The sequence below is a fragment of the Centruroides vittatus genome, unplaced genomic scaffold, assembly GCF_030686945.1.
Source record: "Centruroides vittatus isolate TY-2023 unplaced genomic scaffold, ASM3068694v2 contig_743, whole genome shotgun sequence".
Taxonomy (NCBI): Eukaryota; Metazoa; Arthropoda; class Arachnida; order Scorpiones; family Buthidae; genus Centruroides; species Centruroides vittatus.
In genome coordinates, this window is record NW_027122479.1 from 487230 (window position 1) to 559318 (window position 72089).

A 72089-nucleotide genomic window follows, 5' to 3' on the forward strand; every position below is an offset into this window, starting at 1 on the left:
TAAAATTTTATTCGTATGAAAAATTAATTTTGTGATCAGTGCTACCCAAACCACTACTACTACTCTTTACACAGATTTCTATGCACATGTTTTTTCCCGCGAGTTTTAATACAATTTGTTGCCAATAAACATCCAAGACCAGCCAAGTACTGTACGTCGTCATCAGATGCCGTGGCCGAATGACTAACCGAGAGATTTTCCTCATCGTGTGTGGGCGACAGGAAATTCTGAATTTCCACGAGGCCAGGCCTGCGCAGTTATACCTCAAAGGATTTCCCGAACGTGTGTGGCGGCCTTAAGTTGTTTCGTGTTCGAATAAACGGGTTTTTGTGAGATACTTGTCATCTGTGTCTTCTCCGCCACACCCACACGCGAACGACCCTAGACCATCCTGTCAAGGGATTAACGATTGCCCCTAGAAGTCGGCGAACTTACACCCGTGTGTGTATCCTTTCGTTTTTAAATTCTATATTTATATCCAAGAAATGCAGTTGTGGTGAGATTTTTGTTCTGTTTTCAATTTCGGCCCATTTTTGTTACTGTTAACCTTATCGATAAATTCAGTGATGCTTTCGTTATTCTTCCAAATTATGCGTACATCATCCACATATCTTTTAAAATATATGATATCTGCTTTGTAGCCATTCATAATACTTTTTGCCAGCTTTCGTAACACTAATTTACATAACACTCCAGATACGGGGCTTTCCGCGGGGACTCTTCTCTTTTGCCTATATATTTGGTTATTAAAACTAAAAAAGGACTCGTAGCTCACCACTCTTGCTAATTCCGTCGTGTCATCGATGTAATTCGTTAACTCCGGAATCCGGTAGGAGCATAAATTCCGTTATTAATGCTGCAAAACACGATTCTACTTTTATTGAAGAGTACAAGTTCTCGTAAGTCCATTGCTGTCCCTATTTCTTCATTCGTTAACATAAGGCGTTGTAACCCTTTCATCACTATTGTTGGGTCCTGCGCAACCAATATACTGTTTTCAAGATTGGTGGTAATGCGCAATCGCTTTTCAATAATATATATTAATCCTCTACATTTTTCCACTACTGGTCTTATTTCTTTACCGAGCTCGTGTGTTTTTTTCGTAGGCAAATAATCTTGGCATTCTTGGTCTTATGTTCTTTTCCGACGTTTCTTAAGGAAAGTTAATACGTTGACTAGCTTACTTTTTTCTAGTTTTTTAACTATTCTTTCGATGTGTTTTATAATTTTTATATCAATCCGTTCTCATTCTGTTCGTTCGATATAATCCTTTAAACTTTTGTTGTACGTTTCCCTATTCGTAAAAACTAAATGCTTTCTTTTGTCTGCTCTTGTTAAGATCAAGCCTTCTTCATTTAACCATTCTTGCATTGGTTTTACATCCTCGTTGCTGATGCTTTCCTTTGTTTTTTGTTTGGTTTTGTATAACCGCTTTCCATCCGAAGTAATTTTTTTCCATATCACCACGTCCAAAAATTTCTCTCTCAAGTTCTAGAATTGAGGTTTGTCATCATTCTGCATTAGCTGGAACAAAGTTCGGGTTTTTTTCGAGAACTTCAACTTGGTCTCGTAAGATAAATGTTAAACTATTCTTTCGTTTTTCGGTATTTGCTTATTCATTATTCATTTCATTTTCTTGGCATGTCCTTTGTTAAAACTTCTACGTACTGTATCCGTAAGCTCGATTACTTTTTCATTAATTTTCTTTAACAGTTCGGGGTCTTCCCCTATACATCACATTCTCAAAGTTTATGATATCTTGTAAAATTCCAAACTTTTGTCATTCGAGCAGACTTACGTAGGCACTTCGTGCGTATCAGTTCCATAAGAATGTACAGTGGAACCTCGCTTAACGAGCATAATTCGTTCCAGAGTTTTACTCGTAATGCGAGACACTTTTTTTAAAAAAAGGTAATCGAGCATACGTATACAGTACGTAAAGGTTTTAACAAAGGATATATCAAGATATTCGTTGATTTGTTTTGAATTGTTCTGCTGAGGTTGATTAAGATGTCTTATGTACTGTACAGTACGTATGCGGGTGTGCGTGTGTGCGTATTCGTACGTATATTTATACACGAATTCTGCGTACGAGAATTCGAGCAGATCGCCATTTTTAATGGGAGAGAGAGAAATTTTAAATATTACGAATTTCTTCAATTTTTAAGTCGTAGGGCCTATATTAAAAACGAACTTTTGTATCCAAGTGTTACAAAGATCAATTATATTTTTGTAGCGATACTGACGAAATAGTTTTTTAAGTTCAAATAAAAAGAAGATAAATAAAAGATGTTTGAAGCCGTTTATTATTATTTATTTTCCATTAACTTTTGATGATCGAAATAAATCGAATTCTTCGGGATTTTTTAATCACTCGTCCTATTTTTGGAGAATGGGACAAAAGCGAATTAAAAAAGAATGAAGGTCGTTGTCGGTGCTTCTATTTCTATTCGATGCTTACTTTTGTAATTAAAAAAAGGTGTAAACGATTCAAGAAGAATTAATCAAGAAGAAAGTAACGAAGCTCGGCGGATAATCAAGAAAGGAAATTAAGTTTTAAAACTTTTCATTAATACGCATATAATAATAAATTATAAAAATAAACGATAAAAATGCATAGCTGTGTCTGTCTGTATTTTCAAAACTTGGTATTGTTTATTGTTTTTGGCTTTTTTCCACGTTCCAAATTCCCGAAGGTAAGCGGTAATGCTTTAGTTTCTTTGAACTTACGTTCTTCTACTCCGATAAACTAGCGTAAAAATATAGAGATTATTATTAAAACCAATTTTAGGTAAAGGAATCATCGATCAACCTTGGCGAAAAATTTTTGATTTTCTGTATTTTGTAGCGGATTACTACGTTGGTAGGTATAAAAGTAGCGATAGGTATTGCGATTTTCTCGAAAATAGTATAAGTTCGTTGAAATAAAAACAAGGAGAAAATTTAACGCGAATGCTTGCTAATTTCGACTTCTTTTTTAAATTCGATGCACCGATAAATGGTTAATTTTATATAAATTATTGAAGTATAAATCTTAAAAGTTAATTTATAAATAGACTTTTCGCCCTAAGACTGTTTTTAAACTACCGAAAAGTGAAATAATAATAAAGAATAAAAAGTTCTCTCCGTATTTCGTTCTTCGCGCAGCATTTGACAAAGTTGGTAATTTAAATTCGAGACACACATTTAAAATACTATTTACCGGAGAAATATCTCGTTATCGCGTATCTGGAATCGATTATATATATACAGTTTCTCGAGTGTCACAGAGTTAGTTTTTTGTAGTAAATTGTCAGCTTTATTCCGTTCTCTCGTCGTCACCAGAAGAATATCTTGTCTCAAAAAGCGACATCAATCATATTCATATTGTCAAAATTGTTATTGTTGTTGCAACTTTCTCCAAGGTTTATCGAAAATAATCTCTTTCCGAATCGTTTCCGAAGGAGGAAACTTTAATATGCGAATGCGTATTATTTTTAAATTTAATTTAATTTATTCAAACATATCATTTTATAGCGTTTGACCTTTATTTTCAATCTCGAACTGGCTCCATCTTACCCGAAGTTGGGCACTTTGAACAATGTCTCTGGAAACAACAAAGATTTCGCACCGAACGGAAGACTGGATCTTCGATTTACTATATTCTGTCTTCGGATGTCCCACGATAAATAGTCTGGAGTATTTACACGTAGAGAAAACGTGGGTGAGCCAATTCGCTTCTCCGTTCTTATCGCCCAGCCACGGCACCCAATCGACCCCGTAGTACGATTAATTTAAAGTAATTTATTTGATTACGTTATAACGATATTACGATATATTAAATGCAAATCACAATATATAATCGATTCGAATTATATATACGAGTATTTCGAATAAACAATTCGAACCGACGAATTTCGTCTACTGAAAAATTAACGTAAAGTTTAATTCTTAACGAAAACTTTAACTTAAAGTTCCGTAGAAATCGTTTTGTTTCAAAGTAATTTTAAGTCTGAAAAATGAAGATATAAAATAATAATTCAAAATAAAAACGGAATGAGATTCGAGTACAGCCAAACCTGGCTTTTCGAGCTTAATTCGTTCCTAAAAGTTGTTCTCAAACCGAAGGAAATTTTTTCATAAGAAGCAATGTAAAATGGATTAATCCGTTTCCCACCTCCGAACAAAGCATTTTCTTGATCTTATTAGCTGTATTTCAGGCATTAAAATGCCAAAAAAATACAATATATTACCTGTAACTATATCTATATGCATTTTATACATAAATTAAAAGCAAAATGTTCGCTCACCGCCAACCGAAACCGAAACCATCACTTTACAAAAACGCTCCGAATGAATGAAATTTAACCAAATCAACGACTGTTTTATCCGCACTTTCCAAAATCTTGTATTCCGATTGATTCGATTTCAATTTTAATTAATTAATTAATTTTGATCTTTCGGTTTCGGTTTCGGTGTAAAAATCAGAGTTTTAGTTATTATTCTATTGTTTTAGTTTTAATTAACTGGCTACCTAGTATTAATAAATATTAAGTTAAATATGAATACAGTATTAGGCCCTATAATATATAATATTAATAAACTTTTGTATTTTAAATTGAGTTAAACACCTTTAAGCACTATCGTTTATATTATGTCAATGTCAATTAACTAATTCGATTTAGATTCGATCGGGGTTCGAAATTTTTTTGGTGAACAGAATTCTCGCGAAAGGGCTGAGTCGGAAACCCGAGGTTTGACTGTACGCTAGTAAATTAAAGAAAATCTTTATACATTCGTTTATAATAAATTTATATCGATTAAATAATATAAAATTAAACGTGTTCATTTAAAATAGATCGAACTTCGTACAGGTGTTCCTAAAATGTTCTTTGTATATTCGGTAAAATGCAAACGTACTGTGCCAAGCTGGAAAATACAGCAATATTTTCACGGGAATATGTACAATTAATAATAATCATTTTAGTCCAAACAAATCTATAAGGAAGATTCTCTTTTATTTTTCGTTATTATTTTTTTAATTTGAAGATTTTTTTGTCTTTATGCAGAAATATTTCATAAAAATTTTACAACAAAACTTTTATTTCTTCAGTAAAGAAAATTAACGGATAAATAAATTAATTTTCTACAAAGATCTTATTTTCGACCCCACAAATGGCGGGCACGAGACCGGCCGAGTGGTTATTTCCGGGTTTTCTCTGCCTTAGCCACGCATAAATAAAGGCGGTTTCCCATAAAAGATTTCCCGGAAGGCATTTCCCTCGCGCTGTCGTAAACCACGGGTTTTATGGGATTAGCGGGCTTCTACTCGGGAATAGAGAACGGGCCACCGGAAGTAGAGAATCGGGCGGGACCTAGGGAGCCGACGGGGTGGGTAGGGTTTAACCGGGTCCTTTTGGGATTTTTAAGGAGGGAAACGAGGCAGTTTCTCGTCTCAAACCGAGTGGAAGAGTCGCGGTAGGGTGGACTCGGTGGCCGACACCTCCTCCTTTTCGAAAGACGGAAAAATCTTTCCTTACGCAAGTATAAAACTTCTGGTTTATTATTTCGATGCCGTAGTTTATATTATTGATTTAAATTTCAAAGTATTTTTTCGTAGAATATTTCTAAATATTTAGCATTAACAATAAAAACATTTCTTTGGTATAATAGAATATATTTGGAAATTTGAATGATTTACCGCGTAAATGAATTGGAAGAAAAAGTTAGTTTTTTACTGTAAGACCGGACAAAATAATGATAATTGTCTGCCTACGAACTGGTCGGAAGCGCAGAAAAATCGAACCGAGTAAATTAGAAAGGTGACACCTTGTTATTTTTAACGGGAGAAAAACCAATTGGGATGTTTAAATTCTATAATGAATTTTCTCTTTGTCAACGTTTTCCTTTTACTTAAATTCCGGGCGAAAACTTGTTTTTAAAAAATACATTCATTTAATCCTTTCCGAAATAACTCGACCGCTGACTTAAATGAAGTTAAACTTAACTTTTCGTCTTAAAATTTCGCAGTTTTACGAAGATTACCGAGAAGTTTGTGTCTCGGCTTGTTAAATTCTACAATGGAATTTTTTGTCTCGGGACAGTTTTCCTATTAAGTTAAATTCCGGAGTAAAGCGCATCGTCGCAGTAAAAAATATTAGTTATAACGATTAAACTAATCGCATTCGAAATAACCAAGTAATTAAATTTTTATTTTAAAATTTCTTAGTTTTGTCAAGAGGGTAGAGCGTTTCCCGCCCGTCTAATGGTTCATTTATTTTAAAAATACTTTCTTTACCCACGTTATTTAAATTGAAGATTAAAAATTAGTTTGAACCGTTTTAACGACATTCCTTTATATCGCTCGACCGGCATTGGTAATTAGATTATTAATTATAGTAAAGCGTAGAAAAGTTTTCTAGTGGCGTTATAATTAACTAAACAATGTAATTAGAAAAGCGGAAATGCCATTGTATTAAAATATTTTCGTCGTATAATTCGAAATTAATCGTCGGACGACCGTCGGCATTCTATTCTTCCACACTACTTCCGGTACAGAGTCTATTTTTCCATCTTTTATTCTATCGATAGATGATTAGTTAAAGACGGCCGACGTCTTCTCGATAATTAACAAAACTTCCGGAAAAGAAATAAATGATAGATGATTTGTTGGAGTCGCAGCGAACGGAAGTTTACGAAGAAAAAGGCGAAAAATGTAATCCGTAATCTTTGACCGAAGTTTCCTTTTCTAGATAAAAAGTCATAAATATTACTTTGGCTGGATTTGCAAGTATCGACACGTTCTTTTTGTCTCGTTTTTCTTTTTTTATATCGTTCTAAATTCTTACGAAAAGTTAGAAAATAAATTTACCGTTCAAAGAATAAAATGTGTGTAGATTTTTTACGGTTTTTTACGTCGAATTAAGTAAACGAGTGGTAAAAATGACAGTTTCGTTTACAGTAATAATTACGGTAAAAATATTTATTCGAGACGTTTTTAATAGGCGTATATTTATTTTTACGGCTTATTTTCTGTTGAATAATGCACAATATCGGCTGGCAAAACGTAAACATTTCGTACGAAAGGAGGTGGAAGTAAACAAGACGGCCTTTGGGATTTCCAGAAGAAATTCTACCGGAAGAAGGTGGAACGGTAAAGCTTTGGCGTATTTTTTAAGGTAAAGATTAATTGTTAGAAATAACCGGGTAATCCGAAAATACTTTATCGAAACACATTTCTTCCAAGTTTTACGTTTTCGAGAGGTTAAATCGAATTAACGTTTCTTCCAAACTTGCCTTAAAAAGGTGGTCGAAAGGAGTGTTTTTTTTCGTTTTTTTACGAGAAAAATGCAAATTATACGACGGATAACATTTCAATTAAATTGACAGGGTTACTGCCAGACGAAGACGTAGCGTGGAAGAATTATGGTAAGATTTTTTCTTTCTAATACCTTACGTAAGTAAACATTTTTGACGGAGTACACAACTTGATTTTAACATAAAAGTATCGTTTTCTTCGAAGCGAATAAAAGAAATCGCTTTCTGTATTTCTGTATTATCGAAATTCAATTCGCCGGTTGAAAATATGTTTTTCCCAAAGGAAAAGCTATTTTCCGAATCCTCGTCTGACTCTCGTCGAAGGATGTATATACATATATTAACAGGTGGAAATGGAAATGGAAAAAAAAAATCGACCTTAGAAAGTGCGAGGCGGCAAGGCCGTGATAACAGATTAATTTACGTCGAAGTGTCGGCAAATAGGTAAACCGCAATGTTAGTTACGGAAGAATCGATTTACTAATTTAAATTTTCAACTGTTTCTAAACTGTTACGCGCCTTAGGACGAAATTGACCTTCCCTTCTTTAATTTAAGCCTGAAATCGTTAGGCACCGACGAATATCACGTTTGGCATTTCTCCGTTTTGCCGTTTTTCGTCAGTAGACCGAATTGTTGCCGGTTACGTGGCCCGGTCCAAACGGCCGAGGAATAGAAAATTATTACCGTTTAATAAAGACATTAATTAGACTCGAAAATCTGTTTCCACCGAGCACCGAACGTTTTAATTCGTTTTTACTACGTTAAAGTATTTTTATTTAATCTCCTTTATAATTTTACGTTTAATTTGCCACCGTAAATGGCCGCCCGCGAGAAATCCTTCCAGTATACGAAAGTACTCTTTCTTAAGTTTTGCACACGATTCTTTTCAAATTACTTATTGTCGGAACGAGGCGAAGCCGAGCGACGACTAACACCTGACTTCACGCATTCCTCGTCGACATCGTAACTCTAGAATGAGTAGTCCGATCTTGTTGAAATTTTCTAGGACGACTCATCATCACTCGAGGATGAACTGATTAAAATATTCAACTCTCAAAAATCGCTCGCCCTCCAGCTCTTCCTCTGTTTATTTTAGTGGGATTCGATAGCTATCGGGGACCTTTCATCTATGGTAATCTGTTTCCAATAATCCCCATCACACGCTCTTCGAACGATGGCAGTATATCGCGATCTCGCAGACAGTTTCCCCTTAGCTTAGCATACTCGATGACTATACGTAAATCCGTAAGTCCAAGCCCGTAGTGATAGCCAGAATTTCACGATACGTTGGCATAGCAATTAATTAATGGCTTATTCTGACCTTATACTCGTACCTTTAAACCATACAGTAGAAATCAAATATATTGGTGAGAAGGAATGATTCTTTGTCTCTTTTTCCCCTCATAATCTAGAAACTGAAGGTGCGGGCAGCCTGGCTGCGACTACACGCCGATACAGCGTTACTTAACTAGTTCTATTTTATTTTTGACCAGTGACGAAGTCAGTTGAGTTTATTTTCTTTCGTACCGAATTCCGCGACCGACAGGTGACGCGTTTTTGTACCCGGCCGATAGTGTAGGAGAAAAGTGGGGACAAGAAAGGAGGTGGAAGGGTACCCCCTAACCACCGTTAGCGAGATATTGCAGTTTGCCGGCGATAAATCTTTGGCCGCGCGCGGTAGGGCTTTACAGATTATTTTCCGTCGTCCTCCTCACTTCGGATTTCTACAAATTGCTTTTGTAAATGCCACATTTTTTTCCGTCCGGATTGCCGCCCGACGCTCGCGGAAATAAAACGTTCTTTGCCACGGTTACTCGAAAATAACACCCGCAGTTTCTTGGCGGTTGGGGAATCTTTCCAAATTATACAAAGAATTTTAATACGCTCGTTCGTGTCCGGTTGCCGGACGAAGAAATAAATTTACATTAAATGCGCTTATTTTCTCCGTCGTTTACCAAGAAATTAAACGTTGGACACCGTTATCCACCGTTTAATTTCCATTATTAAAATAAATACCGGTTATAAATAATTGAGAATTTCTAGCCCGTCTTACTTAACCCGGCCGAATACTTTAATATTGTAAGTATATATATATATATATATATATATATATATATATATATATATGGTGTATCTGGAACGTAAGAGCCCTGGGCGAAGACCAGGTAACAATGGTATATTAGTGCTGTCGACCTATTTTTTTTTTTTTTTTTTTCCTTTTAAGCAGAGAAATTTTTCACCCGAACGGCACTACTCATAGTAGACAGATGTCATCGTCTCTCGTAATACAATATCCTTTTTATTTCGCTGTCCGTACCCCGACACGTGTTCCACAGCCATCTTGTATTATCTCGTGCGTGAGATTGTGGAATCTCTCTTATGACTGGATCTAGTTTCGAGAACTCTCTCGAATCGATCGCGATTAAACCTCGTTTCGGTCGAGATCGAAACGGTCGAGAGAGATCGCGCCGAGACACGGTCCCCGACCTCGCTCACAATCTAGATTGAAATGCTCGGTGCGAACGGGGTATAAGGCTCTAGTTTAGTAGTATTACAGAGTATAATACGTATATTTTAATATATTTCAAAAAAAACAAAACCACTGAGAAATGTTCCGTGTTTAACAAGGTTCGGAAAACTGAAAATTTTAACAACGCGTTCGGGCGAACCTGCGCGAACCCGCTGAGTATCACCACTGTATATATATAAATTTCGTAATTCGGCTGTACGAAAGCGTGGACTTAACGGAGTGGGAAGAAATAACCGTAATTATTTTTATATACAACTAATATTGTTTATGGCATTTGGACGTAAGCGTGACTAATCGGCCGCGAGATAAATTATGTTTAATTCACTTCATTAGTAACGGACCAATAAATGAACCAACGAATGTAAGAAGTTTATTTCGTCCTTTCCGTAAAATTAAATACGCTATTGTATTTTTATTGACCATCTTCCTTCTTCCCGATAACAAAAGAGGCTCGATTATTAATTCTTCCGCACTATTCTAATTCTCGGCATCTTAACCGTTCGATAATTATATAAATTAAAGAATTGAATTGCCTTTTCGTCTTTTAATACAGAGAATTGAAAAATGCGTGCATTGTTTTATTTGGATAATAAAAAAATGTGTATTTTGATCCGGCATTACCTTTATTCTACGGAAGTTTCGTTTTCGACGTTTATGCCACGTCTCTCTCTCGTTTTTTGCTATTATCGCATTTTTTCACGACTTCGAGATTCCTATAATAATCCATAAAAAGTGAAGGCCGAAAAGCCATTCTCCGCCCCGCTAGCTACGTCTGCTTTTACCTTTGACCTTTTCTCCGGTGAATTTTGTCTCGGGTAAAACTGCTTTTAACACCTTCCCGACGACAAAGAAACGGATGCGATTGAAAAATAATTTTATTACGCTTTTCACACACACGTAACTAGAATAAAGAAATTCCACCACGCAATTCGTTTTTTACGGGTAAAAATATTACACGGCGCGTTTAACATAAATAACTGGCACCGCTGCACTCGCCGTTTTCGGCCGTCGGCTCGGTGAAGTTTTAACGCATTTCGATAAACGGAATCGATAACCGTATTATTAACCGAAAACGTACGACGGCTTACACCACGAATTACGCGACGAACACGTGACGACATAACCGCTAAAAACGAAAATTGTTTCGAGTAGGCGGTCAACGGACTCGAATAGAGGACGACTTTTTCCGATTCTGCAAGCGCCTTATTGTTGAGCCGGACGAGAACATTCCGTCATGGATTCTTTCATGCAATAGGCGATGAAACGAAATAATTGAAGCCAAGCTTCCTCGATTTCGTTCGTCCAATGGTCTTCCAAAGACGGTTTAACTGCGTAAACGAATTGAGGGCCGATCAGCTGAAAATTAAATATACGTCTCTTTTAATGTATTAAACTTGAAAAATTATTCTTTAAATTAAGGACGTTTTACGCTGGGTCTAAATAATAATTGCGAACGTATTCCTTTCACCCGGTAGAATTTTGTTAAATACGATAGTGGCGTAATACGGCCATTACGGTCGTCGAATTAGAAGGGTCGAATTCGGAGCGGCGGAGTCTTTGTGCTAAAAAGCGGGGACCGACCCCAAATACCCTTTACGTTTGTTCTACGGATTTCGTCGGTGAATTTTTAGGTGTATTTTCACTCCCGGTTAGAAGCGTTAGTTCCTATTGCCCGAGAATACAACGAAAATATTTTCCGTATAAAATTTTACGCCCGCTTTATCCAAACCGTAATTGTCACCGGATTCCGATAAACGCGGATATTTCTAAACGAACGTATGGAGATTGATTTGGCTAATTTACCAAACTCGCCGCTAAGAATTATTATTACTCGATAAGCCAAAGGATATTTGAGAGTGGTTTAATTAAACTGGCGGTTTCTTTGGTATAATAATTATAACGATTAAATAATATAAAATCTTAAGTACTACCGCTACATCGAATAGGGAACGAAGGCAAATGTATTCTTACGTCGACGTAATCGGGTTTGGCACCGTACATGACGTGCTTCTTTCCCAGGTCGCCGAGCAACTGTTCGGCCTTTTCCGGTTCATCCAGGCGAGCCACGATCTTCTGTACGAATCCCATCACTCTCAGGGCGTGAGCGCGGAGCTCCGTGCTTCTGCTCAACTCCTCGCGAGTCAAGTCTCGGAAGGGCATGAACACTTCTTGCACGTCGGGGTGAGTTTCGAACAAACTGAAAACAAAAGCGCTTCGTTAGAACCGTCCACCACCGAAGCTTCCAAACTTTTTCAAAGTCTCCGCCGGTAAATCGATAAGTTGTTTCCCAGTGATTTTTCCACCTACGAACGGCACGGCCGTTTACGTAAATACGTAAAATGTTTCAATATTTTTCGCCTTCCGAATAAGGCGCGTGACAATACGAAAGACAGTTTTTTAAATTTCCAAATTTATTTTACCGTTTGATTTAAAATGTTTAAGCCTATTTACGGTATTTAGTCATTGGTGTTTAAGAGAAAGTTTGAATCGGGGATATTAATTAAGCCATCCAAAGTAGTAAGTAATTAAAGTAACAAAACCCGGTTTGGAATGTCGGATAAATAGGCGTAACGTATAAATTAAATAAATAAATTAATTAATTAACTTCGGAAAGTATGGATGAAAAACCTGCCTTTCGCGCTCGGAAAATCAAAGTGGAAACCGATTACGAGGAAAGTCGAATGCAGATAAATTTTAAATATACCCGTGGTATGCGGTTAATTTACCCACCGTGCGCGTGTTAGCCGGTTAAAATGAATTCTTGGTAGATTGTTATTACATTTTAGTATTATTTAATAACATATATTCGAAAGTTAGCGTCGACCGTGGCTGAATTTGCTTTTTCTTTCCCGTATAAGCTACGTAAAATTACAAATGGCATTCTCGTATCCGACGACTACGGTAGGTACAGTACAGTACGGTGTGGTAATTACCTAAACGTAACGCTTAACGGGCATTTTGTCGAGATTGCCGTCGTCGTTAAGGCATTAATCCCGTAATCTTTTCCAGGTGATAGTATTTGTTCCCGTACCCTTAATAAAATACGTTTGATGTGGCAAATCCAATCGGCGGTTTCCAAAATTGGGTCTTTTAATAATATTTAACGCTTTCCGCCCGGTAACACCACTTTTACCAATTAATAAAAGTGTTAAGCGTTAAATTTTGCTATAATATTAACCAGGAAAAATGGCCTTTAATTCCATCTTAAAATTAATTTAGCTTAATACCGGTAGATTATAATTACGTGGGTTTCACATTTTTACCGAATTAATTGGCAAAGTTTTAATCGTAAACGTATTAATTTAAGAGACGATAGCCGAGAATACATCCGAATTAATCGTGCGAAAATTTGTGGTAATTAGTAAATAATAATCTCCGTCTTTGATAATGGGATAAATTGGGTGATAAATGCACTTTTCGTTTATTTTCCCATCTTCGATTTTTACAGAAATTTGTGAGAAAACGGTAGAAAGGGAAAAGGACGTTTTCGCCTGGTCAATTATCAAATGTCAAAACGGTTTTTGATGCTAATTAAGACGGAAAGCGCGCGCTCCATCCGCCTGGGCCGGTAAACGCCACGTCGACGTCACGCAATTAGGTGTGTGACGCATCCTCCGGTGTGGGCGCGGACGATCGCAAATTCCATTTACCCGCCGATAATGGCCGTGCATTAACGCTAATCTCGCAGATTAACCCGGCCCGGAGTTTGGCTTTACCGAAGTTTTAGCGTACGGACATTTGATTGGTCCGGCCGACGTTGACCCCCATTCCCGTTACCCGATTGGCTGTCTTTTTCGCATTTATGAAAATTGTATAAAAATACAAAACGAATTTTAAGTTAATGCCTATCCTATGCGTTTAGATATCAGCCCGGCAAAAATAAAGGAAATAATCTCGCCTCATTAGTATCTGGAGTGAGGTCGGACTTTACGAAAATTTTCTCGCTTATTGGCATTTACAGCGCTTTTATATATATATATATATATAACTTGACTCAAAATTAAGCTTTCGTAAATATCGTCGCACAAGGCGCCGCACAATTTAAGTTTCTTTGCCGGGAAAGTTAGACAACCGGTTCCGGATTATTGTTTATGTTTTGGTCGAGGGGCGGAAATGGGTCCTGTTGTGACACAGGTAAAGCGAGCTTTATTGGCTGTAACATTTCGTATGGTCGATTCGTTTTACGGTAAAAAAGAAATAAAAAGTCGAAACGCCAGATTTTCGGTGTAAATTTACTTGGAATGGCGTTTAACTTTTACAAATTAAACGGAATCATTTTCAAAACCTGCTGACGAAGAATTGTGTAGGGGGAAACGACAACTGACGCACACCGGCTACCATATTGGGTAAAACAATTCTCCACTTTAAAATAAAACTGGGATTTGTAGGCGTGGGTGACACGGAAGCGGAAAACGAACGGCGGGTTTGTCTTTAGATTTAAAATGGGTTTCCGATGCCAACTTTGAAGGAATGAGGAACTTCAGCGGATTTTGAAAACCTGTAGAAAGGATTTTAAGCTTATTTTGATCCTAAAAATCTATCTCCGAAATATCGGCATTCGGTCGAGTTATACACCGTATTCTTCGGTTCGTTGTATTTGTATACGGCAAGGCGACAGGCGGGACCTTCCTCTCGGGAGGACTTTCTAAGGGAGTCTGACCCCTATTTAAGTGTTACTAATGCCATGTAAACGGGAAAATTGCAAAATTTGGCGGGTCACTCACCCACCGTTTTACCTACAATCAATACGATTTTAAAATCTGACGGGAGTATTGAGTACGGCATTGGGCGGCAACGGCCTCTTAAATTCGTTCACGTTATATTTTATATCCGTTAAAGCCACGATAAAGATTTGGACCCCTCCAAAAGTGCACCAGCCCACAGATTAAGGACCAGATAGCCGATCTCGAAAAGTGCCCTCACAGGCAACAGGCAGAACCAAGATCCATAAACACAAGGTCTGGACACAATACCGTCATGCATTGCGGAAGTCGTCATATTGAGTCTTTCGAAGTGTGTACGGTGGTTCTAGTGCGAATATGGTTGTTTGTTTCTTTCGATCTCAATTAGTTGGATTTCTTGTTATATCTATATATTTTTAAAATGGTTTGACGTTCAGCATCCAATTGTAAAAATTCGACAGCCAAAGGTGTAAGATTGTTCCAATATCCCCCGCTGACAGTTCCGGGAGAGTGATGATTTAACAGTTAATATAAGTAATGGTTCGTTAATGACTACATACAGAAGAACCAGATTTATTAGAATTAAATAATAATAAAACGTTATCGTGAATAATTGAAGAAATTCTGCCTTAAAGATTTTTGTCCCAAGGTGATATTTTATTGTTTGATAATGTACTGTACATTAAGAAACAACACGCTCCTAACATTTTAGAAGTTTTTAACAAATGTTTTAGGACATTAAAAAATATATTTATTACAGGAACTACATGATATTATCATAAGAAATATTCACTAATTAATTATTATTCAAAAACGTCTTATTTATATTTAATAAATAATAATAATAGTTTAATCATTATTGTGAAGTTTTCTGCTGTGTGAGATTTGTAATATAATAATAAATGTTTTAATAAATGATATGATATTATTAAAACGTTTATTATTACTTGCTTATAAGACCAGAGAAAATTATTATCCTCTTCTAGTTGATGTTTTCCTTCAGCCGGGATATCAGTCCCTGCTGAAGGAAAACAGAAATTGCTCGAATATATTCAATAAGAAAAATTCAAATGAAATTTAGGGCATATTTTATAATTATTATTCCTTTTATAACTTCATATTTTCATACAAATAATGCTATTTCCCGCGTGTACTGTCTTTCAGTGTGAACATGCATTTTCTGAGGTAACAGTTTAAGTGAAATTGGAAAATACAGTATCGGGTTAGTAATAGAGATTTTTCTTAAATATTTCATGTTGTTAGATGAAAATCCAGTATATAAACTGCTTTAATATTTAAAACACTTATTATAAAATGTTTGCAGTATGCATCATTAACCTTGTTTAAATTACATCGAAACGGTTCTCGGATCAGTACTAGTCTATAGACTGTTTGTGGTAACGTTTGTTTTCTGACCGTTAAAGCCTTTAATTATGTAACTTATTAAACAGAATAACAGAAACATTAGAATAAAGATTTAGTAAACAGCAGAAATGTTATATGTTGTTTGTGGACTGAAAAGGTAACTTTAAAATTTAAAATAAAATACACTAATTGAAATTAAAACTTTCAGTCATTTAAATTAGTAATGTAACAAATTGCACATTCTATTAAATAATATGTTGCTTAATAATCATTTTATTACAAAATGAACAGTAAATAAAGTTGAAGTTAATATTTATATTTGTTGGTATTGTCTACTGTTAATAAATTTTTATAGATATACTTATTTAATTCTCTATAAAGATAACTAAATTCAGTTTATATGTATAACTGCCCTCATTTAGGAACCTTCTTATTATCTCTCGCAAACACTTTTCCAGGTTTACTTTCCATAATATATAAAGTTTGTGAGAATGTATCTATCATAAAAGAGCTTCTTGTCTCGAAAATTCTCGAAACTAATATCTCAAATACTACAGTGGAGATAACAGAGACTTATCACGCTGCTACCGGTGACATCAAAATGACGCTTCTATCATCACAATGCAACTTTATTACTGGTATTTGTCAAAATGCTTTTCTTTTCATCTAATTTCAATTTATAAAATTGCTTACTCTGAGTTCTTGTTTGCAGTTTGTATAATGCAAAAATGCGTGTGAATATAGAAAATTAAATATATTCTTATTTTAAGAAATATCTCCAAATTTCTTCTCTAATTTTTGCATTTCAAAACTAAAGAAATTTACCCTGGTACTTTATTAAGCCAACCATTGACAAAGTTTTTTTTTATTTTGAAGCATATTTAGTTAAAGCCTTTAATTATATGCCAGAGTAACCTCTAAATGAAAAGATACTCTATTTGAAATTATAAAAGGAATTTCGTGGCTCGAACTCGAAGGAACGTGCAGTCTACTGCACATACTGTACTGTACAGTACATAACACCGTGACCTCGGAACTACGGACCCAATATGACGGCTCCACGTCGGTGTCCCGACCTTGCGTCTATAGACTTTGGGCAGAACCATTCATTCGGAGAGTTGGCTCGATTAGGATGATGCTCAGACGATATTTGATTAGATATAAATCCTTCGTTTTTCTTTCTATGAATCATAAACAAATAAGTTTTCGAGTATATAAGGTAAGAGCGTGTTTTCTGTTAATATGCTACAAGTAGAAAATATTATTAATACTAATGATATTGATTTTAACTTTTGTAACACTAGAATGGTTCAACGGTCCATAACAGATAATAGTATTGCCACCAGGCCGGTTTTTAAATTCATGGTCCGGTTTAATTATTAATTTGTCCGGTTTTCGTAGAAATTGTGAAATTATGATGAAACAAAATATTCTTACTTTCATGTATTATTTTTTGCAGTTAATATCGACATCGGACAGTTATTAATTACTTTTTGATATGCCACATGTGATTATTGTGTTACTTTAATAATATATCATGTACAGTACATGTTTACCTTCTAATAAAAGAAATATTTATTTTCTACTCACAATAAAAAAAACCTAATTTTTTATTTCTAAATATAACATCCTAATTTTATAATGTCCGGGTCAGCAATTTTGAAAAGGTGGCAACACTGACAGATAAAAGGTCCGTTTCGAATTTAAATGACCAAATAAAGCTTATATAATCTTTATCTTGGAGAACTTTCTGTATTTAAACATAATATCTGATAATAATTAAATCGAATGATTGTATAATTTGGTTTAATTCACGCCGTCGTGTAATGCGTGGCGACGTCTCGATTTTAAGAATATTCTTTTTACAATTATAATAAACTATTATTCGTAATTAAAACATATATTGAGCATTTCGAAATTTGGTAAAATTAAAGTACAGTACATACCGGTAATTATAACTGACATTTTGATAATTTATTTAATAATAGAAACGGACGAATGAGATACTTAGTTTAATAACAGCTAAAGTCGATTAGCTATATCTTCTACTTATAGTCTATTAACAGAAAATGATACATACCGGTACCTCCCTTACGTAGACATGATTTTCAAATTAATTAAGCACACCGTTTTGTTGGTTTTGTTATCGACCAAAATTATTACATCGTATAGAAAAATAACAAAATTGTGAATTACAACATTTAGAAGGTACGAATTGTTATTGGATTTTTTAAAATGAATGGGTTTAACTATTATTACTATTGAAGTTGAAGGCTAATTTCATGTTTAAAAATTAATAAAATGATAATATCGTAGAAAGCGAAAGCGTTTAATAGAGTAGCCGGTTACCTGAGAGGCCGCTACGATCCTAAGACCGACTACCCGAGAATCTGCGGGCCGGCAGGTTTCTTCGTCTTAATATTATTTTCGTTTTATTGGGGGAGGGCCAACCAATTCCTTAAATACCGATAGAACGGACTTCACCGCCGTTCAAAAATATCGAAGACGGGATAAAGTTTTTGCAGTCGCTTCTTCCAGACCTAAATTATCGTTTCCGGTCTGGGTTCGGCGCTTTTAACCATCGAGTATCCCGTTCGATCACTGGATTTAAGAAAAACCGGCCGAATCCGAGAGGACGTACTGTACGAAACATTTTAAATAATAAACCCATTTACTACGTTAACCGGTTCGTGATAAGCCGAGAAGTCTGTAAATGGTGGGCGCTTTTTTCTTAGAAATGACAAAGAAATAACAGAAAAGAAGCACGAGCGGGAGTCTAGATTTCCGTATCAAAACGAACAATTGGGAATCAAAAAAGAATACATCGAAGTCACAGAAAGAAATCTTCGAGAAGGCCTTAAAGAACATAAATACAATATCAAAAAAGAACAGTGTTGCACGGTGTTGTCCACCGTGGCGCTCAATTGTAAAATGGAGGCATTGGCCGCGGTTAGCCTGGTGTGCGGAAAAGTTAGAAATATACAGAAGCGGGATAATGGACGGGTGTCTGTACGCTAGGACCGCCGAAGGATCACTATCATCTCGGAAATACGTGGAAGAGAAAAAATTAAAACACGAATTTATAGATTGACCTTGGGACGAAGGAAGCAATATTACATTCTCATTTTTGGCTTCTCGATATATATTAACACATTTATTATAATTATATTTAATGTTTCATCGTTCACTTTTTAAAAACTTGTTTGGTCTTCTTTTATTCCTATTTATTATAAATTTATTATATTCGAAATTCCGTTAGGATGCTATATTTTAACGATAGAATGTAATTTAACGCTCGAGGATGGCTCGTAGAACGAGCCGAAAACATTTGTGATTATTAAACGTTTTTCTTGGCAAAATAAGGTGTTTTATGTGGTTTACGTTACTGCCGAGGGTAAGTGGTCGAGAAATGTATCTTTTGCTTTCGACTACAATATCTTAAAAGACCAACTTTGGATCGTTTTCTTTTCTTTTTGGAAGCATTTCCAAGGGAAGACTGATTGAAATCATTGGGTCCAGAAGTAGATGGAACTGCATCTATTTCTTCGGGCGATGGGGCTTCTTTATCGATCTCTCTCTCTCTCTGCTACTGCAGATATTTGTATTTCTTTATCAGCGTGCGTATCTATTACTGCGCAAAATGGAGAATCCTCATCTGCAGTGGCGTGCCGTCATCGGAAGCGGCGCTTCCACCGCTTCCCTCGTATTTTCTAAAATATAAATTCATATTGGGCGATTATTTTCATATTTTAACGTACTTTGAATTAATTAAAATTAATATTTTATTATAATCGCATTATGTGTCTTATTACAAATTTCTATACTACGTGTGAAAAAAACGACAAGATTGCTTTTGTATATTCGAATATCAGTGGCGGAACGGAGGCGCCGTATTGTCGAAACCGGGTCAGTTTCTACGGCGAAAATAACCTAATGGTGTAAAGGAGCCAAATTATAGGCATTTGCGCACGCGCTTTACGGAGCACCAACTTCACCCGGTTTAGCCGGTGGAAGCTACGCACCAAAATATGGTATAACGCTTCCAACGATTCTATCCCTTAGCCACTGGCAGGGATAGCTGTCTGACTACGTGAATTGTTTAAGATTTAAAAAGTAAAGAGTATTCGATGTTATTTTTACGTACGTTTCTTTGCAAAGTTATATTTAGTTATAATATTTTTAATTATAATTATATTGACAGATTACAGACATAAAATCTTTAAAATTTTTATCACTTTTAGGTATTAATAATTTTAATATTACGAAAAACAATTTTTTCAAGCTTGTTTCAATTCTTTAAATTAAGTAAATTTTGTGGGAAATTTTTTGATTTATCTAAATTACGTAGCGAATCGCAATATTTATATTCGCCTCCGGACTATATCGACCAGTAACTCTTAGACGTAAAAAGTATTATAATTAATGACGATCCGAACAAAGATGTAGGCCTACTAAAAGAATTATATGATTTAATATCATTAATTTTTACGGTACCATCTACCGGTGGGTCTGTCGAGTTTTTCGAGCACGAAACAAATTCATATGTTGGCCAGGAACACTCACTCACTCGGAGGAAAAATCGTGGTCGCTAGCGTTGCTTTCGATAGAAAAAGAGCTTTTAAATACGTCGATGGAGTCGACGACCGGCGACTTTTATAATAAAGTAATTAACGACTTGGCGAAAAAAATCGCCGAATAGAGCTGGTTTTGGAAAAATTCAAAAAAACGCAAGTTTTTATATCATTGATTGTATCGTATCAATTTGTGTTATGTATGTATTATTTGTATTTTAGAACTAACATAAATTGTTTGTTTTTGTCATTTCCAGTATCTGTTTAAAACTTTTATGGAAATGTCGTGTTCCGGACGGGTCTGACCCGTCACGAAAGACGCGAGAAAACGGTTAATTTAGAGAAAAATTTATTAGTTTACAAAAAACATAGGTAAAAGTTTGTAGTTGGATACCCATCGTTTATATCAAACTGCCGGGCAGAAACCGTAAATCGCGGAAGGAAGTGGTCATCAAAATAATATTTGCATATTCAGCTATAAAAATAAGAGTAAAACCTACTCCTATATATTCAACATTAAACCCCTACGATCGGTGGAAGATCGAATTCGCCTTCGATTTTGACTTTTCTCGCGCTCCGGGTAAGAGTCTCGTTACGCTTAGTAACCGGGGACCGACCACTCGGGAAGCGTGATTGAAGGAGAACGACCGATCAAAATGGACGAAAGAAAGAACGGAGATTGATATAATCCCCGACAATCGAGGACACCCGGCACTCGGTTAACGTTCCGAATAACCAAAACGCCGTGTGTCGACGAGCAAAAAGAAGTTACTCGTCTATTGTGCCAAGCTGTAACCCGTGCCACTTCGGACTTAGACCGTGTCTCCGACGCCAACGGACGAAGTCTCCCCGTGCCTTACGGACTCGTCGACGCCACTGTCCCGGGGCCACCTTCGATCGACGGTCGAAGAACCGCATCGACGCCCGGGACGTCCGAGCGGCCGATTGTCCTAAAGCAAACTATTTTGTACATAGTGTATGTTTATTTTATGTTAAAATAAACGATTTTGTCAGATACTTGTCGTCTTTGTCTCTTTCGCAACCACGCGCGTAGGAATGCACCCTACCTCATAAAGCTAACTCTGCTCTGCCCCGCCTCCTGGCATCACAGGGTTAAAGAGACTATGCCTTAATCATGGGTCGTAGCTTGTAATTGCTGGATTCTTCATCCAGCAATCCAGCTGGATCCAGCGCATTCTTCGGCCTGCTGGATCCAGCACCAGGTGCTGGATTCAGCGCTGCGGATCCTCAAATATTCAATTAACTTTTTAAATAGTGCTGCAAAAATATACGTTGTCGGCGTTGCCGCTTTGCTACGTGCGCTATCGCTCGGCAGCGAGAGTGACGTTGCCGTTTAGTGCGGTACGTGCTACACTCCCTGTCTATACTGCGCCGCCCGCCCTTTTACCTCTGCCGATCTAATTGCCAGTTGACTTTCCGCTCTCGCTAAATGAAGTGTCTTTGCGCTAAATAAAAGAAGTAACTCTTCTCTTAGTCCTGGTGCATAATTCTAATTTACGGTCGGTTGTGACGTCAACGAATCGCGTGACGGAACGATTTACGATTATTTGACGACCCCGAAACCAACTAGCGTAGAGGCAGAAAGGGCCTTCTCCTCAGCGGGATATATATGCAATTCATTAAGAAGTAGGTTGGGAGAAACCATCAATGCCATTTGTTTCTTGAGATCTTACTTCCAGAAAAGTCAAAAAAATAACAGAAGTGATTGATTTAATTTTGTTTAATCCTTTAAAATACTTTATTCGAGACAAGACTAATATTTTATAACTTCTACTCTAATTCTATTAAGTAAGAGTTTTTAACTTTTATTCTATAAGTGGTTATAGGCTAAACAAGGCAATTTTATTGTAAAAATTAGTGAGAAACTGAGACTACCTAGTTAGTTAAATAGTTCATTAAATTAATGACTATCAGTATCTTAGATATAATTATGATGATATGAATGTATGTGATTCGTGATTGTGATAATAATAACTAACTACTAGACTACTACTAATTACTTACTACTTTACTAACACTAATAATTAAATTACTTATAAATAACTACAGACTGATATGTAGAGCCTATATAAAAAACTGGTAAGACTGATAGTCACTTAGCCACTGATTATACGTCCTTACATTATTATAATATATTAATATAAATTAATTAGTAGTATTGCCTTTGCTACTATTTAACTTAAAGATTACATTATAATTATAATCTAAGTAAACATTTTAAGTTAATTATCTCTATCTCAGGTGTTAAACCGAACCAAAGTTAAGTTTACTCCCTAAATGTGTAAGAAGTTTTACTGATTTATAGTGACCAGTCTAAATAATAAAAGCTTCTTAAGTATTTTATAAAAAATGTTCTATTTCTTTAAAAAAACAACATAAATTGCTGGGTAGATAGATTGATAGATAACACTTTATTGCACCAAAAATACATTCATGCTGGATCCGCGCTGGATCCAACTGGAATGATGTCGGTCCAGCAAAATCCAGCTGGATTGAAAACACTGCTGGATTGCAATCCCTAGTCATAGCCTGATACCCGATGGGTAAACTGGACGCTTTTAGTTGGACCACCGAGGACTTCTTTCGGGCTCCCATCCGTTCTCTTAGGTCCAACTCTCTAACTTTGGCATAACTTTTATTGTGCAGCCTGTTCTGCACTTATTATATCTCTTACATTGCTCATTATTATTATTAGTATTATTATCATCGGACAGCGGGTTCCCCTTCTCTACAAGAAGTACCTTGCCCAGTGCGTCTACTGAGCTTTATACGAGTAGATCTAAAAGACCTATTACACTTTCCATCAATTTCTAAATTTGTTAACTCAGGGAGTACAGTCCTGACCGACGAGTGGAAAGGCTATACGCATATAGACGATCTGCACGGAATCGGTATTGAACATAGAACAGTCAACCATTCAGAAAATTTTGTTAATTCAACTACTGGTGATCACACCCAAAACATTGAAAGACTCTGGGGGTATTTAAAAAGTAATAAAAAATCTGCCGAAACATTATACCGACGATCTATTCGATTCGTACACGTATGCGTTTATGTACAAGAAGTTTTTAGATTGGCCATGTAAGAAACCCGGCGAAAGGTTTTATATATTCTTACAACATTTAAGAAAGATATTTCCGGGATCTGGCAGAATTCCCGAATGGAAAGAACCGGAGACTGTTCCTGCCACTCCCGTTTGTACTAATAAGAAAAAAGCGAAAAAGGAAACATGCAAGAAATGTGATGTTACAAAAAAGAGCGAAAAAACCACTAAGAAGAAACGAAATCGGACCGGTCCGTCAGAATCAATTGTTGTAGAAAACAAGCGTCGGAAAAAGGGAAAAGAAGCATCTTAATGTAAGTAAATCTGTTTTTTCAATTTAATTATTACCTTTTTACATAAAATAGATTTAAAATAGGGATTTAGTGTCTAATAATCCGCGAGACCTAATTTGCATAAATATTTTCGCCGATAGTCGTAATCAAGATGGCGGCCGGAAGTGCCGCCATTTTGTTATACCTAAGCTCACATTAACCGTAACTTTTATGTATATAGTCGAGGGTTCCACCGTCCTCGTTACAAATGGGTCCCTGGCCGCCGCCTTGGCCAGTTGGTCGGCACGCTCGTTGCCCGGGATCCCGATGTGGCCTCGGACCCACTTCAAAGCAACGTGTCGTTTGTGCCTCTCTCTCAGTACCCTACCTCTGATCTCCCGTACCAACTCGTCCCTGTGGTACCTGCCACTCGAGGCCTAAAGCGACGACTGACTATCTGAGTAAACCGTGATCGGCTCTGGACCCGGATGTTGTAGGATCCACTGGGACGCCCCCTCCAGGGCCACCAGTTCCGCTTGGAATACGGACGCCTCCTCGTTCAGCCTGACTGACTGACAGTACACTCGTACTCCGTCAGAAAAGACGCAGTACGCGGCACCTGCTAAGCTACCGTCTTTTGAGCCATCGGTGTATATTTTAACGCCGATACCTGTCGGTTCACCGACATCCCAGTCTAGTCCTATCCTGTAGGTCGGATGGGCCTTTAGTACATCTGTCCGACGTCTAAGTCTGATCGGGTACATCCGATCACAATGCTTTGCCTCTATACCTTCCACCGTTGTCCTGTAGAAGGCTGTTTCTTGGTTGACTACCGGAGGCAACGGGAGCAGCCCGGCCAAGACCAAGGCCGCCTCGGTAGACAGAGTTTTGTACGCTTTCGTGATCCGCAAGGCAGCGGATCGTGAGCAGCGTCCTGCTCTGTTTGACGTTGGTGGAGTCTTTCCACCAAACACCACAGGCATAGCAGATAACGCGTTCTACGTTCATCTTATAGATGGCTCGAATCGCTTTTCCGCTAAGACCGTAGTCCTGTCTCGCTAGTCTCGATAGTGCCGCTATCGTGAGGTTTCTCCTTTCACGAGCACTCCTCAGATGGGCGTCCAGCATGTGTGTGGTCGATGATAACACCGAGGTACTTTAACTCATTCACCCTTCGGATGGGGTTGCCCCCGATCCGGTATATTGGTCGGCGAGCCAACACTCCAGTCCGGGCCACCGTCAGGGCTTCCGATTTCTCAGGGCTGAAGGACAGCCTATGCAGCTCTTCCCAGCGAACGAGCCGTTCTATTACTTCGTTGCCGCGAACCTCCATTTCGCGTCGACTGTAGCCTGCAACTACTAGCAACAGATCGTCCGCATAGGCCTGCAGCTGGACGTCTTCCGGAAGGACTAGTCGCAGCGCCCTGTCCGCTAGAACGTTCCAGAATAGGGGCCCTACACAGCACCTCTCCTTTCCAGTATCCTCTCATACCTTTTGCTTGGCGTCTCGTAGACTACTGCGCGGTCACTCGGGAAACTCCTGGAAAGAAATGGACCCTAGACCATTACTGACGCGCAATTAACTGATTGCCCCCGGAAGTCGGCTTCTTACAGAAACCAGCTTCCCTATCATCAAATGTCACGGCACGCCACCGCTCATCCATCACTCCAGAGTCCATAGGCACAATCCCACACGAGCTTCGACAGCTTTGTCCACCGAAGTACAACTACATTAAGCGGTGCCAAATAATTCTGCTACCTGGAATTGCGTGATGACTCTTCCCGGATTATTATTAGCTAGTGGTTGCCCGTTTCTGCATAATAAGTCTCGAACACATTAAAAAAAGCAACGGTTTGATGGTTGAGCTTTGTGGCTGCTTCCGCGTACTCAAAAGGTAATCTTAGGTCTTTGAATTAAGTCCGTAGAAAGACGCGTTCATATCTTTACGACGGCCCGCTAATTCTTCTCGCTATGCTGCGAACCGTCCTAGTTTCACAACGCCAAACCCTTTTCTCAATCTCCGTCGCAGAGCAGCCTCTGTAATGTCTAAGTCCTTCGCTACGCTACGCCTAAAATCGCCCGGTGCAAGCATCTGGTTTACCGTTGCCGGTATCTTCGGAGTACATATTTTTCTTCGGGTTTAGCCCTATAATTTCTGAAACAATCGATACTCCAGTTCATTAACATTGTCATAATTAGGGTTAAAGTTTGTACGCGCACTTTTTCCCCACGGTTGCACGCGAACATTTGCCCCGCAACATCATTTTTTTCAAAAACGGATACTGCCATCTAGACCCAGAACAATTCTAAACGTTTAGTCCATCGTAACGCGCTCGAGAAACGAGCTTATCGAAATATCTAAGGAATGATTTACTTAGGTTTATATATAATTATGAAATGTAGTATGTAAACAATCGAAATATTATATCGGAAAGACGAAGAAGAAGTCTTGCCCGACGATTTCGAAACTATTTCCGTCAAGCGAGTTGTTATTAAGTCTCGTAAACTAACCCGTGTTGCCAACCCGACATTCACACAACTAATTATATCCGCACCGCTCACTTTTACCCCCGCTTACATTGCCCCACTCCACTCTAATTGGTTAGACTCGACATCGATCGGGCTCCGCGTATTCATTCCTTTTATATTCTTTCGTACGCGAAAGTGTTAAAGGAGAGGCGAATGGATCGCAAACCAAAGCAATATCGCGACGAAATAACCGGAAATGGCGAATGTCTCCGGTGAAACTGCGGGGTTGCGACCGGAAACCGAATGCAGACTCGACACTATTCTCTACAAAGTATTGTACCAAACGCGGTTATTATTTGACGACGGTGCGATCGTTAAATTCGAAAGGAAAACCACATCAATGACGCACGGCCGGCGTACGTTAATGTAAAATTCGATAGACAAAATAATATTGTAATACGAGTCGTTTCGTTAAAAAGGTAGCCGTCACCTGGCGATTTTATCGTTACGTTTCGGCATTTATACGGAATTTATTCATTATATTTTATCGCTTATCTTTTGTCGCGTTATTTAAACTCGAAGCACAAATTTCTGTTTTAGGTTATAGGTTTAGTTATTCCGTTTAAAATATAAATTATATAAATACTGTAGGCTATTAGCATTTCGCTATTTTTGCCGCATTCGGTAGCGGAGTGGCTCTTAGTTTTTACGTTCCGCCCAATACCGTTAATAAACGTAAGCGTATCGATAAAGCAAATGTAAATATAGAAAAACGCCACGCCCGACGTTGTATTTTAAAAAAATAAATTATAAAATAATTTATAATGGAGACATTTCTGAACATTTTACCCACTTCTTTGCCGAAAATAATTACGCGGAGTAAAGAATTTTAAGCGTCTTGACGAGAATAAATGTCGGCTTTTCACTATTTTTAAGTGGAAATCCGAAAAAGAAGTTACGAAAAAGTGTCGGTCGAAAGTGTTTTAAGAAAATGTCGGGCAGTTCCGTCTTCGTCTTACTCGTTTCTTTTAAAACAACGCCGACTCTTTTATTCGTTTTCAGTTTACATAAATTCTTCCCGGAAATTTAAAATTTTTACTTTTATTATTAAACAGTAAACTAGAAAAATATCTCGGGGCTGCCGAGCTAAAGCCATTACGGTAATGAAATCAATCGTTGCACTGGTGTAATTTTTGCCGAGGTAGAAAAAAGTTGGCTTTAGCTTTTTAAAAAAATAAAAAATATAATATAAAATTAATTTTGGAAACCGTAATGGGAGGAAAGGGGAATTAAGTTATGCGCTGGCCTTTTTACGTTAGAAAAGAAATTGCGTCTGGAAGTGTGGCGTGCGATAAAATATAAAAAAGAAACTTTTTATTAATTAACGATTTACTTTGTCTCTTATTTTCCCCAGAGTTTTTCCTCGTTAATTAACATCTGTTTTCTTCTCGTACGTTAACTCCGAGCCGCTGCCATTCGTTACGGGAAAAACCCGAAGTGACGGAATTAGTTCTCCGCCCGCTTACGTAAAGTAGTAACTCGCGGCACGGTAAATTTAAGAGTTTCGTCGGGTCGGTGGATGGCCGCTCTCCGACTTTTGGAATACGTCAATTTCCGCCAAGAATTTAAAGTTATTTTCTAATTTAGGAGGGTAACGGGTCTTCTTTTCTAACACATATTTTAGCCTAACTTTAAGTTTAACTACGGCATTGGGAAAAAATTCCTGTGGATTAGAGATTTTTACAACAAAACACGAGTATACGTTGGAATTTCGTAGATTTTTATCGAGAACTTAACTTTTAAAATAAGACTGGTTATGAGATAAATGACGATAAACGATTCTTATTTAATTTCGCAATTGTCGTAACACGGCTTTTATTAAACACCGATTTGAGTTTCGTATCGCGCTTCCGACGGTGTAATCGGCTATTTAATTAGCTTTCTGTTAATCTACGCTAATTGCGCCGCGCGAAGACCTAACTCCGAAATTCTCAATCGGTCTTTGTCGCCGTACCGCCGACGTTCGAGTAATATTATTAATTTATTTTCGGTTTAAATAATTAACGAAGAATCGAATTAAGTAAAGAAAATGTTTTTGGTAAAATTTCTTATTTCTTAAATGGAAATTGCATTTTAAAGATACTCCCGACGATAATCTAAACGGATCGAAGAATATTTTCGCTTCGGAGCGTACGAAAGATGGACACGTAGTTCTGGTTCATTTTTATTCCTTCGGGTTATGAAAACTTAATATACGTTTACGTCGCCGTAGTCGACATAAATACGACACGGATCGACTAAAAACACGCATTTTAATTTTTACTTTAGAACATTCGCTCGGTTACGAATCAGAAAATACTTTACACTTCTTCCCGACTAGCGCACCGAGACAATTTCAAATACATCCGCGCTTACCTTTTTCTTATATTAATTTCTTACGGTAGTAATATTTTTACTACCGTAACAAAATTTATATTCGCCTATTCAAATAACTTTCCGGCATTCGTCTTACCGGTTGATAAATATTTTTGTCGAAAATTTTCAATTTTATGCACGCGACGTAGGATTTATTTCGGTTTGTGGTCAAACGGAAGAGTAGATTCTTTTCTAAAGAAACGAACGAACAACTATCGAATATTGTATCTACGTAATGAAGTTTTGTTACTTTATATACGAATATACGGCATTAAAAAGTCATTACTAAGACCCGATGCTTCGTTACTTACATTTTATTACTTTATATTTAAATGTATATTTTCGTGTTTGTTTTAAAAAATTACGTGTCTAACGTGGGACGATTCTGTAGCCGTAGGAAAAGCTATTAATTTTGACGAGTCGAGAATGGGGAATATCGGCCGAAAAAGTGAAAAAGAATACGTAAACGAATCCTTGCCTTTTTTATTTTCTTTGCCGATTGTACGCATTATATTAAAGATGTTTATGTAATAAGCGACATTTGATAGCATTTCGATTCTTGAAATAAATTTCCTCTTTAAGTAGCTTCGGAAAAGTAGCCCTAAGAAAATGTAGAATAAGTTTAAAAATGAAAATAGATTTTTCCTGCGGAGCATTTAGAGTCTCGTTCGAATGCATAAAAATTGCAAAATCGATTTTTTTCGTTTTTTACGTCTTTTTATTTATTTGTCCAAAACGATTTTCTCTGTTTTAATGCGTCTGTCGGGTAAAAAACTTAAGTAAAAGTCTTTTGTTAACTCGGATCTTCTCGACGCGACAGAAAATTGTTAGTTTTAGTCAAATTTTTATAATTAATTTTCCTCAATTTTCCTTTTAACTTTTAAGAGTATTCGAGTGATTTTTAAATGCTACTCTAACGGTCAAATTATAAAATCTAATAATATAAAAACTCCAACAAATATTTAAATCGATTCCTTAAAAATTTAGGAAATAATAATTTAATTTTGAGTAAAGAAAATATTTACTCTTCCATTTTTTTCCTCATAAAATTAATTAAATGTAAATTTAATTAAAGCCGGCTAAAATAATATATTTTATTAGCAAAGCGCGCGCGTAAGCGGAGCTTGGAGAAATACAAACGTATTACTCGAGTAAAGGGTTAGAGAAATTGAATAAAATCTAATCGAGTGTCGCCATTTCGATGTTTAAAATAGATAATTTAACTTTTCGTCGTATTGTTTAAAGAATTATGTTATCCGTTTTATGGAAGAAGGGTGAGATGCGACAATACAATAAAAGAAGAAGCGACCTAACGGCTACTGTCATTAAACGAGAAAAACTCTTCTCGCACATCCGTGACAATAGATAAATCGAATTGCTCAATAATAACAGTTGCCAGTAAATTGCTAAGAAAGAACCAAAATCCACTGACGAAAAAACCAGTAAAACTTTTTTAACTTAAATATTTTATTTCGTTTTTCGTCGAATGGCATAAAATTATTTCGAAATTTCCTAAGCGGCAAGCGTTACGAGTGTTTTCGTTTGCGGGGATAATTTCTTTATTTTTGCTCGATTTAATAAACGACTTTTCTTCTTTGTTGCCGTATTTAAGTGCGGTGGATTGATAAAATTTATCCGCGAAGACGTGGCAATCTACCGAGAAAGAGTGCAAAACTTCGAGGAGTGATCCGTTCTATAAATTTCGGCGACGACAAAGATTTATAACCTACAGTCGTTATTCTTAACAGCCGAGGATCAAAACCAAAGTAATTTTATCCTCCATAAAATTTATTTATTATTATTTTTAACTTTAATCTGTGGAAGATTATTTTAATATTTTAGAAAAAATAATAATGAATAATACGTAATCTCGTATTTTACAATTTTGGGTTAAAGTTTAGAAACAAAGAGAAGAAATTGAATTGCTTCCGGTATGATAAACTCGGCGAGGATGCCGGATAATTACATTTTAACACCATTCTGCCAATAAGTAAATGTCATAATACTTGGACGAACACGCTACTAAAGTGCTTTGACTAAAGTTTGCTAATAAGATTTTGGTTTATTAAGAATTTTGCAAGAATGATGGATGCAATTCAATAAATCTTTAATGGTGTCTACGTAACGGAGAGTGTAATACGGGTTTAAATTTTAATAATAATGTATCGTCGTCGCAAACTCTAACGTCGATACAATAATTAATAAACTTGTTAATAAAGCTGGTGAAATCGTTAAGCGATGATAAAAATACTGCGGATATTTAGTCTATTTTGATGAAAAATGCTGGAGAGAGAGGAGCGACGGATATAAGTTCATTAATAAGTTATTCACGCGCAGCCATAGAAATTACCAAAACCATTGAAAAATGAGACAAAAATTTACGTTGTTTTGTCTTGTTTCAAAAATAGATCTTCAGAAAAATCTATTGTTTTTCCTTATAATAAAATTACTTTTTCAAAAACTGTACAGTACACATACTTGAAAGTGTGTGCGCGACAGATCTGAAAGAAAGCCATCAAACCTTTCTTTTAGATAAATAATATTCAGAAATCCATAAAATATAATCTTCTGAGTATTTTTCTTATTCTTATTTGTATAAGACACAGACAACAGTAGTTTCTTTTTCTTTTTTGGCACGAAAGAATAAGAAGCACCGTTGTGATTAAATCTGATAGCTGACTTAACTCGCACTTGGTTATTTTAACTCTTTTCAATAAAGAAATCAATAACGTGTTGATAAAGTTTATACAGAAGCGATTGGAAAGACAAATATCGCAAAGATTTTCTTTCTTTGTCTTTTAATTTCTTTACCTCTTGTACGCAACAACAGAAGAAGAACAAAACTCAAAGCGTGTACTGGAACACTGAACGTTTCATATTTAGTAGTAATCGCGTTTAAAATAGGGATTTAATTTCTATACGGTCATATTTCCTTGGTCAAAACGTCAGTTGGTCGAGAGGGTCGATATCCAGACATTCTCGCATTTGACATCTGTCTTACTGTAGAATTTACTTAGTGATTCGATGCCTAAGGGCATTATTCCAAGCGGGAAAGCGCCTAGACAACAACTGTTTTGGAAACAATGCGTTTTATTCCACTAACAGATTAACACTATACACACTAATTTAGTGGCAGGTGAAGAATAAATATAACTTTCTAGTTTATCGAAGATAATTATAATTGAATACACGCAATTTTATCGTTATTTTGTAGTTAGCTATTGTATTTTTGAAAACATTTACGTACGGTACATCAAATATTTTGATAAGTTTCACTCGTTTGCTATGTTTACCTTAAGAAAGTTTAAAAGAGAAAGTACTGTAATTCTTATTTAATAATAAAAACTCTTAACACCGCGTTGAAAATTTTAAATTGAAATGAAATTTAACAAAATATTTCGAACAACAATTTAATAGAAATTTTTCTCACCTCTATTTCTTTTCTTGTTTATATAAAATATATTAAATTAATTTTTTAAAATTAAATACATTTTAATTAAACTAACTTTTTGTTTATTCTAATAAGGCAAAATTAAATTTAAATCGCTATATTTTTAATTTCGTTTTATACACGGGCTAAGTAATGCGTTTTTCGTAAATTTCGAATCGATAATTTCTAATAATAATAATAATAATATTTAAAAGATGACGGATCAATATTCGATTAATAATTCTTTTCAAAAATTAAATATAAGTTTACATATATATAATAAACGAATTAAATTTTAAAATGATTATTGCTTTTAATACATTTTGGTATACTTAATAATTTGGGATTACGAATTAATGGCTGCTAAATAATTATTTAAAGTTAATATTTCGAATGACATTCTGCATTTACGAATATTATAAAATATACATTTAGGAAGCCGTCCTTTAAATCGATAGGAGAAATCGAAGCTTACCTCATGAATGTGATGACCCCAACACGAGATATATTTTCTACTAAAAGCTTCCAAGTATTGAGTACGAGAGCCTTTTGTTGATTAGTCAAGTCGGGTTTTTCGCCTTTTAATAAGGAAGAATTCTTTTTGCTGGCTTCTTTCTTCTTAAGACTAGCATTTACAGTTTTTGTGTACTTGCAGCCCATATCTGAAATGCGACGAGTGACAAACCGATCAAGCTTTCATCTTTCCGCTGGAGATAACGCCTGCGGTGCACGTAAAGACCTTTTCATTGTGAGTTTGGTGTACGCCGTCCGGTTCGAATAAGACAAACCGGTAAGTGACTCTGCCTTCTCTCTATATATATATCTTGGGATTCAATCGATCTACTTTCTACTTCCACCTGTACCGGGAGATGTTGCGCCGCTTTCGCATTTGCTTACGGGAAATAAGCAGCAACTATCCTCCTCCGTTTGTTCTTCGAGTTTTCTTTAAATCGTTTCATTTTCCTCTTAATACGTTGTTGTCTTCTCTTTTTAAATTCTCCACGAAAATGCTTTATAACATTATCTGCTGTTCTTTCTTCGTTTAAATTTGTCTCTCTTCTTTGTTTAGATTACGGTGAAATTAAATAATTTATATTCGTTTATTTCCTACGAAGAGAACTCGGAATTTATATTTATCTACGAATTAATTGTAGAGTTGGCCTATATCCGGTAGCGGATTACGTTCCCGTCATGCCCTAGGCGCAATTTTGTTACGGGTTCCTTTAAATAAAAGTGGTTTTTTTTAATATTATAAAAAAATAAAAGCTTTAAATAATAAAATTTCTTTTTATAATATACATTTTCTAAAAGTTTACTAAAGTTTTACAGGCGTGTCATTTTTTTCCTATGTAATGTTCGAGGCCCCTGGAAACGACCGGGCCCTATTGGGTAATCCGCCACCGTGTATATCTTTGCGGCAAGTTTTACCGCCATTATGTATATATATTTTATAACACAAATGTTTTTTAATCTAAGAAATCAATTATAGTTTTATCTTGAGGAAACCGTGTTTTATGTTTTCTTTCTTGCGAAGACACAATGCAGTGACAGTAGATTTAAAACACTGGGCAAATTTTCATTCTTTATTCGGTTGGATATAACCGAATAAAGGATGAAAATTTGCCCAGTGTTTTAAATCTATTGTCACCGCATTGTGTCTTCGCAAGAAAAAAAAAAATCAATTATAGTTGATATCGCCGCGGATAAAGACACGTACGACAATTAAATTTTACTACTAATTATCACGGTAATGTTAGTTAGGATTACTTGCTAACATTTATAAACACTGTATTTAGCTTTCTTCCAACCAATGTTTACTTAACTTTTGTATTTAGTTAAGTAATACTGTAATACATTAGCCATTGATAAAATTATACAATTTCATTTTCAGCACGTGGATCGTCGATAAATTACCAGTTGACAGAGAGAGATTATAACCATGTTGGACTGGCCACCGGGCTGCAAAGTCACTATCAATAACCGATGTACTCGTACGTTCTTCTCGAGTATCAAACTCCCGAAATTATTATAAGTTATTTTATATCATTAAAATTAATGCGTAGAGAGCCGGCAGCGTGAAATCTGTAATATATTATTCTTTCATTTTATTCGATTTCGAAATGATGGGTCCTACGTATTAAACTTTTAATACTTAAAAAATTTTTAAGTAGATTTCTTTGAATGTATCCACGCAGATATCGAAACTTCACAAAAGATTTTATACTTTTCTATAAAAGAAATGGAAATTCAAAAAATCTATATGCATTTTTCCCTTTTTCGCTATTTTTATATTCTCTAACTCTGTTGAATTTAAAGTTTGTATATTTTTTGAATTATATAAACTTTAAAAAACTAATTTATTATACATCCAAACATATAGTTTTATTACTAATTAATACCGGTGACGATGTTCGGCTCTGGGTTTTATAATCGTTTTAATTTAAGTGATTCTAATGCAATATAAAATGTAAGACACAATGCGTGTTCTCTCGTTGATTAATTAGAAATTTGGTATAATTCAACGAGATTCTTTTTGAGCAACAATCGTTCGAACGTTTTTGTTGTGGTTAAGTGAAGGTTTTCAAAGGGATTTTTCAGAATATCCGGAATTATCTTCAGAAGTCAAAACGATATTTCTTCAATGTCGACGAGATAAACAAAGCAAATGCCGTTATTTGAAAAATTCTTTCGATTATGTGAAATGTTTAATATTTGATACGAAGTTTTCGTATTGTGGATTTTATTCTCGATTTATAAGCATCAATATTTTAGAAATTTGTTTATATCCGGATTTTACGTTTAACAGTTAAACGAGGCTCGGCATGTGGCAAAAGTCCGTTCGTGGCCGTAAAGGATAAATTCCTGCCTTACTCAAATGCTGTATTGTTTAAATTGTTTAAAACAAGATTCTTTCTCGACGATATATTTTCGCAAATGGCTCGGAGGAATTCTGCGAGGAAACGAAACCCCGTTAACTGATTTTTGTGCCACTATAAATGATAATTGTAATTATTTATATCACGGTTGTTTCTACTTCAAATGATCTTCTGAGAAAATTGTACTCGGGAATATTTCGGAAAATCTTTTACATTATCCCAAAATTTAAAAACTTAGAGGAGAAGAACTTAAGGCACCTTTTAACAAATTAAGAAAATAAAAACTTGGCTGACTTTATATATTTGAACACAGTTCATTAAATTATAACAATCTAAGTTACTTAATAATAAGAAAAGAGGAACAACACAAACGAGCTTGGATTTTACTTCGGGTTTATTTCAAATGAATTCGGATATCGTCATGTAATCGATAACTAATGCTTTTTTATTCGATACGAGTAAAATTTTAAGCTTTCTAAAGGATAAATTCTTCATACACGCTATCCAGAAATTCGCAATCTCCATAGAAACGTCAATAAATACCAAACTTCTGGTTGGGAAATTCGCGTACTCCTCGTAAAAACTCGTTTAAAACCAGAAAATATCCATAAACGTAATAACAATAAGCAGTTTTGAATATTAAAAAGCTATTGTTTAATAGAATGAAAACATTAACCCCGGAGAATAATAATAAACGAGCGTAGATAAGCAAAGACGTACCGTCACACTGGTAATAGTTGCAATTACTTAGCTTATCGTGTGTAGACGACAATAATTGTTTTTCTTTTTAAAAGTAAGCTAATTATAGAAGGAAACTCAAACAATCGATACGATGAATGTGTTGATAATTTCTCATCTGTTAAAATGATAGATTTAGTTAGAAGATAGAAGTTAACGCGGTGATAAATGTGTTTACGGTTTGAACATTTTCTACCGAAGAATATTTTATAAAAATTGATATTATTAAATTAAGGTAGAATTTTATATAATTTATATGTTACTCGATTTCGACACAGAATAACGCGGCGGCGATAAAACTAAACACGAGATAAGAACATAAAGCTAAGTGGATAAGGAAAAGAAGAAATAGCCGAGACCGTACAAGCAATGGAAATACGGAATATTTTACGGAGTATATCGTTAGCAAATTTATTAAAAGTTTTGCGATATTAAAAAAGTATTTCATTTTTTGAAAGTATTACATTAATTAACAGAAGCTATTGACGATTATCGTTTACGAGATTTAATCGGACTTTTATCCGGTTAAAAATAAGATTCTTAAAAATATCGAACCTCATTTTCTTACATAATCTCAAAAACTGCTTCTTCTTTCCCGACATTTCGTTATAATAATAATAATAATTCTGCATTAACCCATATTTGTCTGGCTTATATCCGGAAAGTATCCGGCTAAAGTCGATGCACATTTGCCACAAACACAAATACGGCGTAGCACTGTTCGAAAAGGAAGAACGAAATTCGAAAGGAGATTAAAAAAAACTCCGATGTTTCCGTACGATTAATTAAAAATATACAACTAAAAGTTATTAAATTGAATTCTTTAAACCGCTTTCTAATAGGGAAATGACCGCCGAGTAATAACAGAGTTTGCCTTTTTAACCCGGACGAAGATTTTCGGCACAGGCAAAACAGACGATTGTGCCAGATTCTCGGATAAACTGGTATTAGGTGGAGATTTTACTAATCCATTAACTACTACATTAAGTTACTTTATGTACAGTACAGTACATACATGGTAAAGGCGCGAGTTAAGGAAAGCCCACGCTTAAATTACGTGGGCCGAGAAGGATAGCGACGTAATTAGGCCGTGCAAGGAACCTTTCCGTGTCTTTACCCGCCGATTTAAGTAGAGTTCTTCGGATGCCGCACCAAGGAAGTTAGTGGCGTAATTTTACAAAATATGTAAATCGAAATGTTAAAGTATAATGGGGAAAAATACGGACGGGAATCGTCGTCTGGTCGTTACATTTCGGACGTTAATTTTGGCTATATTTTCCCGCTAAGATCGAGTTCGAAAGCCCATTTAAATAGTATCAAATATCGCTTATTGCCTTAAGACTTAACTATTAAAAAGAAACTTTCGCTAAATTAAATCCGGAAGAAGATAAATGTAATAACGTCGATATTAAGTATGCACCGAGATTATTCCAGTCGATGATAAATTGCCAAGTTTCGTAATTCGGCTTAGGGCAAAGTCTTCGTTCTTTCCTTTTTGTGAAAATTGTCTTTGAAGATATTCCTACGTCATCAATCGATTATTAGTTTCCCGGGAATTTCTTTTCTTCTGCCAAGAATACGGTTAATCTATTAATTTTCTAAACTCCAAGATTTGTCCTTACCTTATTTACCGTTTCGTACCGTAGTTTCTCTTTTTGTAATTTTACGGATGGCGAGAGTTATGGTATTATGCAACCGTTATATCTTATTTTTTAAATGCAAAAAGTTTAGACACTTATCAAAGTATTATTATTTAAAAATCGCGTGCGGTAGCGAAATGCATTCTCTTATATTTGATATATTTACTATTGGTGAGTATGGTTCCCTCTAAAAGTTAATCGTTCGACATTAATGACCGGCCATATTCGAATTGTCGCATTTCTTTTCTCTTAATCCCGTGTACATTTATAGGCGGTTCGATAGTGCCATAACGATACTTGTAAACAATAAAAACACGGATTAGTATTTCGATGCAACGAGGCGAATTAATGCTACTTTGAACGTCGGACGTTCAAGTAGCATTAATTGGTCCTGGAGCTTTACATCCCCATTACTGCGCGTCTGCGCGGTTAAGTAGGAGTTGTGGGTTCGGTCTCGCTCTAGATGAATCTTCTCTTCCAGAATATTATAGATTAAATAATTTAATTCTATTAATTATTTTATTTGGATTCGGATTATAAACGTATTCTGTCTCTGCTTTCTTAATTCGTAAACCAACCGAGTGATTTTGGTACAGATCTATTCCGAATGTCAATTGTCTACAACCGCGGCAAACCAAGTAATCGTACTAGCATCGACACATTTATTATTCTGTCTCTAACATAAATGCATCTCGTCTTGGTGATTCCTCTTTAGTGTTACGTAATTATTCGTCTTCTCGAGTGAGTTCAGATTCGCCTATTAGTGGGATAAATCTGATGACTACCTGATGATTATATTTTAACTATTGGTGGGATACCACCGAACTCCCGATGTTTATAGTACTGTATTTGTATAGTCGTACATACAGGCCTAACTATAGACAAATACTGTAAACATCGGGAGAGCCCAGCAATGGTTAAAACATGCCGTAATCATCAGATTCATCCCACTAATAAGTGGGTGAATCTGAACTCATTCGAACACGCGTTCGTTACGCGAGTAATTGTGTAATACTGAAAAGAAATCACTAACACGGTGTGATTCGAAGCGCATTTATATTACAGAGAGAATAATAATAATAATAATAATCCAGTAAAGAGTTTCTTAACTTTCCCGGCAACATTTAAAATTGCGCGTTTGGCGTCATCCGTTACGATATTTTATTATTAAAAACTTTTTTTATATTTTTAACTATTATAAAATGGCACGAAGCTTAATTTTGAGGGTAAAAATGGCTTTTATAAAAAAAAATAAAAAATTGTTGATACTAATAAACAGTAAAATCGTCATTAAGTCCGACCCTACTCGAGATATGACACGATCCTCTTTATTCCTTACCCCTCGATCTTCAACCACCAAAACTTAATAGCACCAATTCCCCAATACACAAACCTTCCTGCAAAATTTCAGAAATTTTCGACAAAAAGCACGGGAATTATTAAGCTTCAAAGAGAGTGAGCAGAATCGTGCCCCTCACACACACTAACATCCATTATATACAGATAAACGAAAAAGTTCGGGGTTTTCCCCCGAACTTTTTTGTATTTCTCTACGTTTCACGGTCCCCCGAGTCCAAAAGTCAAAAATCTTGGGGGTTACATTTTGACCGACGGCCACACATTCGTCTATTATATAATATATATCAGAGTCGGAAAAGTAAAAATGTATAAATGGTTACTTGGTTTGCTGCGGTTCTAGACAATCGGCATTCGGAATAAAAGGTCTGTACCAAAATCACTTGGTTGATTTACGAATTAAGAAAGAAGCGACGGAATAAAGTTAATTCTAATCATTACATTTAATGAAAGACGACGGTGGCTTACCGTAATAGTTAGTCCAAATTACGTAATATCCGTGTATGTAATTAAAGGAATTGTAAGAGGATAACGAATCGGCTTACCGTTTATTTCTCAAATCTCTGGTTTGACTATGATTCGTAATCGTTGTCTTGTCTAAATCTTCAATTACATTTATAGTCAGTGAAAATAAAAGTTGCGGTTTTATTGTATAAAGGACAATAAACTATACGTAAATCTTTGAAATTGTGGTTTTGTTATTAAATTCGATCAAAATATTAAAAGATAGAGGTCTGCGTAACTGCGACCATTAGGGTATTCGGATATTAGCGGGAGGGTGCCACAATCACGCCGCTAAAATACATACGATACAGTCTGGATTAAACTCCTTTTACGCATTTGTTTCCGTTACTGTTAGATTACAGTTAAAAAACTTTATGAGTTTTTGGAATCCTCCATAAATTACGTTAGGCTATTTTTATAGTCTTCGAACACTATTCCGCTCGAAGCCCTCCGTAACGCGTCCCGTATACCCACCCCGGAAATACCATTATCGATATATTAAAGAATAATGCGCAATACGGGTATTGTTAGACTACCTCGCGTTATTATTAATTACGTACAACTCGGTGACATTAACAGCACGGTTCGCTGCGCAACCTCCTCGGAAACGAAAACCGATCGTCCATTTGCCGAGGGTCGTGATCCTAGCACTACGTAAAGATTTTATTCTAATTTTCACCGTTCCACTTTCCGCCATAGCAAAAGTTGAAAACTTTCAACTTCGTATTCCGTCGCTTCGACGGCAAAAGTGACGACATTTTGCCGTTCCGTCGTCCGTTTCCGCGGGCACTAGGCTAAACTCGAACCGGGATAATTCGAAGTCGTTTCTTTCCCCCATTGTCTAGTATGGGAAATGAAACTGATTAACTCGAATGGGGTTTCGATACAGCCGTTTCATAAACTTCTCGAAATTTTAATTATCTATTAAACAAAACAATTAACATTCGTCTATCGAGTAAGCTAATCAGAAACTTTCGATAAAGCGCGGGAACCACGTGTGACTAAAAATAAACATCGTGTCACGTGACAGCGGGCGGGGTGACGGCTTCCGGACTGTGTATGACGTAGATACTGTAACTTTCCTGCTGTCTAGGTACTTCGAACGGTAGTTATTTACTACTTGTAACAGAAACTTCTTTTGTTATTTATCCTTGGTTAAGATATTGTTGTATTTTTGCATTAACTTCGCACCTCGCTCTGCCACACTATTCGTTACTAGTAAAACCGAGAAGATACGGAAAACTTTTTTGTAGTATGTGTGTGTCCCACTTGTCGGGATAAGTTCAACAATTGAGCTGAAACTTCAAATCTCGAAAAGAAATTCGTGGTTTCAAGAGGTAACATATTGACTTAAATCTTGCGACAATATATTTTTCATTTAAATACGTGCTTCTTGTCTTTGATTACTCGTACTCTTGTACGTATTATGTAACATAATCCTCTAAGTTTCCTTTAATCTTAGTTAAAACACCTTTATTGTAACATAATCCTGACAGGATTATGTTACAATAAAGGTGTTTTAACTAGAAATTGAGAAAATGTGAGATTCACTTCCTTCGGTATAAAAGTCCTAGTTCACGAGAACGTTCACTGTGAACAAAAGACATAATATATATGTTACGGACTAAGTGATTAATACGGGCACTATTCATAATTCCCAGCCATTACGAATAATGACAACGAAAATCGGGCACTGTAATAAATTTCAGGTTTTTTATCATAATTTATCAGATTGACCGGTCATTATGAATACTGCTATCGCCTGGTAGGGCAAAATGATATTAATACTTTGAGGAGTGATCATTCGACACGTCTTGAGTTGCGCATGTGTACTGCATTTATTGTCGAATTTTAATTTTATTTTTGTCTCTGAAAATAGTGTTTTCTTCTTTGAAAAAATAACGATTATGCAACAATCATTAAGTGATTCGAATAACCTCTGCAACAACTCATTAAACGAGTTAATATCAGCAAATGCCATCAAAGTCTTAATCGCTTGAATAAATAAACTAAAGAAAATATTTAATTTTTATATACTTTATACCGAAATTGACATTTCAGAAGTTTCCTTTAAGTTGATTTTCGATTCAAGTATTTGCTAAGACTTTTGTTAATATTAGCTTAATTAACACAGTTAATTATTAACTGTTGATAATACTTTTAAAAATCGCATGTTGTTTTTAAAATACTTTGCAACAATTCACAAAAAATAAATAATTCTTAATGAAAAAATGCAAGATTTTTGAAAATCAAATTGCCCAAAGCAGCTGTATTTATAATGTCTGGTCAATTTAATAAATCAATTGATATTTATCGAGCTCCATGGCCATTTTAGTCATTATTTATAATGGCTGGGCATTATAAATAACACCCTACTAATCACTTGGCCCATAACATATATATTCTTTACACTCTTCTCATTGGCGATAAGTCTCTTGTTATTACTATTATTACTCTTGGTATTTTCTTGTTACTTCTAATAACCAGCGGATCTCATAGTTTCAATCATTTTCAGTTTTGTTTCTTTGGGCACACGTTCACGAAACAAAAACAAAAAACAGCTACAATCCCGGGAACCAAATACCAAAATAACCACAAACCTTGTTTAAAGCCACCTGGAAACTTGAATGTCTGGATATTCCGCTAATGTTTTAAGGAACAAAAAGTCATTGAATGGCGCTTCCAGGGCGTTTGGACACCCGAACCGAACTTCGACGTACTGTACAAGTTAACAACTAAACGAGCAGATGTTTCTAAGTGTTTGCTCTTCTGTATCTTTCAGATGGAATTGTTTCTGAAACGAAATTATTTTAAAGTTAAATATTGTTTTTGACGTCCACATGGTATGACGGGAAGCGTGTAGGTAGCGGAAGAGAATTTCGCCGAGTGGATTTCCCATAAAAATTATAGTGAGCTCCGAGAATTTCCTGTAGTCATCCCTATATTGCCTTTGTTGCAAAGAACTCAAATAGAACTGCAATACCAGGTCACGAAAATGACTGAGAGATTTATTTCAAAAACCCTTTCACCAAGAGCAAGTCCATTATGGGTTAGGCCAGGCCACAATGGGCCTTTATGGGTTGAGAGACAGGACCCGACATATCCGGACGAACCACCACTCAAAAAATTCCTGGAGCTTTTTCGGCCAGTACGGGTTCGATTCCGGCACTTACGCATGTACATAAACATATAAAAATATATTTTAGAAAGGTTTATCATTATAGTTTATTTATTTATTTGTAATTTCTGGTTAGGAAAAATATATTTTTTCTCCGTCCTGAGAACTATAAATTTAAATTTAATCATAAAAAACAAACGTTTTCGGCCACTCCACTGGCCATCATCAGGTTAACTATATTCGAATACTATTTCGAACAACCCGTTCAAAATTGAAAAAGATTACAATAGAACTTCACGCGCTCAACTACGTAAACCAAATGTAATATAAATAACATAGAAAAATAAATAAAACAAAATAAATAAAATAAAACATGCCAATGGTACATGTAAACATAGCAATATCTATATATCTATAGGCAATCATTTGCGCCTAGTTAATGTGTTCTTGTGACTTTTTTAATTAGAAACTTCCAAGCCGATGGTAAAATGGTCGCATCTTTGTAATTTAAGCATTTTTTGGTTAAGCTGGACTTATAAATTTCACATTTTTCGGTTGTCGCTGCAAGTGTCGGCGAATGGACAGGTGTTATGATTTTGGCTTCTTCCCATTTAACAACGGATCCCTCCGTCTGCGCCATTTTTGCTAACGTTGTTGTGCATTTACTTTTCGTCACATCATATCTGTGCTCCTTAAGTCTTTTAGTTAGGCTTCTCGTCGTAACCCCGATGTATTCTTTCTCTATCCCTAGTTGGTCGTTGCTGTACGGTATCGAGTACACCCCCGGCTGCTCACTCCGTTTAATTTCTTCCTTGTCGTTTCTTAGTAATTTATATATCGAGGGAGCTCTTTTGTACACAATATTGCTGTTCCTGTGGCTCGCAATACACTCCATAACAGAGGATAGACGCTTATTATACGTGAATTTCGTGATGCCGTTTGTAAGATCTCGTTTTTTCTTGTTTTTCTTAGGATTCTTGTACGCTGCAATCAAACGTTCAACCGTTCTTGGACCATATCCCAGCATCTTGGCCACTTGCCTGATTCTCTCCAGTTCCCGCATCGTATCCATTATGTTAGAGCAATATTGAAACGCTCTTCTAATTAACGCTCTAAATGCTGAGAGTTTATAGGTAATAGGATCATTGGATGTTGACGGTATATATAGCGGGTCGTGTGTAGGCATTTAAGAACGGAGCAATAAACACGAAAGTTTATATAAAGCCTACACACGACCCGCTATATATACCGTCAACATCCAATGATCCTATTACCTATAAACTCTCAGCATTTAGAGCGTTAATTAGAAGAGCGTTTCAATATTGCTCTAACATAATGGATACGATGCGGGAACTGGAGAGAATCAGGCAAGTGGCCAAGATGCTGGGATATGGTCCAAGAACAGTTGAACGTTTGATTGCAGCGTACAAGAATCCTAAGAAAAACAAGAAAAAACGAGATCTTACAAACGGCATCACGAAATTCACGTATAATAAGCGTCTATCCTCTGTTATGGAGTGTATTGCGAGCCACAGGAACAGCAATATTGTGTACAAAAGAGCTCCCTCGATATATAAATTACTAAGAAACGACAAGGAAGAAATTAAACGGAGTGAGCAGCCGGGGGTGTACTCGATACCGTACAGCAACGACCAACTAGGGATAGAGAAAGAATACATCGGGGTTACGACGAGAAGCCTAACTAAAAGACTTAAGGAGCACAGATATGATGTGACGAAAAGTAAATGCACAACAACGTTAGCAAAAATGGCGCAGACGGAGGGATCCGTTGTTAAATGGGAAGAAGCCAAAATCATAACACCTGTCCATTCGCCGACACTTGCAGCGACAACCGAAAAATGTGAAATTTATAAGTCCAGCTTAACCAAAAAATGCTTAAATTACAAAGATGCGACCATTTTACCATCAGCTTGGAAGTTTCTAATTAAAAAAGTCACAAGAACACATTAACTAGGCGCAAATGATTGCCTATAGATATATAGATATTGCTATGTTTACATGTACCATTGGCATGTTTTATTTTATTTATTTTGTTTTATTTATTTTTCTATGTTATTTATATTACATTTGGTTTACGTAGTTGAGCGCGTGAGTTCTATTGTAATCTATTTCAATTTTGAACGGGTTGTTCGAAATAGTATTCGAATATAGTTAACCTGATGATGGCCAGTGGAGTGGCCGAAAACGTTTGTTTTTTATGATTAAATTTAAATTTATAGTTCTCAGCATAAAGGTGTGTGTGTCTTACAGTTAAATAGAGTCTGAGTGAGAGTAGGAAAAGTTTATTTATTTATTTGTAATTTCTGGTTAGGAAAATATATTTTTTCTCCGTCCTCTCCCGAATACACAACGAAGCACGATATTTACAAAATTTAAGAAAATTCTTAAATAGACAATATAAAAGGGTGTTTATTCACTCGTTCTTTCACACCCACATATTTCACACGTTCACATATCAAAGCCGACGAGTAGCCTTAAATAAAAGGACGACTCCGCCGTGGAACTGTTATTGTACTCGTGTACGTACGAAAGGACAAGTGAGAAGACACCTTTTTTTGTATTGTCTATTTAAGAATTTTTTAAAATTTTGTAAATTTTTAAAATTTTTTGTCCTGGAAAAATTTTATCGGAAGTACGATATCTTTACGAAAACTTATTAATTGTACAAAACAAAACACGAGTATCAATGCCTACTAACTATAATGCGGACTTTCATTTAAAATAAAAATAATTCCGTCTTTTTTAATAAGTGGAAACGGCCATACTTTTACACGCGCGAGTTAGAAAATATCTGTAAGCTTCTCTCCATTTTTCACCCAAATTTTAATTTTTTCCATATTCTTTAGGGCATTTCTTACGTCGACGGTTAGAAATGAAATGTCAACGTAGGATGTGCCCCCAATCAACAAATTTGGATAGTTATTTTTAGGCTTTGACTGCGGAGAAATTTGCTTTTTTACAGCGTCCCAAAGCGAATCGTCGCGCGGTATTAAATCCGGACTTTCGCGAGACACCGTATCAATAAGTCCATCGGACACCGAATTCTATTCCGTCCATCGCATTGTATCCAGGATCTCCCGTAAGAAGAGATACAGTCTAATGCGTAGGGTTTTTGCCGACATTCGCGCGTACAACCGAAAACTTGGATATGGAAACAATCAGAACGTAATTTCACTTTAATCCGATAGAAAACTTTAATACGGTATTTCTATATTTATTTTCAAAAAATTTAAAAATGGAGACAAATTAAGAGAATTTGTCAAGAGTTAAAAGTAAACCCGGCATATCTGTTATCGTTACCGTTTAAAGCAAATATTTTCGGCGGGCACCGAATATATCTCTCTATAAATTCTTCGAGAATTACGTTTTTTAAATGAATTGATATCTTTCAATACGATACAGACTCCCGATGGAGATATAGAATTTTCCTAATATATAAATTATGGAGAAAATAGTTAAGATACTTTTCACTAATTAAAAATATTAAAACAGTTTGTAATTTTCAAGTACAGTATTTACTATTATCAAAAAGTAACGTCGAATTACGGCTCGATAAATTCTGAATATAAAAGTTTAAAAATCTCTGTTAAAACGTAATACTAAATGGAAGGAAAGATCGGACTAAGACATTAACTTCGACTAGAAAAATACTTCTTTTTAGCTTAAGCTGGATATTCTTGAAATTAAATTTTCGTTTCTCGTATTTCCATTAAGGGTGATTCCTTTTTGTTCGTATATATTTAAAACAAACCTTATATTTTGTATTTAAACAGAAATCTTCGATAATAAATGAATGAAAGAAACCATTTTCCTAATTCATTTGTTTATCTTTAATATTCGAACTGATCAAATCTTGCGGCAAGTCGAGGTATAAGATCTTTGTTTGCCAAGTCGAAATCGATTCTATTTTGGGCAAAACGCGATTAGTTTTAATGTTAGTATTATTATTAATTGCCATTTAATTATACCGTCGATATTATTGATTTGACCTTCGTTATTTTTTATATTTTCGATTATTTTGTACCGCGGCTTTCTCCGTCGATTGCAAATTTTAAAACTTTCATTTCTTTTTTCTGTACCGAAGTTTCGCGGTGCGTAAAAATGCCATTATTATTTACGGATTATTTACTTTTGTATAATGCTCTTTTCTTCGTTCGATCGATTATTTATCTCTATCGTTGGTCAAATAACGGTAAAAATTAATAACCGAACCGTGATTTCTATTGGTTAGTTTGCGATTTTTATTAAATATTACTTTGTTATATAAGTTACGCGCGATATTTAAGGTCTTTTCTAGTTTTTTTGTTTACGTTCAATTTGTATTAATTCGTAGGAAAAACGGAGTGGGAAGAATTTGAAAAATAAAATTTAATACGGTATTTCGAATATTAAATTTTTCAATTAGGCATCGAATTTATTTACTTATAATTTACGGCAATTTTAGAAGAGAAAGTTTAAGGAAATTATACAAAACGTTCTCGAAAAATGCAGTAAATTATATTAAATTATAGATGTTTAGGTAATTATTCCGAGTTTGCGAGTTTATTTTTTATTCCTCGCGGACCCGTTTTTCTAACGTAAGTTAATTTCAATTTTTTTATTTGGTCGTTGCAACGCACAAAAACTTTATCTGTTTAGTAGTCTAAATGATAATTTTCCGTCCTTTTCAGCTTATTTTACAAATATTCTCTGGTTGTGTTCGGATAATTTCTAGTCCTTTTAGAAATTTTGACACTTTGTTGGTATATCTTGTACGTTCGATTTAAGGCGCTTTTATTTATTCTGCAGACATTCTGCTCCGAAACTTTTGCAATTTTACAACTTTGTAACTCGGCTGGATTTCGACCGAGTTAAAATTTACTTTTCTTTACGGTCGGATTTACTTCCTTTCTATCAATTTTTGTTACTATAATATTATCTAAGTACTCTACCAAATATAGTTTAACATTAGATTAATATATCAATACATAATATTTAACCGAAGAATAGTCTTCCGCATTTTTCAATCTTTATTAAAATGAAATTTTTCCGTGATTTTATCTTCGTACTCCTCACCAAAATTTTCGAATTCTTCGATTAACAAAGTAAGCAAAAATTTGTTAAAACCACAAAAACAAACGTAACATTAATTTGTAATCATTGATTAAAATTTAAAAATCTAATTACCATTCGCTTTACTTTTAGTACGATTATTGGTTATTTCTAACTTTAACTCTTGACCCTCGGCTGTGAATTCGGACTTTACATAATTGTAATTATTGCATTAATCGTTAAAATTAAAACGTAAGAGATTTAATTTCTTGCGCGTGTTACAACTCGTAAATGCTAAGTAAATATTTATATACAGGTAGGTTTAATTTCCGATTGGTCGAACATACGCGCTATAAGTACTGTACCGTAATTATATCCCATTATTTATATAGAATTTGTGTGTTACCTGCAAACTATTGTAATTATTAGACTCTTCGGATACGATCTGGTCTCTTTGGTGAAACATTACGTTTTTAATAATAAATACAAATATTGAAATTTAAAATACGTTGTTACATACTTATTTGTTCTCGCAGCTTAAACTATTACGGTACTTACGCAGGTAACAAAACTTTAAATCGAGATTTCCAGCCAGCAACTACTTGGCTTTTCCTATTCGACTCGTTCTAACACCGAATTACGAAAGCTTCAAATCGGAACCGAGAGCTGTTACAAACTCTCCGATTTGTCCGAGTGCTCGGCGACGTATCCGCCCCGATGGTCGTGCGTAAACTAAACGCGTGACTTTAAAGTTTAGTAGACGAGAGAATAAGGACGGTGAAAGTTAAATCTAGAATTAATGCGTGGTGAATACGGATTTTAAATGAACCGACGATTTAAATCTTGCCGTAGATTCAACCGGAGGTGGTAAATAGGTTACCGCTAGAAATATATCGCATTTGATTTCCGAGACATAAAAATTTGTTTTCGCATTTGTGAGACACGACGGATCTGTATTTTCTATCTATACGAAAGTGAAAGCAATAAAGTAACGATACGATTACGGTCGAAGCTATAGAAGATGCTTTGTCATCTATTTTTTCAAAATATCGTCGCCGATCTGAATTCTGTTTCTGTCTGTGTAATATCTTCGATGTAAATATTCCTGTAAATAAAGTATCTTCGCGTTCTTCTGCCAAAATACATACAATCTACTGGCCACGGTCGACATTTCAACGAGTGTAACGTGTTAACAAAAGTGAAAGTAATAAATTAGCTAATAAACTAATCTCTTTCTTTTTTTTTTAACTCTTTCCGCCCTGTGGGCACTAAGAGGGCCTCTTTTAGTAGGCCCATTATGAGTTCGGCCAGGCCCACAATGGGGCGACCGGGTGGTGAGGGACGGGGCCCGACATATCCGAACGGACCACCCCCCGAAAAATTCCTGGGGATTATTCGACCCGTTCGGATTCGATCCCGGGTCCCCCAGAGCGGTAGGCTGCCACCTTTACCGCTCGGCCATCCGGCCACCAATAAACTAATCTCAGAAACCTAATCTTATACATTTCTAAGCGCCACAAAAATTTAAACTGCAAGAATAATTAATAATATGTGACAATATGTTTTTACTTTTAATTTTTTACGCTAGTTATTAAATAATGTATTGTTTCGTCCCTTGGAATGGAAATATCGCCTCTACGAGCAGACTAAGTCGGTGTTTGTCAAAATTTTCTAATGGCCACCCACCGTAAGAAGTTCATTTTATGTATAACTTTACAAGCCACTATATAACTTTTATAATAAAATGAAAATGGCAAAGTTTATATTCTTTTTATTTTAATGTTTAATAATACAACACGGATAAAAGTTCAGAATAAACAGTACGAAAACGAAAACTGGGAAAACTTTATTTAATGCGACGTATGCGCCTACTCGTTGACAAATGTTCCACTCCGGAACACATCAAAATACTGTAATGCTACGTGCATATACGTAGTGTACGGTACATTACACTGCCGAATCTGTTTCTTTTCTTTTTAATCGAATGGAGGACGAAAAGTTTAGTTTATACAAATAGTACGTCACGAATGGCGATATTATACGCGGTGTAGCAATATAGTGTAAAGTAGAATTCCATTATTAAGGGGTGTATCGTAAATGATGTCGTGCCACGAGAGAAAGGGAAATTTAAGAAAAGTGACAATTCGTGACGAAAAAAAGAGAGGAGTTTAGGGCAGCGTGATGACACTACTTATTAAATATACAATTTGGGTTATGGGTGAATCTTGTATAATAAGATCGCGCATGCATTTCTCTTTTATTCCGCAACTCTCGGTATGAATATTTCGAAGCTCTCCAGAGGCGCCACTGACTATGGGCATTTGCGCGAGAATAAAAACGCCAAAGCTGTACAGGAGAAAATTTGATCAGTACGACAAATTGTACAGTACATAAAGTATCTCATTTCATTTTTGGACTGGCTATCATCTTTATAGTAGAATCTGGTTTTTATTTTTAAAATCATGCATCCTACTTGATGAGTTTTGCCATTCAATACTGTGTTATCAAATAGAAGGAACGTTCCCTCTACTTACGGAGTTTTAGCTCAGTTTTAGAAAATTCAATAATTTTAATTTTTAAAATTTTTATTAAAATTTGGACTAAACAAATCTGGTAGAAAAAACTTGGAAAGTTTAGGAAGAAGGAACTTTTCTTTCTGGAACTGTTGGTTGTGGTGCGACCGCAACGGCCCAATAGCACGTCAACGTTATTTAACGCGCGTTATCTAGAGAAACGATTGCCAGTTCCTGTTCTACGTGTTATCGTAAAAGCACTATATTTACACATCTAACGTCTGGATCTGCGAGTCTGCAATATGCTAAATACACTCTCAATGGTGTACTACAAATTCTGAAGACCAAGCTCTAGGTGTTCGAAAAGGACCGGCGAAAATTGCAGCAAGAAAGCAGAGGGCGATCGTGATGAAGATCGTACGTGACTCTGCCAAAGAATAGATTTTCATGTCGATAAGTTTTTTGCCAATCTATTCGAATGGCAGAAAACTTATCGACATGAAATATCTTTCCAAAAGCATCCATATAGAAACCGAAGTAGTACGTCTTGGTCATGGCCCGCACATCCTACAGCGGGGCCCTCAGACCAGGATCATTGGCGAGAAATTGTTCCAAGAAAAGTTGGAATATCTGATTACAAATCAATACACATTATAGTCACAGTAATATTCACGAGAAGTCACCCCACGTCTTGGCGATCTACACCACCTTGAGCAGCCGTGACGGGGAACGCTCCGTGTTTCGACATCACTCCGCATCCTTCCCTCGGCCCGATGGAGGTAGAAACGAATTCATCCGACCACCCGACTCGCGTCCTCCATACGGTTGCCCTTGAGAACCCTAGGGGGTCGTTGCCGTATTAAAGAGGGAATGACCTGTCTATCTTAAGCCAACAATGCGTTCCCGATTAACGTCGTTACATTTACCCACCTTCGTCGAATGGTATACATGGTTGGCCTAGTTATACCCCGAGTTTGGTTTCGATACATAAAAGTCTACTTGCGGAGTGCCGGAATGTACTGTACTTACCACCAGCATTGTTTCTAATGTTTGATCAGTTAGTGTACCCGTTCAAACCGCAATTTACCGTCATTTGTTATAGAAAAATCAACATTTCGTCGTTTACAACGTGGGTATACGACGGTGAATTTGTGAATATCCCCAAATATTAGAATTAATTACAGTAAATTTGCTAAATGTATAAAATTTTCAAGACTTTAGTTTCAGAAAAACAATGACTCTCTTTGACCATTTTATCTTATAGATGATATTCTAATAATATCTAAACAATAGATTTTTACATTATTGACGAGGTGGCTCTAATTATCCAAATAATAAATTACTAATGCAGCAAAATAAATATATAAATGAAAGTTTTAAATCTAAATTTTATATTAATTCTTTAGAAGCAAAGAGAAGAAAGCGTTCGAAATAACAACTTAAAACTTCGTTTAAAATTAATTATACATTATTTATTAGGAATAATTGGTTTGTAAATTGTTTACGATTCATATTTTTAACGAAGCGCCTATTTTTATACATAATTTACATATACATATTATTGCGAAATTCGCAGGAATTTTTAGAACTCGCTTATCTGTACCAGTGTTAGAAAGATTGTATCGGGCCTGTATTGAATCTGCAATCTCATTCGGTTTTGGTGTTGGTGTTTAGAGATGGGCATCTGCCTACGTGATACATCGCTTCCAACTACAGTACACTATATAGCCAAAAGTCGTGGGACACTCGTTTGAATAGAAAGAATTTGCCCGAAACAATGTGACGTATGCAAATTAGGACATGCCGATTAAGACACACGTGTAGTTGCATCATACGCACATTTTCCTCCAATATGGCGCGAAGAAGAGAATTGGATGTGTTCGCGAGAGGAATGATTATAAGAGCCCCGAAATTCGGACATTTCAGTAAGAGAAATTTTTGCAGCAGTTAGAAATTCCAAAGTCCACTGTCGACAAACGTGATAGGGAAATGAAACGAAAGGGAACCACTAATCCCAATCCTCGCTCTCCGGAATACTGTCCGAACTGCCAAACACAGACGTTTTGCGCGAGCTAATCGCCAATCAGCCTCGACCACGATCTCTGAGGATTTCCGGAACAGGTCAGGCATACAAGCCAACGACAGGACTATCCGGAGCGCCGAGAAGTGATAAGACTCGGATTTCATTGTCTCGCTGCTGCCCGCAAGTCCTTGATCATATGTCCCAACGCAAGACGTCACTTGGACTGTGGAGCAATGGAAACAGATCCTGTGGGGTGATGAATCACGCTACGTGATCTGACACTCGGATAGACGTGTATGAACGTGGCGGGTGTCAGGTGAACGGCATTTACAGGAGCGTGTTGCGCAAACTGTAAAATTTGGTGGCGACAACATCGTGGTCTGGGGCTATTTTTTTGGTATGGATGTGAGCCACTGGTTTTGATCAAGGATGCAGTGAATGTTAGTGTTTACCAAGACATTCTTGATAACACGCTTCTCACATTGTGGCAGTAGTTTGGAATTGGCTCTTTTCTGTTCTGGCACGATAATGTTCCAGCCCATAAAGCAAGGTCTACAACGACGTAGTTTGAGGAAAGTCACGTGGGTATGCTTGACTCGCCCGCTCAAAGTCCCGACCTCGACTCCATCGACTATCATTGGGACAAGCTGGAGCTCCGACTGTGTGCCGGACCAACTCATACAAAAAACACCCTCGAACATCTCATTGTGTTAAGGGACGAATGGAGACAAATTCCACCAGTAGTGTATTCAAAACTTGGTGGAAAGTCTACCCAGAAGAGTAAATGCTGTTATTAGCAGCAAAAGGAGACCCATCCTCGTATGAAGTACGGTAATGGTCGGACCTTTAAAACCAAAAGAATTAGGTGTCCATGACTTTTGACTATATAGTGTAAGCTTGAATAATTTTATCGGGCTTTTAACAAATAGGATGTATTACGATTCTGTTTTCGGTGATTATACTGCATACAAAGTACAGATTTTTTTATAAAAGCAGTTAAGCCAATTTAGAAGAAAGATAACACTGGTCAACAGCCAAAAAGCTTCCAAAACCAAAGTAGCTGAATATTACTAATTCAAGGTGCCGAATATGAATACGACAATAAAAATGTTAACTTGGCTCTAGATTTTAAGATTTCGAACCAAATATGTGAAATTTTTGGAAAAAATTGCCATTTTTCTGTAGCTCTCGAAACGTAATCCTATACAGCTTCAAGTACATTTTCTTGGAAGTCTATAGAAAGAAAAGAAAATCATTCTTATGACAGCTCTCGACATAAGCTACAAACAATGAAAATGGAGACTCTTCATTGACTCCTCCAAGGTGAGCCTTAAAGCGTTTTTTGTTACTGTTGTGTAACAAAAGCTTTCTATCCTATTGGCATGCAAAGTACACGAAAGAATCGTACTGAAAGCACGAAGCAACTTCTTGCAAAAGTAAATTATCAAGAACATAAATGAAAGGTGTGTTGTGATTTCAAAGTTGATAGCATAATTACTCGGACTTCAGCTGGGGTATTCGAAGTACTGTTGTTTTCTCTGTGAGAAGGATAGCAGAGACCGAGTAGCACATTTCAAAAGGAGAGACTGACCGAGAAAGAAATCCCTCGAACCTGGATGAAAAAATGTTATTTCTAAATTGTTAGTAGAATGCAGTTCGATCATACTACCATCGTTGCATATAAAATTAGGACTTACGAAAAACTTTGTCAAAACCATGGATCGAAATGGCCCAGAATTTAGTTTTCTAGAGAGACATTTCCAAACATTAGTGAGGCGAAAATTAGAGGGGATATTCGTAGGTCCACAGATTTCCAAGCTTCTCAAAAATACGCACTTTGATAACGTACCAATAGGTGCTGAAAAAGAATACAAAATACGGTAAGGTTTCCGACAACATTAAACATCACGTAAATTGGAATACAACAAGCATAAACTTACATATCATACGCTGGTACACTTTTACAATTATTTTTCTATATTTTAACACAAAAGGTGTATTACATTCTCTATAACATAAAAAATTTTTTTGTGATTTAATACAATTGTTAAATATATATATATATATTTATTTACAGTTATTCAAATGTAAGTTTTTATTTAAATAATATAAAATGAATAACTGTAAATAAATATATATATATATTTAACAATTGTATTAAATCACAAAAAAATTTTTTATGTTATAGAGAATGTAATACACCTTTTGTGTTAAAATATAGAAAAATAATTGTAAAAGTGTACCAGCGTATGATATGTAAGTTTATGCTTGTTGTATTTCAATTTACGTGATGTTTAATATTGTCGGAAACCTTACCGTATTTTGTATTCTTTGGCAGCACTGAAGAGGGGTTGGGAGATAAACCAACCCGAAATGCATTTGAGTAAATAAACGAAAATTTTCCCTAACCATTGCTGTATGATCGTCTACCAGTATCATTATTTGGATTACAAGGACGGTACACACAATATTAGTACACACAGCAACCAAACTTACTACGTTATTGAGCTAATTCTGTTTTTTTTTTTTTTTTTTTTTTTTAACCATTTTTGAATTCAGCAAGTCGAAATCATAAAGAAACAGCTCGTTTCATTTTTGAAGGAAACAAGTTTTTATTTGTAGACCCGTGTAATTATCATCGGCGTCAAACTTACTTAAATAATCTATTATAGTGATTAATCTACATGGTCCTATTACGGAAATATTCGTTCAACCAGAAGACCAGCGGACTTTTTGCCGCCTTGCCGTAGATCAGACCACGTGCCTTTATAACTCTGTTACGACCCGGAATTCATTAACTAAAATCTCGATATAAAATTCTTGACACAGATCTTAAAATGATGCGGAATATATAAAAGATACGTACAGTGTAAATGATGTAATAAACCCAAGTCGTTATTTGATGCTAATGTCACTGATTACTGTCGTTTCCTAATTCTTCGGGACATCCCATAGAATCCAAGACAGAGGTAAAATTTTGCAGTAATATATCGTATTGTTTTGTATTTATGGCCTAAACCAGTTCTTCAAACTAATTATATAACGATTCCGATACTGTATTGGAAGTTTGTCAGTTTGATGGATTTCGAATTCTTATTTCATCCGTTGATTCTGGACGTCAATCTGGACAAAAATTTCCATTCGCCGAAAAGCTTTAATAATACGTGACTGTCGACAGTGTATTATTTGTATATTGATGTTCTGTTTTTCTTTTCGATGCACTTAAATCGGTGAAACTTCGGTAGTAAAATGTCAAACGTCTGATAAAAGTGATAACAAAAACCGAATTTTGATAAGAAAAAATGATGTTTCACAATTAAGTTTTTGGATATTTTTTAGATTTACTGCTTTGTTAGCGTTACACAAATGATATCACTATCTCGATGACGTTAGTGGTATCCATTATGATTAAATATTTCGATAAATTTTGATAAAAGACACTCCAAACTGGAAGACAAAGAGAGGTTTTATTTAACAGACTATACAGCGTGAAAGCAGTAACAAAAGAGAAAGGGGTAAGAAACACGTGGCAGTGTTGCCGGTGTGTAGACTACATAGCGCACCCTGGTGGTGGAACCCGACATAACAAAAAATTAAATATTTTTCTTTAACACTCCTCCTAAATTTTTACATTTTTGTTACACTCACTACAATCAAGACTTAAAATCACAAAGAAAAAAAATTAGGAGACAGGTCCAAAGTGCATAGGAAGCGATTTCATTTAAATTTGCAGACTCCTATGCAATTTCTAAAGTACTCAAATTTAATCCGAGATAGTGGTTTTGTAAATATATCACCCAACTGTTCGTTGCTGTCTATGTGCTCTACCGTTATTTCTGTTCCTATCTTTTCCTTCACAAAGTGGTATTTAACGTCAATATGTTTGGTTCGTTTAGAAGCTTTCTTATCATCTTTAGTAATCATGTGAATTGCACTGTTGTTGTCAACATACATTATTGTAGGTTCCTTACTTAGCATTTTTAGTTCTAATCCGAATTTTCTCATAAACAGCATTTCTCTAATAGCTTCACTGGCAGAAACGTACTCTGCTTCAGCAGTGGATAATGCAACAGTTCTCTGTTTTCTGGAGTGCCACGATACTGCTCCTCCTGAATACATTAGTAAGTATCCTGATGTGGAACGTCTATCCTCCAAGTTTCCAGCAAAGTCTGCATCACTATAAAGAGCTAGTTTTTCATTGCCATTGTATAAGATTCCATAATCAGTAGTTCCTCTTAAGTATCTTAAAATTCTCTTAGCTTGAATCCAGTGATGGTGTTTTGGATTTTCTACATGTCTACTTAGGTAATTTACAGCAAACGTTATATCCGGTCTACTAATGGTGGACAAATATAGGAGGCCACCTATTAGTTCTCTGTATGGCATACCTTTAGCTTCCTTTGTGTCAGCTGTTTCATCCTTTGATTGTTCAATTGGAGTAAAGGTAGGGTTTGATTCATCCATATTGAACAAACTAAGTAGTTTTTCAATGTATTGGGACTGGCAGATAAAGATAGAACCGTTGGTGTGTTGTTCTATTTCCATTCCAAGATATCTGTTGACTTTTCCCCATGTTATCTCAAATTTTCTGTTTAATTCTTCCATCAATTCTTTCATTGTTTTAAGGTTGTCACCAATCACTAATCCATCATCAACATATAGGACAACTACTACTTTAGATTTCATATTCACAAATACACATGGATCTGATTCTGTAGCTATAAACTTCTTAGATTTAAGGAATTCCGAGAATTTTTCATTCCATTTTCTGGGGGCTTGTTTCAAGCCATATAGACTTTTCTTTAGCAAGTATACTTTGTTTGCTTGACTTGACTTAATAAATCCTTCAGGCTGTGTTATGTAGATTTCCTCCTCTAGGTCACCGTGCAGAAAGGCGGTTTTCACATCAAATTGAAGTAGCTGTCGTTTTTCTTTTGCTGCAAAGGCCAATAAAAATCTGATTGAATCATATTGCGCTACAGGGGAGTAAGTTTCTGTGTAATCGATTCCTTGTTTTTGTTGAAATCCACGCACTACTAAGCGAGCTTTGTACTTCTCGACTGAGCCATCTTTCCTGTATTTAGTGCGAAATACCCATTTGGTTGTTAGAGATCTTTGACCTTCAGGGAGGTCTACTAAGATCCAAGTATTATTTTTATTTAAGGCATTTATTTCCTCTTCCATTGCCTTCTTCCACTTTGGTTGAGTTAAGGCTTCTGAAGCAGATATCTGTTCACAATCTGCAATCATTGCATGATGATCGTACCTTGATGGCAGTTTAATTTCATTCTTACTTCTTAAGTTGTACGTTTTGTTTTTTGTTTGACTTTCTCTATTTTCCTGTTCCGTTTCTTCACATGCTTCTTCTAAAGCTGATTCAGATTCTTCTTCTTCAGTATCGCTTTTAACAAAGATTGAGTTTTCTTCATTAAGATCTAGAGTTACGCTCTCTTCAGTTGGTATTTTATCTGACTGTGAATTTCCAGTTTGTTTTTCATCATTAAATTCCACATCACGAACGATCTGGACATCATCATCTTCGGGAAAGTAGATTCTGAAGCCTTTGGTGTTATATCCATAGCCCACAAACAAACCTTTTTTACTCTTAGCGTCCCACTTTAAACGCTTTTCCTTAGGTACATGGACATGTGCAGTCTCTCCAAACACACGTAATTGACTTATATCTATACTTTTGTTATACCATACTTCATATGGTGTTTTTCCTTCAACACTACTCCTTCCGGTTAGATTTATAACATGTACAGCTGTGTTTACAGCTTCTGCCCAAAGTGACTTGGATAATCCTCTTGCATGGATCATTGTTCTAGCTGCTTCAACGATTGTTCGCATTTCTCTTTCTATTCTGCCGTTTTGTTGTGGTGAGTATTTACAGGATAACTGATGAACAATTCCTTCTTCTTCTTCGGTTTCTTTGATTAAACGGTTAACTTCTTCTTTACCATTGTCTGTCCTTATTATCTTGACTTTGTAGTTTAAGTTATTTTTGATGTATTTGATGCATTTTCGGATTCTATCTTTGGCTTCATTCTTTCCTTTTAAGAAGTATACAATTCTGAAGTGACTTAGGTCATCTTTTACAAGCAGGAAATAGCGAGCTCCTCCTACAGATTCTGCCTCCATAGGTCCACATAGATCGATGTGTAATAATTCACCTGGTGCTTTTGCTCTTGAAGTACTTAACTTGAAGGGAATTCGATGTTGTTTTCCCTTCATACAGGATTCACAGAAGAAGTCAGGGTCATCTTCGTACTCTATTCCACATTTCTTTAAAATTTCTCGAACTCGTTTAATGTTTTGATGAGCTAATCGTTCATGGAATTTTCTTATGTTTTCCTTCTTCCTGTGTGTTCCAACGAAAGCTGTGTTTTTCAGGTATTTTTCAAAATGCATATAGTATAGCTTTTCTTTCTTTGTTCCGATAGCAAACACTTCATTGTCTCGAACAAGTCTACAACCTCTTTTGTTGTAAATCATACTGAAGCCTCTGTCTGATGCTGAGCTGATTGAGAATAGATTAAACTTCAGATCTGGAACGTATAGGACGTTGTTGAGACTTGATAAAATGTTTGATTTGCCATTGTTAGCTAAAAGTTCGACTTTGCCTGATCCATAAGCTTTAAGATATGATCCGTCACCAATCTTTATCAACTTTGGTTTATCAAATTCTGAATAACTAAGGAACCATTCTTTCTTTGCGCACATGTGATCGCTGGCTCCACTGTCTGCAATCCACGAGTTTTCACTTGGTGCTACCTCCGCCATATTCACACCGATGAATGCTGCTTTCCTTCTATCATTCTTTCTTGTTGTCCTCTTTTCTTTTTCTTTTTGTAGTCTAGCTGGACACTGAGCTATGAAATGACCAATTTTATCACAAAAATGGCATGGAAATCTCTTATTGCTCGACCTGGCTTTGGTATTGTAGATTTTATGAGATGGAAGTGCAACATTGTCCAGTTTTTCTTTGTTGGAGTTATTCTCTGTGAGTCTACTCTCTTCAAGAAGCAGTCTGGATGTTAGATTGTGCAAAGTACGTTCTTTTTCAACGACAGATTCCCAGGCAGTTACAAAGTGTGCATATTCAGGTGGCAGGGAAGAAATTATTTTAGTCATAAGCATGGTTTCAGAGATCTCATCATCTTGTGCCTTCAATTTTGCTACAATATTCTCTAAATCAGAGATATGCGTTCCTAGTCCTTTGGCTTGAAATTCGTAGTCAAAGAATTCCTTTTGTAAAAGATACTTTCCGATAGATGATTTGGGTTCAAATAGACTAGTCAATTTCTTCCACATTTCAGATGCTGTTTTACAACTTATTAGATGGGACAAAACTCTGTCTTCTACATGAGATACAATAACATCTTGCACTCTTTCGTCTAGTCTCAATCTTTCTTTGTCTGTCGGTGTTTCACGCAACACGTCTATCCATCCTTTGGACCGCATGTGAACTTCTACTCTAAACTTCCATAAGTTCCAGTTTTCAGCACCGTTCAGTTTAGCAATAGTAAAATTATTACTTACAGATTCCATTTTCAGTAAGACGGCTTGATCAATAAAGTTCAGATACTTAATTCTTCGATTAAAAATGACTTGTTCTGACGTAGCCTGGGCCCATAACCTGATAAAAGACACTCCAAACTGGAAGACAAAGAGAGGTTTTATTTAACAGACTATACAGCGTGAAAGCAGTAACAAAAGAGAAAGGGTAAGAAACACGTGGCAGTGTTGCCGGTGTGTAGACTACATAGCGCACCCTGGTGGTGGAACCCGACATAACAAAAAAATTACATATTTTTCTTTAACAAATTTTTACAACGTAAGTGGTACCTTGACTTACGAGTTTCATTTGTTCCGTTACGGAACTCGTAATTCAAATCAACGAATTCCCACTGAAATGAATTTAAATGCAATTAATCCGTTACAGACCACCAAAACACCGCAATTTTTTGTTACACGTTTTTAAATAAGAAAAATGTAGTTATAAATAACGAATATGGTATAAAAACACAATAGAATGTACCGCAATAAACTGGTTTTGCGGATGTTGCGGTGTTGGCTGCGTAGATAAAAAAAAAAAAAATGATGAAAAATTGGAGAAATGAGAGACGGTGGCGCCGTACAGAACAGAAAGTAAACTGATGCCTACGTCACTCGATCGCGTGTTTTTCTGTAAGCCAGCCTGTCAGACATTGGGCGTATTCAAAGTCTCAGTGCGCAGCCAGCTGCTCTCATCACTTCTGTCGAAAATCTCAGATAACCTTCGGTTGCTGCCAGCGTGCTTCCAGCAAACTGCGAGCGTCTTTTTCGATGCTCGATACACCGGCAAACAAGATGGCAGCCACCAGGCTGGTAAGAGCTGTATTTTGCCTCGACGATTTTGAATTTAATTTGTTTGTCGATGAATAAACCCCAAATAAATTAAAATTCTGTTAGTACGTTAATAAATTATTTTAATATACTAGAATATATACCTAAGATATCGCATAATTTGTTTCGGTTGTTAAAATATAATCTTAGGGTCGATTTAATTATTTAAAACGCCTACGGAAATTTAAAAAATCTTCATCCCTATTTCTTTTCGAAATATTCATTTTTCATTCGGCCGTTCTTATTAAACAAGTTCAAAAATAAATTTAGCGTACCTCGGAAGTCCGCATCGTTCGCCATCGTTTTTCTTTCCCGATATCCCCGGCAGTCAGCGAGATGCTAGGATTTTGATTACGCCCATTGGGAGAGTAACAAAAATGACGAAATGACGGCAGTTTTCCATCTTCTTTTTCTTAATCTACGGTTGGCTGCAAGATCTATATAAGAAGATCGGGACACGCGTACCGGAGCCTCCATTTTGGGACTTTTTGAGTCGCGTGTTTAAAACAAACTTGTTCGAGCAGTCAGTTTTATACGACATTAATTTAACTAAAATTGCATAAATTAGTTCAATTAATGTCGTATAAAACTGACTGCTCGCTTCACCGATGGAAAAATTCATTTTTCCCTTAAAGAGTTAAAGCGTACGTCCTATCTTTTTACCTAACTATTCTTCTTATACTATATGATAGAAAGGAGTATTAATTAAGGGTTTGTAGTGTTAGAAAGACGAACGTGTACTAGTATATGGAAGAGACAGTCTCCGAGTTCGGCCCAGTGAGATATTTTTCAGTTTATTCCTCCTTTTATACACATTAAAATCGTCACGGCCCTACTTCCGTTCTCCGGACACGGGACGTTCGGTCGCGAGTTCGCGCCTTGCCAGGACCCTTAGTCTCGGCTCTGGCGGCCACAAAGCGATCTCCGGCGCTGGCGGCCACAAAGCAATCGATCGTTGTTGTATTTCCTCGTCGAGAAGCCAAATCCGTTTTTATCATACTCCGGTCGAAAGGATTTAATCAAAAACTAGTAATTTACGTGGATAATTTAAATAATTTTTTGATTTTTCCACATACTTTTAAAAGTACTCTATCGTATATACGCGTGTAGAAACGATTAATTAGAATACGGTCGCCATTTTAAACCGCGAGTGGAATGGAAATTTTGAATAGTACGATTATTACAACGAGGACGAAGAGAGATTATCGGCTCACGTTTGATCAAACGGCTGGCTCGGCGCGGTTTAGAAAGAACAAATAAATTACTGCGATTCCGATAAGAGAGAATTCGTCTCGTGTAAGGGAATTCAAAATGGGAAACTGCTCCGTAATTAAGCGCTCGTTATTATTTTCGCATTTATATAATAATAAGTAACGAAAACCAACCTTTCTTCTCCTTTCATTTACTTTGTTAATTCGGTGTAAAAACACCACGTCCTGTTTATTTAATCCGGAAAAATGCTACCGACGATTTAGTTTTTTCCGATTATACGAATATAAATATATATATATATATATATATATCGCTTTTTAAAGTAAGGAATTATGATAAAAAATAATGGCATAAATTGTCGAAATTTTATACCCGCGGTTTGATGCGGATTTAAAGGACTTTTGTTTCGAGCTTTTTAGTTTCTCTTATTACGAAAGAAACTGTGGCGTAAAAGGAAATAATTTAAAAAGCGAGAACTTAGAATCGACTCGATTAAAATACTTTCGCGGTTATTTAAATACGCGAGTAATTAGCAGCCGATGCGTTAAGAGACTTCTCGTCGGACGGTGGAAACATTCCGACGCGACAATAAATATACGACTTTTCGAGGACACCGTCGTCGCGGAAAAGACGGAAAAATTTTGCCCGACAATCGATCGTCACCGGAAGGAAAGTAATCTTCGCGGTTAAAGAATTTCGTAACAAAAAATGACGTTATCGTAAAAATTTCGAATCGTTCGTCCGCGTGGCTTCGCGTCGGCCTCCGAAAATAAAAATACTTTTACGCTCACGTCGATACTTTTAATTCAAATTAAGCCAGAATAAATCGTCAAATCTCTTAAACACTTAATAACGCGAGATTTATTAGCCGAGGTTATTTTTGCTTATCGTTTGTACGACATTAAAGGTATTGCCCCGGATATTTACTAGTATAGCGTACGGTACGAGAGACATCCGAGCCGTTCGGGACGAAATAAAGACGATTACTCTTCCGTATAATAACGAGGATAATAATTACGTACACTTATAACGATACGCGTATCTACTCTTAAAACGTACGAAACATTAAAAACGAATGCGACGTAACGGTAGTTTAGACAGTCGCGTGGTTAATAGAGAATTCCTCGGGCGTCGTTTCGATACCCTACATAATTACGTATTATAAAAGTTTATTTTCACCGTAAGCGCTTTTATTTTTTAAAATAAATAATTCTTCTTGTATTCGAATTTGCAAAATTAAATCGAAAATCCGTCCCCCGGTATTTTTGTCTATTTAACCACTTTTAATATACGAAAATTTTCTAACGACGGGAATACCGTAGATCGCGTCGTTTCGTTTCATTTTCGTTTTATTTAAAATCGGTTGCCTAATTTTTTAGTCGTCCGATATACGAATTTAAAAATATTCCTATATTTGTTTTATAGAACGCTTAGATATAAGAAGCGGCGGAACTAAGAGTCCCGATCGCGCGGTCGACGGAGTTCGGTCGTCCGTAAGTACGAATATACGCTTTACGAAAGCGCGACGCCGAGTGTCTTTTAACGAGCGGTAAGAAATTATCGTTATTTATCGGCGTACTCTCGCGACTTTTGTACCGTACGCGGGAAGTCGAAGCGCGGAGAACCGTAAGGTTTATCACGAATTTGTGTTTGTAATTTTATGACGGAGGTTATTTTGTCGAGTGTAGTCGTCTTCGGTCTCCAGACTATCGATATAATTTAATACGGATTTTAAAACGAAGAAAAACGATCGATCGAAAGAAACGAAAGGACAAAAACAACCTTTTTTAATAAGAAAATAAAAACAGCCACGGGCAATTGTCCGCTTTCGTTGTCGAAAAGAGATCCTCGTAGAATTTTAGTAATGCGACGTCGAAAGTTCGACGGTCGGAGACTCTAAGATTCGTTAGACAAATACGTCCCCATACGAAAAGTTTACTTTTCGAAATTGTTTATTATAAAATTCGATAAACTCGTACGAAAAGTAATCGTCGAAATCGTTTCTATTTTGCAACTTACCGCGAAGGGAGGGACGCGCACGACCCGGAAAAATTGGCGTCGAAAGTTAACATCCCGCGGGATTTGGGCGGCCGGAAAGAACTCGCCGCCCAAAATATTTCTCGCGGGACCAAACGACGGTAACGACGACTCGCCACCCGGCATCGTTTTCGAAGCCAACGTCTCTCTTTTCCCGTTATTTCGTCGGTATACGAAGGCGACGCGGCAGAAAGCTTCGCGGGCTCGGCAGACGTCGGTCCGGTCTAAGCCGACGCCCGTTCCGCCCGAAAACGCGTCGGTAACTCCGGGTTACGGTGGTATTTCGACGTTTTCGGGTCACCCGAGTAATTTTCCGCCATTCGTAAAAAAGGCGGCGCCCCGCGCCCTTTTCGTCCATCGCTACCCGCGTCTTTAAATTAGAATCGTAGCGAAACTAAGGTAGTTTTCACCGAGTCGAACGGCCTTTCGCGGTTTCCTTCGTTTTCTTCCGAGCGCCCGAATGCGTCGAACGAATCGGAAGCGACTACGACGCGGTAGAAGTACGACCGCTCGGTCGCAAACGCGGTTTAAGAAAATAAAACGGAACTCGGTTATTTCGGCAACGCCGTTAACGATCCAATAACCGCGCTTTCGGTTTCCGTTAACGGACGCGTCCGCACTCCGGAGATTTCCACTTCTCTTTCCCATTAGACATTTTCGCTCCTATAGGATAAAGGTTGGCGATATGGCCATATTTCGAACCAAAATTACCGTTACGTCGAGATCGAAGTTTAATTTTTATAGATAACCGCGTTAAAAGCTCTCTCCTTCGTCCACATTAATTACGGCACGTTAAACGCCAGGACTTTAATTTTAATTAGATCCAAACGTTTACGTCGACGGTGTCGAGTATTATCGCCATGCGCCGGCGACAATATCGTGACAAAGTACAATTTTTCTTATTCTTAGATTTGGTTTTACGAATTTATTCGTAATTTACTCGTACCGTACGTTATTTAAGCGCGGATACGCTTATAAAAGCGCGAATATTGGACGCATTACCGACTTAATTTAAACGTTGTAACTTCGACGGCGATCGAAAATCACCGGCTCTCCTTATCCGACGACATCCGCACGCCGCCGGTTTCTTTAAAGTTCGTAAATATCGCCCGCGTCTATCTCTAAAGCGCTATTATCGATACGACTCCGCCTTTTCTTTATCGTTATTAAACGGACGATCGTTACGGGCGACTCTTTCCGAAAGCCGAATGCCATTCGTTCGACCCGGGCTACCGCTAGTCCGAATCTTAACTTCCGCGTGTCGATCTCGCAAATTATATCTCGACATCCGCGAGTATTCGAGCTCTTTAGGGACGTCGATATTAATACTTTTACTATTGTCGCCGAGGCTTTCGTTATCGTTCCGGTTCTCTCGATTTTCTTCGGAGTATTCCCGACTCCTTCGAAGCCCCGCGGACCGTCTAGCCCCGTCTTTACGCATTCTTCGGGTGGCGCGCGTCGTAATTTCGCCGCTTCTTAGCGCCTTCCGTCGTCGCGTCGCTTCGTTCGTTCGTTTAGTTAAGTTACGGCGACGCGAAACTCGGGCGATCTCCCCGGAGGGAGTGTCTTCCGGCGGGTCTTTTTAAGGGTAACCGGCCCCCGTTCGGGCGTTACGTACCCGGGGAAAATCCGGAAAACTCTACGCGGCCGACCCGTCCCGGAGAGGCGCGAACTCCCGGCGACCGCTCGTACGTTATACTTTTTGTCGAGTAAAGAATATTTTTCTTACGTACGTTAATCATTTTTTTTTACCGGGACCGTACCCGCGATTACGTTAAAACGCGTAAATCTTAGAAAAATACTTCTCCGGAGAGATTATAAATTATAGTTTTTATATTCTTTAAATAATATTAATTTAAACGATACGTTTAATAAAAATAATTTATATCTATAAAGAACGGAGTAAATTATTTCGAACGACGGTTTACGGTATTTTAAACGTCCGGTAAGGCGCGTTTAAAGCGGCTTTACGTAAATAAATGCCGACGATAATATTCGTACGATCGTAACGGGGATAAATAATTTAAACGTATTCGAATAAAGCCTGGTATCGAACGGTGGCGGCGTTTAAGGGCCGTTTGGCGCCGTAACCGACTCGACCGATCCTACCATCGGACCGACTAGTAGTAAAAGCGTCGGCGCCGACTACGATTATACGTCGGTGGCCGACTGGTAAGGACCGATCGGAACGGGCGTTACGAATCGTTTCGAGTTTTTCTAATTTTCGAAATATTTCCGTAATTACCCGGTCAAACTCCGCGGATATCGTCCTACTTCGTTTATAAATTCTCGCGAAAAGTCTAAATAATACCGTCTTTTCTCGTCACGGCGACAATGTTTTCTAAAATATATATTAAAGTCGTACGCGTTCCCGTATAAAATTTAAGCGGTTACGAAAGAAATCGGGCACGAGGGAAAATTGAAATAAATTAGAATAACGCGTAACGTAAAGTTACGTTCGGTCGACGGGACGGTTTTCGTATTTCCAAAGTCCGATCGGCCGCAGTCTCCGTAGCTGGCCGACCGCTCCGACCCGACTACAAATATTTAACTTTTTAAATCCGCGGTAGCGCGAAACTGCCCCGCCCCGAGTCGCGACGAAAACGACGGTAGAAACCCGTTAAACGTTTATAAATGTAATCGAAGACGCGCCGAAAGCGTACTTTATCCAGTCGAATAATTTAATTTCGCATTTACTTACCGCCTTCCTAATTAATTACGTTTATAAATATCGACGCTTCGGCCGGTAATCGTCTTAAGAGTGTACAAAATATTCCGCGCGGCGTATCGTTCGCCGCACCGCCGGCCTCCGTTTTAATTCTCGAAATTACCCGAGATGAGTTAACCGCGTTAAATTACATTCGAAGCGATTTATCTAAACGCGCGTTTACGACGGGCGATAAAGGCCCGAACCCGGAGAAGACGATCCGCTACAAATCCGGGTTTCGCCCGGTACGAAAGCTATAAAAATACGTAACGTAACCGGATGCCACGGAAAAACGAACGCTCGTCGATAGGAAATTTAATTCGCGTCCACTCTTCTCGGCGTATTTTTGGAGTTTGGGCCCGAACCCAGGGGCGCCGTCGGCTTCGTCCGGTAAAAAATCCAATTTTTAACGTAGTTTTTAAAATGTTTTTCTCGATTCGGCACTTTTTTCGTTTTACGTAACGGAACGAACGCGACGAAAAAGGCGGGTGGTAACGTTATTTACCAGTCGCCACCCAGGGAGGAAAAACTTCTTTATTACGTTTAGCGCGGTGTCGATTTTATCCGCGCCGAATTCGCTTCCGGCCTAAGGCTAAAGAATATCGGCGGTCGACGCGCATTTTTACACTTTTCGCGCGTTTTACGTAAAAAGGCCGAAGGAGAATTCGAATTTAAACCGAGAATTAATTTTTCGTCGATGGTAAGAAATCTTCTCGCCGCTAACGACGAAAGAAAAAGTCGGTAACCGGGGTCGTTTCCGATTTTTACCGACGTATAAATGCATTTTACGATAAGATCGGGTTACGAAGCCCACCCGGTCCACCCGAATCTTCGCCTTTAAGATTAGGGTCCGACGACGTTCCGGCCGTCCGGAAACCGGCGTAAACTTTGACCTTAAAAGTAAAGGCGCGCTACGAAAATAGCGAGAGTAAAAATGCGGTCGGCCAGACGGATATCGATGGCTTTTTTACGAGTAAAATTCGTTTTTAAATCGTAAAAGGACTCGGTCTAACGCGGCTGTTCCGCGTAACGCGGAAATAAAAGTGTCATTCGATTCGACCAGCGTTTTTATCGCTTTCGAATACGTCGAGAATATTCCGCCGGGTCACAAACTACGTTCCGAAATATTACTTTACGGGAAGACTAAAGTCTGCCTTCGGACGACCGCGGATCGAGCGCTTAACCGCGACCCGATTAAGAAGACGAACGTCGGCGTTTTCCTCTCGGGTTTTCACCCGTCGCCGTCGATTTTATCTCGCCCGTAACGAAAATCATTGGCAGAAAGACGCGGGCCGATCGCCGATGCGCGGGAATCGTCGACGGTAATTTCGGACTAAACGACGACCCGACGTCTTTCCCGAATAAAAGACTCCGGCCAGCGGTTGCCTAACTTTCCCGGCCGTTACGAAATTTCGTTTCAAAAAATAACCGTTACATTATTAATAATAAGAAATAAAATTTTGTGCGGCGCCATCCGTTACGGGATTTAGTGGTAATTTTTTTATCGTCGATTATCGTAAAATGTCAAAACGCTTAGTTCCGAGGGCGGAGACGAATTTTATTTTAAAAAATAAATTGTAAATATCGATAACGAGTAAAATTTTCGTTAAGTCCGGATCCGATCCGCCCACCCTCTCCGCCTTCGAGCGGCAAAATCGAACGGCGTCGACGCGCCTTATACGAGTTACCGTCCCGAATTTCGTCTCGAATTCGCCCCGTCCCGAGATATTAAACGAAATGTACGCGCGCGCGCGGAACGTTTCCCTCTTTTTCGCCCATTTTCGATAGAGGGGTCTCGAAACGTGGAAATTTGCAAAAATCCCGGAGGGTTAAATTCCCCACCCTTCCCGTACTTTTCGTCGTTACGTACGCCACGTATACGTAACGACCGGAAAAATAAAAGGCGAGAAAGAATCTCTTATTCTACATTTATAATTATAAAATGGATTCGTTCCGCGGGTCAAAAACGTTACGAAACCGGTTAACGAGGCGTAGGGAAGAAACGTCGTCGGCGGGCGCGTTAACGGCAGCGCGCGAACGAGAGTACGAGATAAAGGCGGAGGAGCGAACGGCCGAAAATACGCCGAGCGATTTCGTAAAGCGTCGACTACTTACGGGATAAACGGAGCCGGGTAAGCGTTATTTATTTTTCTTACCGCAAATTCCACGCGTTACGCGCTAAACTCTTCTATCGGCCGGCAATAAAAGTATTCCGACCGTACAATTTTATCGAAAACGACCTCGGACGAGCGACCTAAATTAATTAAGTACGTTTCCGTCCGGCCGGTACGATAAACCGTAGAAACCGAGCCGGTACTACTTATCTAACTACCGACTCGGCGTAGTAAACGTCCGGTCTGTTGGCGTCTCGATTATAAAAATTTACAATAGGCCGTATTAAACGTAATAATTTAATTAAGCGTCCGGCCGATTAGGTGATAAATTAGACCGGCATTTTAACGAATTTTGTTAAAACGTCCGAGAGAATTTTAACGTATTTCTCGACACGGCGTAACGTTGGCGACGTAACGGAAGGAAAAAACTAAAGCCGGTTTCCTCGGGACGACCTTCGTAAATATTTTTACGCATTTCGTATCTTCGGAGTCTCCGGAGACGGAATCTAAAAGCGGAAACCCGGAAATTTCGGTCGTGGCTCGAATACGGAATACGCTTTCTAGGAAACGTATAGCGTAAAAGGGTGGTATATTAATATCGATTTATCCGAAAAGTCGGTCCGCTCTCCGCCACGCTTATCGAATTCCGCCCGTCGGTCGCGCCGGAAAAATATATGGTAAAAACTGCCCGTCACTCTCCGTCGTCCCCCCGGTCCCCGCGGTAAAGGCCGAACGTCTTCCGCAATTTTCCGATAACGATTTAAAAATCCGGCAACCGGTCGTTTAACTTTCCCGCAAGATTTAAAATTTCGACGGCGCCATTGGTCGCGATATTTTATTTAAAAAGAGCTTTTTTACCCACGTAATTCCCGCGCACGTTTTTGGTCTCGTTCTTACGCGCCTTTAATATACGTCGACGTCGGTACTAATCTAGTAGAAGAAACGTTCGTAACCGAAACGAAGGAAGCGAAAAGAACCGACGGGAAAGTTTTCTAAAAGGATCCCGGTGAGAACGCCAACGAAGAAACGGAGATTGCGCCGAGTGGAGAAGAAGAAACGACTATTCCCGAGGTTATCGTCGTTTCGACGCCTTTTAGCGCTTTTCGATTATTTACCGTAGTACGTTTCCTTAGGCCGTATCGTAAACGATACGACGTAGCGTCCGTTACTCGTCTAACAACTCTAACGATATTTTCGTAAATATTGTACGTTGCCGCGTCGGCCGTAGTTACCGTACGCCGTTTTTCTGGTAGAACGCTATCGCCGTCCGCCTGGTCCGAACGAAAAGGGCCGGTAAGGCCGAAACGCCTTTGGGAAACGGTTAAACGCGCCGGGAGCGTAAGACCTCCGGTCGATCGTTTTTTAACGGAATTTCTTTATTCTACTTACGGGCGGGAAGAAGTCGCCTTTTCCGTTACTTTAACCACGTGGCTTCTAAATCCCTACTACTTTCGGTAAAACAATTTCCGCTTCCGGGGAAAATCCTACGGCCGAAAAGATCGTTTCTTCCCATCGTTCGTCTCGTTCTTCTTTAACTTTTCCGTTTCGCCGGTAATTATCGGAATCGCGCTAAAACCGCTACGGCCACTCCGACCTTTACTCGCCGATAATTTTATTCTTAATATATTACGGTTTACGGAGGAAGATCGAGGCGGTCTCGATAAATATTTATAGCGTAGGTCGGTATATTTAAGCGGATAGGCGATGCGGACGTTACGTCGAAGGATCGTCTTTGGTAATTTTTCGAACCGGCCGGTTCGAACCGACAGTCCGGACGAAAGGACGGAGGAAGCGATAAAGATAAATAGTTCATCTTTCTTTCCCTAGATTCCGATTTCGACCGCGCGGATTTCGCCTTAAACGACGATACTTGGAATTTGAAAATTCTAGTCGAAGACGGTTAATTATATCGACTTCCGCCCGGGATTTAATTCCGCAAAAACGATCTTCCGACACACTACCGGGTTTCGATCGATTTTGTCGATCTTTAGCGATAATATATTTGGAACTGGTTAAGAATAGAACCGCGGAAAAGTCGATAACGACGAACGCGATTTAATAACTTTCGGTTTTTCCATTCGTCGTCCAAAACATCCTTTAAAAAAAGGAAAAAATGGAAAAGAAATTAATTTTCCGACTTTTAACGGTTAGAAAATACGACGAGTGGGAAACCGTTTACCGTCGCCCGCCGGCGTCCGGCCGGTCGCCACGCGGAGCGGTCCGGATTTATTCGTAATCGCGGCCGATTTATTATCGAATTACACCGAACCGTTCTACTTACGAACAATTTTTGTTATCGATCGCGACGTTTGTCGTAAGAATGATTTTTAAAACGGAATACGTCGGAGATTCGATTCTTTCGCGTTCGGCGGAGTTAAAATTAAAATTTCCGAGTTAGGAATGTAAAAACGAGAAGCTAACGTCGTTCCGGAGGAAATTTATGGAGAAAACCGAGCGCTAATTCTTATTTTATTCGTCGCGGTCGTGCGATCCGCGTTAATTAACGACGCGAAACTTAAAGACGGCAGTAAATTCGCCAGTAAATTACCCGGTATAATTAATTTCTGCGTATTTATTTCATTTTTAATCGAATTTTAAAGCGGATAAATGTTGGAAAAGGAAGAAAAATAGGGGAAAAATATATAAAGTATCGTTCTACCGGGAAATAATCGCTTTTTCTAGAATAATTCGCGTTCGCTTTATTACGTATCGTCGATCTTTATAAATTGCCGAGGAATAATCGAAGAAGTTCGCCTACGTTTCGCCTCGGCGGTTTCTAGAACGATCGAGCGCCGTCGACGGTGTTTCGCGAAACGCGAGAAACCGGCGCGGAAATTGCCGGGTTCTTATTCCCGAAATTCGCTTCGCATTTTATTCGCTCGCCTCCGTCGTTTTCGCACTTTTCGAAGACGAGAAGACCCGAAATATTCCGCGGTCGTTTTTCGATAATAAACTCGGCCGGAACGGACCAACGTCGGTTTCGACGGTCGACGGGCGCAAAAACGGAGGGCGAAACGGAAGCTTAAAACGAACGTTTCGTAACCTACGCTTTTGTAAGTTCGAAACTACAATTTTTTATCTCTCCGTACGCGTCGAATCCGAAAAGACGGTACGCTCCGTAGGGGCGACTAGGCCTAAACTCGCTTCTTATTACATTAAAATAAATAAATTTATTTACGGGTACGTTATCGGAGACGTAGGAATCGAAACGTCCGACCTTATCCATCGCCTTATCGTTCGATAGCGTCTCCCCGTCGGGTAGCGGCGACGCGATTTTAATATTTTATCAATCGCGGTTTCCGGCAAACTCGGCGGATAGAATCGCAAAAATTCCCGTCGTCCGGCCGGGTTTTACCACTTTTTTTTTCTTAAAAACCGCCAATTTTTCCTTCGAATTTCCACTCTTTTTTTTAAATGCTTTTTCCCCCGTAGAAAAAGGGCTTTTCGAGCAACTTCGAACGAATATAAGTTTGGAATCTTCCGGAAAATTAAACGAACGTAATGTCTTTTATCCGTCGAAATAAATTACAAAAAAATCCTTTCGAGTATTTTCGCGCTTCCTCCCGAATCGTTAACTACCCGTCTACTAAAGCTCTTTTAGTTATATAATACGCTAACGGATGGCGCTTTAACGGCGTATAGGGGTGGTTCCCAAACTATTTCGATTCTCGGCGCCCCGGCTAAATTCGGATTTTCCCGAGGCGCCCTACGTCAA

At 37.2% G+C, this 72089-nt stretch overlaps 1 protein-coding gene across 1 annotated transcript; it reads right to left on the reverse strand.

The window, feature by feature from the left end:
• Positions 1–10684: 10684 nt before the first annotated feature.
• On the reverse strand, positions 10685–33047 carry LOC136981092 (neuroglobin-like). The gene is made up of 3 exons (XM_067277355.1): positions 32572–33047; positions 11799–12024; positions 10685–11183 (listed from the first exon to the last, which is right to left on the reverse strand). Exons 1-3 carry the CDS (start codon positions 32754–32756, stop codon positions 11031–11033), a joined length of 564 nt encoding a protein of 187 aa, XP_067133456.1. The 5' UTR covers positions 32757–33047; the 3' UTR covers positions 10685–11030.
• Positions 33048–72089: the final 39042 nt, after the last annotated feature.

Bases quoted from the DNA above. Each gene is read 5' to 3' on its own strand.
- LOC136981092 (XM_067277355.1), bottom strand. From the start codon at position 32,756: ATGGGCTGCAAGTACACAAAAACTGTAAATGCTAGTCTTAAGAAGAAA. The intron at 12,025-32,571 runs GTAAGCTTCGAT...TTTTGTTTTCAG, and splicing joins GGGGTCATCACATTCATGAG to TTTGTTCGAAACTCACCCCG. The intron at 11,184-11,798 runs GTAAGAATACAT...TTTAATTTTCAG, and splicing joins CCAAACCCGATTACGTCGAC to CTGATCGGCCCTCAATTCGT.